The sequence below is a fragment of the Dipodomys merriami genome, unplaced genomic scaffold (genome assembly GCF_024711535.1).
Source record: "Dipodomys merriami isolate MVZ:Mamm:240054 unplaced genomic scaffold, mDipMer1.0.p SCAF_98, whole genome shotgun sequence".
In the NCBI taxonomy this organism is placed as follows: Eukaryota; Metazoa; Chordata; class Mammalia; order Rodentia; family Heteromyidae; genus Dipodomys; species Dipodomys merriami.
This window is the reverse complement of record NW_027206601.1, coordinates 1,691,460-1,763,548: the sequence shown is the minus strand read 5'-3', so window position 1 is coordinate 1,763,548 and position 72,089 is coordinate 1,691,460.

Here is a 72,089-nt window from a genome sequence, read left to right as displayed (position 1 = left end):
CTAATCTTGAAGATGCTTGCTGCATGCTTCTCAATGTGGGGAGCTCCAGAATGAAGCCATGGCTATTTGTTCTGCATGGTTCCTGCTGCAGGAAGAGCAAAAGCCCCAGGCAGAAGCACAGTCCAGGAGCATAGGAATGCTTGCTACTATATTGTGCAATTACAATGTTCCACCATTGGGTACACCTCTGCTGTATATACCTCTACCTCCCAGTAGGTCTCCACTGCCCCCACCTCCCACCAGGCCTTTGCCACCCAGTACCTTTGCACTGCAGAGTGTGTCTCCATTGCTGAGTGTGACTCCAGGTTGCCCTTTGTGGAATGGCAGCAAGTTTCCTGGGTCCCAGGAGAAGACATGGCATTTTGGAAATGTCAAAGCCCTCTAGCCAAGGTCTAGCAGCACATCTGGTGTGGAACACATTGGGATGCTTGCCACTGTGTAGGAGACCCTGGGCCAACCCTGGAAGAGGTTGCAGGAGAAGACTCAAGTGAGCCTTCGCTGGTACTTTGGAGGTTGAGGAAGTGGGGTGTGGTCCTTGTAAGGAGGGGCACCAAGAAGAGGGGACAATCTAGGCTTGTATATTCCAAGTATTCTTTCCAGTCTGAGGTCAGAGTCAATCAAATGAAAACTGATCAACAAAGAAGCAGCTGCTGCCGTATTAGCCAGATGCCAGGCCTTTTGTATCTGTGGTGTGGGTTGTTCTTGCTCCTGTTTATATTTGGGTAGGATTACAGGAGACTCTTGTTTTGTTCATCCAGCCTGGTCAAACAGGGGCTTTGTCTGATGACAATATCTGTGAATTCCCAGGACTGAAAGATGTTGCTCCCTTCAGGCAGAGAATTTCAGGCTCAGAACCTAGGGAACCATGCCCCCTATCCCAGGCTGAGCCATCCAGAGATGCAATAAAACTACCAGGGCCAGGCTTGTATTCTTCTTATGCCCCCACTGCTCATTGAATATGTATGGCTCCTGCCATTTTCCTTAGCGTTGCTTCTCCTAAGTGGCCTTTTGCTCATCACCCAGCTTCCAGGGGCTGAGATGAAGTCACATCAGACCAGAGAGGACTTCCAGCTGAACACAGGGCAGTGCACCATGTCCATTCTCCCTTGGGCTCCTCCTGTCATGCCAACAGCAGTCTTGGGTGATAGTTTTGGGGGACCCATGGAGCCCCAGAAGGAAGCCATGGCCATTGGTTTTTCGTGGTTTCTGCCACATAAATTCAAGGCATAGATGACACTGGAGAACTGGGTGCTAGTGGCTCACGCCTGTAATCCTAGCTATTCAGGACACTGGGGAACTGAGGAACGTGGTTGGAAGCCAGCCTGGGCAGGGAAGTTCATGAGACTATCATTTCCAATAAACTACTCAAAAAAAGCTGGAAGTGGCTTTGTGGCTCAAGTGGTAGAGTGCTAGCCTTGAACAAAAGAAGCTCAAGGACAGCCCTGAGTTCAAGCCCCAGGACAGGCAGAGAAGAGAGAGAGAGAGAGAGAGAGAGAGAGAGAGAGAGAGAGAGAGAGAGAGAGAGAGAGAGAGAGAGAGAGAGAGAGAGAGAGAGAGAGGGAGGGAGGGAGGGAGGGAGGGAGGGAGGGAGGAAAGGAGGGAGGAAAGGAGGGAGGAAAGGAGGGAGGGAGGAAAGGAGGGAGGGAGGGAGAGGGAAGGAGGGAAAGGGAGGGAGGGGGAGGGGGAGAGGGAGAGACAGACACACACAGACACACAGAGAGAGACAGAGAGACAGACAGAGACAGAGAGAGACAGAGAGACAGAGGCACAGAGACAGAGAAAGAGAAAGAGAGTAGAGGCCCCATGTGGAGGCAGGCACAGGCTGGTGAAGTGGGGCTGCCTGGCTGTCTCCATGGTCCAGTATGGATACCATCACCTCAGTTCCTGTTAGCACAGAAATGGCTGTGTCCTTGATTTTGTCTCAGTTTTCTCTGTCTTTGCTTTGTGTTGAACCCATGTGCAGTCTATTATACAATGTTGCCTAATTTTGATGTCCCTATCAGCTATTGTCTGATGTGTTTCTGGCATGAACGTTGTGCCCTCTCCAACCCATCCAATCTGATGCTGGTGGCAGCTGGAGTTTCACTTCCCATTTCCCTCTGGGATGGCAGGACAGTGATCGTGGAGGTTCCCTGGCAGAGCCAGTGGTGTCCTCCTCTTATGGGTTCTTGGTATCTTAGAACAAGTAGTCCCTGCTCATCAGGCCTGGGAAGGCTCCTCAGTCCTTTTCATCGCTGTGCAAAAGGACCCCACTTAGAGCCTTCCAGATTGAATGAGGAGCTCTCTGTATATCAGTCCTCATGCTGTCAGGGAAGACGTGTTCAGGCAGAGTAGTCAAGGCCTAAGGACAAACCAGGTAGGCCAGAAGGGGAATCCCAAGAGGGAGTCCCTGGGCTAAGCGCAAGTTCCCCTTGTTCTGCTCATCTTCTCTTCCTGCCAAACACTTCTAAGCCTGCCCCTGTTCAGGGGAGGAGGGCAGGTACTCTGTCTGGCTGCTGAATAGCCATGGCGTCAGGGTAGGAGGTTCTTCAGCTGGTCCTGGCCAGGGACTTTACTGGGGTGGTTGATGGAGGGTAGGGAGTACAGAGACCCCACATGGGCTATAGGAGCCATGAGGACCTGTTCAGCCTCTGGGATTACCCTAGTTATCACCTGAGGGCCCAGAGGGTGCATGTCCCACCGAGGGTCACACAGGAGAGAAGCTGAGGGACTGAAAGCACATCAGGGGCTTGCCTTGGAGATGCTATAAAGACATCCTTTGAAGAACATGGCTGGAAGGTAGGCCAGACTTCTTAAAAGGTACAGGTCTTATCAACCTCATTGTTTGTTTCTATAGTGACAAAAATAGCTGCAAAGAAGTACAATAATGACCCAGGTAACTAGTGAAGCCATAGCTCACCTTCAAGAAAAAGTTCTGAAGAGAAAACATTCCTATTGCTTATTATTCCAGGTCCCTCATTACACTGGGGTGGCGATCTCCATGGAGAGGATGGCAATCTCCTGATTGCTTGTTTGGTTGGATGTAGTCAGGAGCAACAGAAATTTCCTAGGGAGATATGGGAAGGACTTCTCTTCAGGACTATGGGATGGGAGACAACCACCATTTGGGTATAGCATGCTGGATGAATGGTAGAGTCTCTAACTTCATAAAAGACTTTAGCCCTTTCCAGCCTGTCCCTGATCTGTTTCTTCTCAACCTGCAGGGTCAACTGTGTCCTGGTCATTGCCTCAGTTTCCTCTTCCTTTAGATTGTTACTTTACCACCCTGAGTTGAACCCCAGCAACCTGTGTTAGATAGAGTTGCTTGTTGCTGATCTGGATTTGTGTTGTACTGATTACTATTTGAGGTGCTTCTGGCACAAATCTTGGTCTCTCCAGCCCCTCCAATGTGATGCTGTGACAGCTGGGCATTCAACTTCCTGTTGGCCATGCCTGAGGATGGGCCTGTGGCCCCAAAGGAACAGATAAGGAGCCTGCTGAGTCCAGTCCCCTGACCCACTGAGATGCCAGCCTGGGTCACAGAGTGTGTGTGCTTGTGTGGGTGTGTGCACTGGTTCTGGCTTGAACTCAGGGCCTAGGTGCTGTCCCTGAGTTTTTTTAATTCAAGCTTAGCGCTCTACCATTTGAGCCACATCTCCAATTTCAACTTTTTGGTGGTTAATTGTAGATAAGAATCTCACAAACTTTCCAGCCTGGGCTAGTTTTGCATTGCAATCTTTAGATCTCAGCCTGCTGAGTAGCAAGGATTACAGAAATGAGCCACCAGTGCCTGGCTGGTCCTGGAGAGTTTTTTACTTACCATCTTAAACTAGGGGCATAGAATTCCAAATGAAGCAAAAAAAGTACCAAGTCCAAATGGACACCTTCAGTTATTGAATAATTTATAGGAAAATACATTTTTTTGTTATATGGCAAGAAAACAGAGAAGCCACATTTTGAAAGGTTGAATGCGGAGCCTTTATTGGAGTGTCAATGATCTGCAGATGGATTCCTGTTACAAAGATCTGCAGCCCAGCAAATACACTTAACACTATTAGAAAACTTGAGCCATGGGAGCTGAAAAGGAAAGAGCAGAAAAACAGTGTTAGGAAACTGGAGGAGAAGAAAAAGGAATAGGCCAGACTGGATCATCAACAGGCAAGGACTGTTTATTGAGGAACAGCAAGGTGCATAGACCTTCCCACAGGTTTGGAGGTTATACCCAGGAGTTGGGACAGGAGCTGGGTTTTTATAGGAGGGTCAAGCAAGGAGGCAGAGGTTAATGAAAAGCCACTAGGTCAAGGAAGGTGGGGACCTTTCACATGGGATGTTTACAGTTGGGCTTAGGTAGATTGCCCTGCCAGCACATCAAACAAGTTCACACAGACCTGGGATTTTGCCTGGAGTCTTTATGCACCTGCAACAATAGGGTAGGGGTCAATCCTTCATATTCCATCTTTAGATACATAAAATGATCAGGCCAAGAGGGGAGAGGCAAGTTCTTCATAAAGGATCTTTGGATACATAAAAAGAATTAGGTTAGAGGGGAGTAACATAGAGTTATGAGAACAAAGCAGATTCCCATCATTTGGAACCCTGAAGGAGTATAAAATGTGGAGGGATGTCGTGGTCTTTTCTGGATACTTCCTGCTAGCATGGGCATGTTGAGGAGTCACTGGGGCTGGGGTCTTCAGGTCCAGGTCTGTGCTGGGTCCAGGGCAGTGTAAGCAAAGCCTCTGTTTGTCTGCAGTAATAGGATGGCCTTGACTTGGTCCCAGGTTCTGAGTGAGGGCTGTTATTCTGTTAGAGAGAAACTTGAAAACACTGAGATCAGGCAAAAGGCTGACAAGGTGGCAGGACTAGTTGATATGAGTGACACAAGAAAACAAATCCTGCACACAAGCCAGAAAAGTTCCATTTGGAGCAGGAGCCCATAACCAGTCAGAAGCTAGGGCTGGATTGGAGTGGTTCAGGGCCCGGTGAGAGACCTTGATCATTTCCTGTAAATAGCAGGAAACAAAGGCAATAATATAAATTCCTGTCCAGTTAGAAGTTAGACAGATATGGACATTAGATGGACATGCTTTTCAACTTATTTCCATGGACCTCCCAGATCTGGTTAATTTTGAAAAGGCAGGCACAAAGTGGTTGATGTGACATCATCTCCTCATACTCTTCTCTACCTAGAATAGGCTTTGAACTTGAGGACTGGAGGCTTTCCCTGAGCACTTCTGCTCGAAGCTAATGCCCTACCACTTTGAGTCACAGTGCCACTTTTAGCATTTGGCTGGTTAATTTTTGAGCCATGTCTCCAGCCTGGCTTTGTTGGTTAGTTGGAAGATAGAGTCTCAGAGGGATTTTTTTCTGCCCTGGCTGGCTTTGAACTGCAATCTTTGCCACAAAACCCCTTTATTATTTCCAAGTAAAGCAACAAGGAGATCAATGGGAGCAAGTAGACCTTACTTGTACCCTGTAAAGAATTGATCAACAAGTATGTGCCAGAACTCTGCAATGACAAAACTCCAATAGATGGGATGAGAATTTTAGCATAGATATAGCATAGATATAGTTTAGCTTGGCTGCCTGGAAAACCTGATAACTGAAGTTTACAAGAGGCTCTCCTGGCCTACACATATTTCAATAGTATAATAACATAGCCGGCTTTTTTAGGTCAGGCTGGGTAAGGTTTACAGAGAGTGTCCCATAAGAGTCTTAGCTTTTGTAAATCTAAAACAGTCTTCCACAAAGAATCAGCTCTATGTGATGGAGTCAGGCAGGAGTCTAGTCTACCATGGTGGAGGTAGGATGGTCCAGGCAGGATCTGGGCTAGACTGCGTCCCTCGGATGAATTGTCAAATCTCCCGCTTAGTTGCTTACAAATTTATACACAGATAGGTCAAAGACACTTGATGTCCAGATGGACATAGAGAAGGACATGCTAGTTTTAATGTAAATCACAGCCAACAATTACATACCAACTTTACTCATAAGCTGTCTTTTAAGGCATACTCATATCATCTGCTACATACTCGAACTTTTTGGGGACAGAAACAAATATTGGAACAAACATTTTAAGACAATTCTTATCTCCTTACTGATGAGTTTCATCACAGCTGGCTAGGAGCTGAGCTGGGTCTCATTCCTTTTACTGCTACCCTTAATAAAGATGTTTCGTCTTAACAAACAGCACATTTGATAGGAAATGTCAGTACCAAGAAATAGAAGAAGATAACTTTTTACACAGTTTTTATGTATTATAATGAGATTATGTTGAACATGTTCACACACACGTTTAAACAAAAGTTTTAAGGCTCGCTTAGGTTTTTAAAAAATGAAAATTGGCAGTAAGTTTTTGGGAATTCCAGTGGCAAAGTGATATTGTTTTGCCCAATATGATAAAAACCACATGGTCAGTGTTGGAAAAGTAAGCAATACCAAACAACACACAAGGCAAATTTTGACAAACAGAATTTCCCTGTTTAAACAAACATTGATAGCAAGAGCAGAAAACCTTTAAATCAGTTTTGGTGATGAGGTGCATTAGTATATGAATTGAATTTTTTTTTTTTTTTGGATCCGGTCATGGGGCCTGAACTCTGGGTCTGGGAGCTATCCCTCAGCTTTTCAGCTCAAGGCTAGCACTCTACCACTTGAGCCACAGCGCCACTTCTGGTTTTTTTTTCTTATGTGGTGCTGAGGAATGGAACCCAGGGCCTCATGCATGCATGACAAGCGCTCTACCATGGAGCCATCTTTCCAGCCCCATGAATTGAATATTTTTAACCCCTAGAAGAGTGAAAAGGACTAAACTTGGTGAAGAGTGGGGGTTGTAGAAAGACCCATCATGGGGCCTTTGTCTCTTCCTAGGTGTCAGCTTCCAGGGCATGTAGAGAGAATTGGGGTTGGGGGTGGCTGAACAGGTTTGTAAGGGGAAGAGGTAGCGCTTTTAACCTGAAGACATCTAAAGGGAGGATATGGCATAATGAAGGTACTGAAAAGTTGAGTGTTTGAGTAATTGGGTAGAGAGAGTTATTGGAAGAGGTGAGAAGGAGGAATTTCTCTTCTTCAGTCTCCTAGAGGAGAATTCAGGAATCCAGATTTTGGGGCTGGGAAGGTGGCTCAGTGGTAGAGCGCTTGCCTTGCATGCCAGAGGCCCTGGGTTCGATTCCTCAGCACCATATAAGCAAAAAGAAAAAAGCTGGAAGTGGCTCTGTGTCTCAAGTGGTAGAGCGCTCGCCTTGAGCAGAAGAGCTGAGGGACAGCGCCCAGGCCCAGAGTTCAGGCCCCACGACAGGACCCCCCCCCCAAAAAGAATCCAGATTTTGAAGTAAGTGGACTCAGGAAAGAGAAAAGGATTGGATTATTGTCTGCATCCCAAAGAGAAAAACGACTGGTTTGTTTTTATTATGGGATTTTTGGGTAGGAAAGAGAGAGAGCAGTAAAAGAGAGAAGCTGTCCTCAGTGTGTTTGGTAGCCAGCCACTGTCAGTGACAGATTAATGAAAGGGCTAGACCAGAGGCCCATTTATTTAGGGTCTGGAAGGGAAGAAGGTGTATTAACCATAGAAGGGGGTTGAGAAATGTATACGCATGGAGGGGTTTGTTTAGAGGGATTTTTAGCAAGGCTGTTAGCTTGTTTTACCTTTGGAGGCCTATGCCCACCCCCACCTTGTGCCAGCTACACAGACAGGCAGGTAGGCACGGGGACAGGGGTCAGCAGAGGAGTTTGCTTGAAGCAGACAGACAGTTTTAGCCTAGAGAATTGGGACCAACTGTAAATAGCAAGATTGTAGTTAGAAGAGCAAGGAAGGAGAAAAGGATCTTGGGTGCTGGAGATCATCAAAGAAGAGACAGAGAGAGAAAGGGAGGGGAGAGAGAAAGAAAAGGGTGTGAGAAACACATTGAACTGCCACAAGATAACGAGTTACTTTTCTAGAGGAGATGGTTGGGAGCCTCATGGCAGAGAAGGGCTTGGTGAGCAAGGCAGGAGAGTGCAGAGGGGGCCTCTGGAGTGGAGGTCAGAGGACCTTCACAGAACTGAACAAGCAGAAGGGAGGGTTTTCAGGAGCAGAGGTAGAGGAGGGCTTAGGTTTAGGGGACCTGGGACTCCTCACTGTTTCGGTGGAGAATTGTTTAAATCAGTAAGAGTAAAACCTAAGGTTCCGAATTTAGGCCAGTGATGGCCATGGTAATGAGACCAGATTTCAGTAGAGAAACAAGTCACGTTTTTTTTGACTGTAAATCAGTCAGCCCAGAGTCTTAAGATTAGACACAGGCAGGCCAATTGGGGTGTCTCTGGGAGACAATTTGGAAAATTTGGTAGGACTACGGAGCCTGTCCCGCTGCTCCAGGTGTCCCCGGTGCTTTGGGAAGGCAGATGGACGGATCCCAATAATTGGGAAAGGGTGTCCCCAAATGTCCTAATTATAGGGTGTCAGGGGGTCAGGAAAGGAGAGACTCCTGGAGTCTTTGGGGACTCCACAGGCAGGAAGGAAGGGAGGGACTCCTGGAGTCCTTGGGTTCATGGCCTGGCTCCTCCACCACAGACAGGGCTGGTTACCTTGTCCTGAAGGCTTTTAGGTGGTGGGTGAAGTTGGTCAAAAGGTGAAGAGCCTCCTGCCTGGAGATCAGAGTCTGGGGACAGGGTAAAGGAGAGAGAATAGGGGGAGAGATAAGGCCATTTCTGGGTTTATGCAGGGGGCCAATGATACCTCAAGCCACATGGGGTGGCCGTCCAGGAGGCATGCATCGCTTATGAAGGCAAAGGCCACAAGGTCTTTCAGGTGGCTGTTTAGCCCAAAGTAAGCTGGGTGGGCTACGCCCTCCTGATGGAGAAAGGCCTTGGAAGGAGGTGGAAGGAGGGGCCGTCCTGGTGCTTTTCCTCTCCCAGGTTTTGGCACCATATGTTAGGAAAATGGAGGAGAATGAAAAGGAATAGGCTGGACTCATCATCAACAGGAACAGCAAGGGGCATAGACCTTCTCATAGGTTTGGAGGTTGTGCCCAGGAGTTGGGGCAGGAGCTGGGTTTTTATAGGAGGTCTGAGCAAGGAGGCAGAGGTTAATGAAAAAGCCACTAGGTCAAGGAAGGTGGGGGCCTTTTAGGTGGGCCCACAATGGGATGTTCACAGCTGGGCTTAGGTGGATTGCTCTGCTTGCACATCAAAGTTCACACATAGCAGGGATTTTGCCTGGAATTTGTATGGGCCTAGGACAGTACCAACAAACAGTACCAACAGACCAGATCAGCTCCAATAGAGAGCTGAAGTGAGATGCCTTGGTGACTGGGAGGAGCCCTAGGAAACAGGAGACCGGACATGAACACAGACAGGAGGCATGGGGTCCTCCCACCTGTGCTGGTACAGGCCGAAATAAGGTCAGGTCAGGGGGTAGGGTAACAGGGAGCTTGAGAGCGCCTGACCCAAGATTGGCAGGTCCTGTAACCTGTTGTCCAAGTCCCTGCCCCTACCTCTAGGAAGGCCAATCACCTGAGAGGTTAGCTTTCCTTGCCTCTACCATGAAGACAAGATGGCACCAGTTAAACCCAATACCCTATCATCTACCACATGGTCATGATGGTGCTGGCTAGATCCAGTGTTCCTTTCATGAGAAAGGAAAACAACAACAACAACAATAACAACAAAAACAACTACCAGGCTGGGAAGGTGGCTCAGTGGCAAAGTGCTTGCCTTATATGCATGAGGCCCTGGGTTTGATTCCTCAGCACCACATAAGAAAAAAGAAAAAAGCCGGAAGTGATGCTTTGGCTCAAGTGGTAGAGCGCTAGCCTTGAGCTGAAGAACTGAGGGACAGCGCCAGGCCCAGAGTTCAGGCCCCACAACTGGACCCCCCAAAAAAAAACAAAAAAAAAAAACAACTCCAAATTTAAGTTTTTAAAGTGGTTTCCAAGATTTGTCATACTGGAGTTTAGGAAGTTAGCAACATTTAACGAAAACAAGCTAACTACCTATAATATTCCTTAACTTTTTTTTATTGTGAAAATACCATACAGAAGGGTTACAATTACATGGGCAAGGTAATGAGTACATTTCTTATCAAACTTTGTTGCCTCCTCCTTTGTTTCCCCTTCCCTTCCTTTCCCATCTCCCCTCCTCCCTCCCAAAGTTGTAAAGTTCGTTTTTTGACATAACGACTTTTAAAAGTTTTTATTAGAATTAATTAGTCATAAAAATGAGTTCCACTGTGACATTTCTATTGTGTGTATAATACACTTGATCAGATTCATGCCATTCCTCTTTCTTAACCTCCTTTCCCCTCCTGCTTTTAAAAAAGTTTTATTATTCTCTTTTCATACATATATAATATACTTCAATCATAAATATAACAGTTCAAAACAGTTGACACTGAAGAGTTAGCTGTGAAGACATTGTCAGACCAAAGTCACAGACATAAATTTTTTTGTTTTTAAATTGTGAAATGGCCAATTTTACGTATTTATGCTGAGATGTTTTGATATACATTGTAGGATAATCAACATATCAAACACATTTGCTACCATTTTAAAAGAAGCTTATGTGTTGGAAGGAATGTTGTTTGATAATTTGCTGCAGCTATTCTAAGCCAAAGAACACCATTGAGGAACCTAAGCAATTCCATTTCACTTAAGACCCCCATCTCAGTTCTACAACTTAACTCTTGACTCACTTCAGCCCCAATACTAGGAATTATGACAGCAAGCCTTGCACAAACAATTCTTGGAACCACAGATGGTGTTTTCTCAAGACAGTATGTTAAGGTATCTGAAATTCCAGAGATGCCCCTCCTGGGGTCTGGTGACCATTATCTAAACCAGACACCCTGCAGTTTAGCACCTGTCCTCTTGAGACTCCCCTGTGGTGCAAGCCAACCAGTTTAAAGTACGTCAGCCCCCTTGATCTAACCAACAACTTGTTTCTGGTCCTTTCCCGCTTTGTAGTGCGCCAATCATACTATAGAGTTGTTTTATGATTTTCCCGTGGTTTGTAGTCATTTGTTACAAGAAGTTATGATGTATGCAAAGCCCCTGCCTTCCCTAAAAAATGTATAAAAAGTGCTGTAACCCTGGGCTTGGGGTCTCTCAGCGTCATGGGCTGCTGCCATGTACACGGGGGGGGGGGAGGGGGGGACCAAGCTCGAGCTTGCAATAAAGACTCCTTTGCTTTTACATTGGTGATGGTCTCTGGTGGTCTTTTGGGTAAGGATTTCTGAATTGATGACCTGAAAACTGAGGGCCATGTCTGCTAAAAACAGGTGCTGTAAAAACTCACTCTCTTGCAACTCAAGATAAGATTGCTACCCTCCACCTCACCTCTGCACAAATAGCTCCTTACCTGTCTTCTGCTGGGCTGAAAGAGGCTTGGTTGTCCTCAGGATTTCAGTCCAGTAAAACCTGCTGGCCTGTTGAGGACTCCTTTCTGCTCTTTTCTTTATTCATTTTCTGGGTACTTGAACTGTTTCTTTAAAACAGTAGTAGTAGTATAGTAGTAGTAGTTAGTGCACAATAGAAGCAAAGAAGTAATTCAGTATCAGAAACAACTTGAGTGGTGTTAAATTTTCTATTTGTAACTGAAAGTTTACCCAATGGCCATGTTAAAGGGAAAAATTGGTAAAATGTTGGAAAAAGTTTCCATATTACATTATGACATCATTTTGTTTATAATAGTTACATCAAAGTATTAAATAAATAATGCTCTTTCAAACAGATCAATTTATTAAAAATCAGAAATTGCAATGAGTTATCTCTCTCCATCTATTAGGATGGCCACAGTACAAACAACCAAGCAAATCCAAAACCTAGAAAAATACCAAGTGTGAGTGTGGATGTGGATGTGGAGAGACAGGAACTCTTGGCATCAGTGATGGGCAAAAGGGTTTTCCTGGCACTGACCTGGAATGAGAATGACCATGTTTGAGGATATGAGAACTTTCAACTATCTCTCTTTCCCCCCACTTTTAAAATTAACATCAATTAGTTGTACAAGCGGGTTTCAATTGACATGTCCATATATGCATGTAATGTATCTTGATCAAACTCACTCCCTCTTCCTGGTCCCCATTCTCCCTTCTCAAACAACTCTTAGCAAACTTTATTGTTCCATTTTCACACACACACACACACACACACACACACACACACACACAGTATTTTGACCATACTCACCCTTCTTCTTTTCTCTCCTACTAGTACCCACTCCCTGGACAGGACAGTTCTTTCTGTCCTGTCTGGCCTGTTTCCTAACTGTGTAAAGTGTATGCCTTCTAATAAGGACTCCAAGATTCGAATGTGGATTCTTTGTTTTCCCACCTTACATATGGAGGTCCTACTGATATCTCAGTGCCAAGGAGGACATCTGGATTCCTAGAAGCCACTGATGGATGGTCTCAATGGGCAGCTGCCAGGTGATAGAAACCCCTACAGGGGTGGTGTACCCCCTGAGAAGTTCCAGAGCCCTGTGATCTTTCCACCACTGTGACAGCCAGCTCGTTGATGCGAAATGTCATCCAAACATCTTTTTGGAGTCACTCAGAAATCTTCCAGAAGTCTCTGTTTCTTTGTCCTGTTTTATCTTTGTATGTCTTTCTCAAACCTGGGGATCGATCCTCATGTTTGGTCTTGTGTCTCTGGGGTGGGGGGGGGAAAATCAGAGCCTGTTTTGTGCTATGTCCCCTTCTGCAAGAAGGCAGTTGGGAGTGGGCAGGTGGCTGAGAGCCTAGTTCAAACAACTAGTTAATCTTAGTATCAGACCAGCCACCTGGTGGGCTAAGAGATCAGTTTCAGGTAACCCCCCCCTTATATACCAAATGTGCACTTGCTAACACAAGCAAGCTCTGAAAAAATGAGCCCCAGCTAAAGCACTTTGTTCTAAAAGTTTTGTCTCAAATCTTGGTCATCTGCAAGAACAAGATTGGAAGAAGATCTCTTGCCACTAAAAATTATTCACATGTGTGTGTGTGTCAGCATGATGCAAAAAGGAGTTCAACCAGGTGTGATGAAAAAATGTAAACCAAGAGAAAAGTTAGTAAAAATGCCTTGGAAAGGGAAACTGAGGAAACACCTTTGGATAAGAAAGGATTTGAAAAGTAAGAACTGTCTTAAATGTTTGTTCCAAAAAGAAAAAGGTAGAAATTAAGACAAACCCCAGAAGATTCTAGTAGGTAGCAGATCATATGAATATGTGGTAAGTTCTCATAAGATAAAGCTTATTAAAATTGGAATGTAATTAAGTTAGCTGTGATTTAAATACTAATGTAAAAACTAGCATCTTCTTTATGTTCCATCTATGAAAGTAATTGTATAAACCAAAGATCACTTAAGTGTTAGTTTATGACAAGGTCCTTCGGTCCTTCAAATGAACACCTTTTAACTGAAATGCCATTTTTCCTGTTTAATATGTAAGCTGCCTTGGATACAGAGCTAAAAGGACACCAACTCCTGCATTCTTTGTTGTAATGGCAAAGACCTAGTGACACCTATAATAACCTCAATTAGTATCCTAAAGTGTTATATGCAATTAAGAATAACTAGATTTTGATTAGATCTCCTTATTGCTTTAATTGCAAGTAAAAAGGTTAAAATTTTTTTTATTGTAAAAATACTGTACAGAGAGGTTACAATTACATGAGTAAGGTACTAAGTGCATTTCCTGTCGAGCATTGTTACCTCCTCCTTTGTTTTTCCCCTACCATCCCTTCCTTCCCACTTCCCCAACTCCTCCTTCCCCTAAGAAGGTTTTTTGTTGTTTTTTTTTTTGTTTTTGTTTTTTTGTGACAAAGACTTAGTTGATCTGAGGATTGCAGTTCAAAGCCAGCCTAGGCAGAAAAATCTCTCTGACTCCCAACTAACCAGCAAAGAGCCAGGCTGGAAGCAGGGCTCAAGAATTAATCAGCCAGATGCTGGAAGTGGCACTGTGATTCAGAGTGGTAGAGCACTAGCCTTGAGCAGAAGTGCTGAGGGACAATGCCCAGGCCTTGAGTTCAAAGCCTGTGAATGCCAACTGGGATGAGTTATCCCAGCAACGAGCACCTAGATCCCCAGGAAGAGGGAGAGGAGTAAGAGGAGATGATGTCACGTCAGCCACTTTGTGGTTGCTCTTTCAAAATTAACCAGAGCCAGGAGGTCAATAGAAATAAGAAGTTTGTCCACCTAAAGTCCATATCTGTCTAACTTCTAACTGGACAGGAATTTACATTCTTGCCTTTGTTACCTGCTATTTACAGGAAATGATCAAGGCCTCTCACCCGGCCCTGAACCACTCCAATCCAGCCCTAGCTTCTGACTGGTTATGGGCTCCTGCTCCAAATGGAACTTTTCTGGCTTGTGTGCAGGATTTGTTTTCTTGTGTCACTCATATCAACTAGTCCTGCCACCTTGTCAGCCTTTTGCCTGATCTCAGTGTTTTCAAGTTTCTCTCTAACAGGATAACAGCCCTCTCTCAGGACCTGGGACCAAGTCAAGGCCATCCTATTACTGCAGGCAACCAGAAGCCTGGCTTACACTGGCCTACTCCATGCAGACTTGGACCCTGAAGACCTCAGCCCTAGTGTCTTCTTGATGTCCCCATGCCAGCAGGAAGTAGCCAAAAAGGACAATATCCCTCAACTTTTTATACTCCTTCAGGGTTCAAATGATGGGAATTTGCTTTTTTTCTCTCTCTCATAACTCTATGTTATTCCCTTCTCAGCCCAATTCTTTTTTTTTTTCAGAATTAATCCCATCTTTTTAATACTAATTTTGATCAAAGAGGCTTACAATTAGAGTCAGCCCAATTCTTTTTATGTATCCAAAGAGTCTATATGAATGACTTGCCTCTCCCCTCTTGGACTGATCATTTTATGTATCTAAAGATGGAATATGAAGGATTGACCCTCACCCTATTGTCCCAGGTCCATACAGATGCTAGGCAAAATCCTAGGTATGTGTGAACTTGTTTGATGTGCAGGACGGTCCACCTGAGCCCAGCTGTAAACATCTCATTCTGAGCCCAATCTAGAAGCCCCAACTTCCTAGACCCAATGGCTTTTTCATTCACTTCTGCCTCCTTGCTTGGACTCCATGTAAGCCTGATCCCAAATTCATGTCCTTGCCCAACTTCCAAACCGGTGGGAAGGTCTGTGCCCCTTGTTATTCCTCAATAAACAGTCCTTGCCTGTCTCTTCCATTTTCCCAACCCCCCCCTCCTCTTCCTCTCACCCCACTTCCCCTCCTCCTCCCCCCCCTCCTCTTTTTGTGCTGGTCCTGGAGCTTGAACTCAGGGCCTGGATGATGTCCCTGAACTTTTGTGCTCAAGGTTAGCATTCTACAGGCTTTTTTGGTGGTTAATTGGAGATAAGAGTCTTTTGGACTTTCCTCCCTTTGAACTGTGTTCCTCAGATCTCACCCTCCTGTGTAGCTAAGATTATAGGCAAGGGCCACTGGAAGCCTTTTTAAAGTCGCAAATACTAAGTCAGCCCTTGAGGGTATAGTTTCCACTTCAGTAGGTTTTTCATTGCATTCAATGAATTGTGACAAGTGATATTATTATACTTCTGTTCAAAGTCTTTTCTTGCTTCCATTGCAATCTCTTCTTGTATCCACGTATTCTTTAATGTATAAGGTTTTACTTCCAATCACGTGGTATTTTTCTCATTTTCTTTTTGCTATTCATTTTGAACTTCATTGAATGGTGGTCACCATTTGCCATTTAAAATTCATTGAAGTTAGCAAGTGTTGAACAAGAATATATACTCCTTAATTGTTGGGTCTAATGTTCTGTAAGTGTTCATTAGACCCAGATTGTTAATTCTGCTGTTCAAATATTCTACAGTCTTACTTATTTTTTGGTCTGTTTGATCCTACATATTCATGAAAAACATTGGTTTGAATTTTCTTCCTTCTTTTTTAGTATTTATACTAGATATATTAACATGTAAATGTAATTTTATAGTTCAGCATTAATAACCTTCACCATAATAATCTAAATCCTTTATTATGACAGTGTATTTGTTAAACATTTTTAATTTCCTGACAGTATCTGCTTGTGTAACTTGAGGCCAAATAATCCAGCACTTATAAGGTTAAATAGGTTATATCTTTCTCTTAATAGAACCTTGTCTCAAAAGCTAATTTGTTTGATATTTGAAAGCAACATTATCTTTCTCTTGGTTAATGTTTATCTGCTGTATATCTTCTTGTCCTTAGATTTTTAATTATCTCTGTGACCTCAAGATCTTGTCTCTTTTAAAGGAAAAAAATTATTAATTTGAGTCTAAAAGGACATGGCTAACACTTCTGCCCTGTAACTGCAGTTTATCTAGATGTGTTTATATTGATGACTCACATAATTGCATATAATTTTATCATCTTATCAGGTATTACTTTAAATCTGCTCTTATTTCATTTCTTTGTGTCTTACCTTCTTTTCTAGTCCTGTTTCTCCTCTATCACTTGTTTGGAGGTTAAATTTTCCCACTTCCTCCACCTCTTCTTCCTCCTTTTCCTCTTCCTCCTCCTCTTCTTCCCTCTTTTCTGCCTCCTCCTTTTCTTCTTCTTCTTTCTCCTCCTCCTCCTTTGTCCAATATTTATGCTCAATATATTGACATATATCCATAATTTTACAGTGTAATGTAAATAATCTTCTCTAATAAGTCAACGACTCCAGAGTGGTTCATAACTGGTCATCCTTCTGCAACTTATATGTTCTCATAGCTTATTTAAAATGTAAAATTTTTATATTTTATCCAGTTAGTTTTAGTTGATTCTGTCAGGAGGTCCCTTGAAGAATTTATCCACACACAACTGGAACCAAAATTCAAATTCCTCTCTAATCCCTACTCTCATAGCTTTTGGTTTGTATAGGAGAAAATCTCATGAAATTCTATAAACTCTCTTTCTTTCTCACTCTGTTTTGGCAGTACTAGTGTTTGAACTCAGGACTTGTGCTTGCTAGGCAGGTGCTCCACCACTTGACCCATGCTCAAAACACTTTTAATTTTTATTATTTTTTCCAATGGCATTTTCCCAATGTGCATTGAAAGCTGGGCTTTCAATCATATATCAACCATGATCCTCCTATTTATGCTTCCTGTGTAACTGGTGTGACAAGCACATGCAATAGATCTGTCTTTTTATTGGTTGAGATGAGGTCTCAAGAATTGTTTTGCTTGAGCTGACTTCCCCTCCTGAGTAACTAGGATTAAAGCCTAAACTTTTGCACCTGGTAAGGAAATATCTAAAATAGATGCACATGTCCTTCTGTATATGCATGTGCTTGATATTAGTAACATTTGAGGAAAGGATTTTTGATGATGAATGCCATTTTAATTGCTAACATCTGTATTTTTTAAAAATTAAAAAAACTAAAAATTCTGCCACATGACTATATGTTAAACATTTTTGCTAAAATTACAATATACAGTTGTTTTGTTTTACTTTACAATTTCTCAATAAATAGCTTTAAGACTTAAACGTAGCTGGCTGTGGCTCATCTAAAGAACACCCCTCAACTGTTTATGTGTGCAATGACAATTTTTGTTCAAGTTCCTTCTCTTAGGAACATGTGGGCTGGGTGGGCCATAGGGCTCTGTGTCTACCTTGGGCTGGAGATGCTGGTGTGGAGAGGGAATGGGAGGTGCCAGACCAGACTCTGGGACTCCAGCTCTGTGTTCACCCTGGACAAGGCAGCGCACTGTGCTTTGCTGTGATGTCGCCATCCTACACAAGATTTGAGCTGGGGTTCCCCCACTGTGAGTGTGCATCCAAGTCCATGACGCCTAAGAATTGCAAACTTGCACAAATCCCCAGTGTCTGCCCTGAACGCATCACGTGCCACCCCACAGGGAGACAGGAAAAGCAAAGGGAAAAAGTGATGCTCACTGTGCCCTGGACATCACACTGGGTGCCCACTCCCTTTCCATGCGCTCCATGATGGAGCCGCTTCCTAGGGAAGAGAGCAGGGCACAGCATTTGCTCTGCATCCCACATGCATTCTGGAAAGCATCTCAAGCCCTAGTGCCACCTTGTTTTTAGGTTGGTGGAGATAGTACTTGGATAATGATGATGGATATAAGGTTGTTTAAGCATAAGCACCACGATGCATGTGTTTAAAACTTGGATCCGGTGTGGCAATATTAAGAAGTGGTGGGTCCTCTAAGAAGTAGAGCTTGGCACAGTGCAAAAACATCTTTAGAGATGTTGTCCTTGGAAGGAATTAGTGTAGTTCCCATGGTAGTGAATTGTTATGAAGAGAAAGACTTGCTTCTCTCTTGTCTCTACCATTCTGCCTCCCATGCCATGTCTTTCTTTCTCGTTCTCTCGACATAGACTTTTCTTTATAAGTTACCTACTCTTAAACATTTTATTATAGCAAAAAAAATGAACTAAGACATTAAGTAAAACAGTCTTCACAGTGTTTTGTTCATGTACCAAGGCATGATAAGTTGATAAAAATTCTTTTTTAAGTTGACATCTAAAAGCATTGTAAGGTGAAATATTACAAAGGCCCAAACTCCTACAGTGATATGAATAACAACATTTTAAAATTTGAAATAATATTTTATTTTCACCCCCCAAACTAGAATATATTTCATAGATTAAAAAAGAGCCGGGTGCCGGTGGCTTGCGCCTGTAATCCTAACTACTCAGGAGGCTGAGAACTGGGGATCATGGTTCAAAGCCAGCCTGGGCAGGAAAGTCCATGAGACTCTTATCTCCAATAAACCACTAGAAAACCGGAAGTGGCGCTGTGGCTCAAGTGGTAGAGCGCTCACCTTGGGCTGAAGAGTGTAGGGACAGCGCCCAGGCCCAGAGTTCAAGCCCCACGACCGACCAAAAAAAAAAAAAAAAAGAGAACAACAAGTATTGGCTATAAAAACCTTTTCAGTTGAAGATGAAAACTTGAAGAGCTAGAGATCTTTGCAGAACAAAGTCAGAGAAGGTGGGACTCACACTGAAACAAGAGCATTTCACGTGAGCCTGTGCTGTAAGTTTTCCTTCATTGGTTTCACCTTCAGGGCTCTTGCTAAAGAATCAGCTGACACTGTTAGGAACTCAGAAGAGTAAGTACAGTGACTATTTCATTTAATTTCATACTTGGTAAAGCTATATGATGTTTTTCTCTAAGAGGCAAGTTTGATATGATTTATAAACTCAGTTAAAATTGTTTGAATTGTTATATAATGATTCACAAATCTTTCTAGGATGTATTCTTGGAATGCTGCTTTTATGTTTTATTTTTTTTTTGGGTCCAGTTGTGGGGCTTGAATTTTGGGCCTGGGCGCTGTCCCTTAGCTCTTCGGCTCAAGGCTAGCGCTCTACCACTTGAGCCACAGCACCACTTCTGGATTTTTTTCTTCTTCTGCTTATGTGGTGCTGAGGAATCAAACCCAGGGCCTCATGCATGCAAGGCAAGCGCTCTACCACTGAGCCACCTTCCCAGCCCCTGGAATGCTGCTTTTAACAGCTATGTATAGATAATGAAAATTAATGAATGAGGTGATGTTATGACTCTCACATCCTTACTGTCTTTTATTAAAAAATAATTTATTGTTATTATTAAGGTGTTATACAGAGGGGTTACCATCTCAAAGGTCAGATAATGAGGACATTTCTTTTTTTGTTGGACAATGTCACCCCTTCCTTTGCTTTACCCCAGTGTCCCCCCCATCCCTGCACACAAGTTGCATGGTCATTTCCTACAGAATATCAACTTTATTTTGTGGGTTGTGGGACTTGAACTCAGGGACTTGAACTCAGGGCCTGAGCATTGTCCCTCAGCTCTTCAGCTCAAGGCTAGCACTCTACCACTCGAACCACAGCATCATTTCCGGTTTTCTGGTGGTTTATTGGAGATAAAAGTCTCATGGCTTTTCCTGCCTGGGCTAGCTTTGAACTGCGATTCTCAGATCTCAGCCTCCTGAGTAGCTAGGATTACAGGCATGAGCCACTGGTGCCCGGCTAGAATATCAACATTTTAAAACTAAAATGTTGACCTCACTTTTTAAAATGTATCTGATAGAATCTAAAAATACAAATCACCTTTGTATACCCAAGACTTATACACAAGAAATACATGAAAAAGACTCCATTAATGGAGTGTCAGGAACTGCGTTACCTTCCTATCCAACAACAACAACAGAGCAACAACAACAACAACAACAACAACAAAAGAGAAAATGTTTAGAGTGCTAGGTTTTAGCCACTGGACGTCAAACAAGGTAGAACAATAATCTGAGAGGCAGAACCCCAAAGCAATACTCTATGACTGCTCCATCTTACTGCCTTAGGGAAGTTTCCAGGCCATAGTACAATGAGGGGGACCTTAGATGGAACTGGCAAACTCCCAATGGCATTGTTATCAAAATAGCAAAATAGATCAATGGATGATCTTTCAGTTCCTGGATAAATGCTTTATTCTATTATGTTCCTATAGAGAATACGTGAGGTTGGATATGTTCTACAGAAAATCTTATTAGTTAGCTTATAATTCTGGAGGTTCACGATCAGGACACTAGGATCAGCTCACTTCTGGGGAGGGTCTCCTGGCAGCAAGTCATCTGTGGAAGGGAGGTCACATGACTGGACTCACTTCTCATGGTAACCAGTCAAGTCTCATAAGAGTGGGAGCTCACTCCTGCAAGAGAAACACTGAAGGTGTCAACTCTTCTCAACACTAACATTAGAGACCATATTTCAGCGTGCATTTCAGTGGAGACAAGCTATAGCATTGTCATATGGGTAAACACATTAATCTAATGCCTCACAGACTAATGGCTCTGTGCTCTGCCCAGAATATCTCTCATTTCAGATAGACAATGCCATACATAATGTATATAGCTTGTGATTCAGCAATCTGTGTGCAAAGAATCCACACGGTTGTTCACTGGAGCTATTTTAATAGGTGTCTAACTCAGAGTCCATTCAGATGTCCATCAATAGTAGAACTTATATGCATGTGGAGTAATACTAATAGCAATATAAATAAATAACTCTCTGGTACAGACAAAAATGCCTCTCATCAACATAATACTGAGAGAGTGAGAGAGGAAAAAGCCATGTCCAAATACATTTTGCATGGGAACATCTATATAAAGTTCACAAACAACTGGTTTTATCACAAAATTTAGAAACTGCTTTTGCTGAAATGGGTTGACTCTTTCCTGGGTCCTAAAAGAAACCAAAAAAGCAGGATAAAATTTTGCCTAGAGTCTCCATGCCCATTTTGCATCTATTTCCTTTGTCTTGAGACTTTGGGTCAGGAAGGTTCTCTACTCAGACTCTCTGTCTAGACATTGGTGGTATGTAACAGATCCTATCCCCATTGAGGGCAGACCACAAGATAAAGGTCTCTAAGGCATTTTGCTGCCAGCTTCTATACCATCCTGTCCTAGAGTCACCCACAGGTCCCTGAAAATCTGCAGTCCTGGTCTTAAACCTTCCTTTGTGTGGATTCCAGGAATAGCAGAGGCTTGCCACATGGACACATCAGCCCTCCCAGCAATGAGCTCACCCCAAGCAGGAGCCAGCATCTCCTAGGTGTGGATTCTCCTCTCAAACAATAAGGACTTTCTCAAGGCCTTCCTGCACAACCAGATCCAAGATAGCGATCAACAGACCACACTTGGACCAAGGACTGCTTAGTTATGCCAACCTCTTTTCCTTGCCTCAAATCCTCCTCTAGTTAAACCTAAAAGCTCACGCCACACTCTGAAGATGGGCTGACACGATAAATCTCTATCTACTCAAAATGGCAACTTTGATAAAGTCCTTTTTTGCCTTTTCACCATCGCTGTTTGTTGACTTTGGTCAAATGGCCATGTCACCGGACAGAGGTGAGGTCTAGTGACGCTCCCCTTTAAATATAGGAACCTTTCACTTAGCGTTCTTGACTTCAATGACAAGTCACAATGGTAAGAAAACTTGGCAGAGCTTTATTGAGTAAGCAAGCAAGGAAATAGACAAACAGAAGGCAGGGGCACACTCTAGCAGAGTGTGGGTGCTCTCACAGGGACACAAAGACACAGAAACAGACACACACACACATACACAGACACACACACACACACACATACACACACACACACACACACACACACACACACACACACACACACACACACACACACACACACAAGGAGACACCCAGAGAGACACACAGCTCCTTGGGCTGTTGGGTATTTATAGGGTATTTATAGGTGAGTCTGGCTTTAAGCTATGCAAAGCTTTGTCTTTGCTTTAAGTACACCTGGTATTATTCTCTTGAGTTTCCAGGTAAGAATACATCCTGCCATAAAACAGATCCTTATCCTTGAACCAAGGAGACACCCTGCTATCTGCATTTTGGGGCATCCTGTCAGGCAGTTGTGAATTCTTGGGTGAGAAATGCATCCCTTAGGAAAGAATGCATTCAGTTGCCTCTATTTGAAGCAAAGATAGCATTTCTAAGTTTCTAGATACCATATTTCTGAGTTTCCTACACCAAGCCTCAGTTTTCTTACATTATCCTGCTTCATTTCCCCCAAAATAACTTTTGTTCCCTTAATCTTAAGGGAAGTACATGAAGGAATACCTCCTGTATTTGCTGTTAGCTGACTATACCTCATTTTTCCTAGTCTATCCGGCTTCAACCAGACCTGAGATGTTGGAACCTTCAGAGTCAAGTTTTAGCTTAAGACTCTGATTATGAACTATCATATCCTACAGTAGCTATTTGGAGAAAGTATACCAACCTGACTTGATAGGAAATGGTTTGTTTTTGACTTGGATATTGATTTATATTTTTTTCTTTTACATTTTGATTAGATTGTACAGTTATTTTTTGTATGCTTCAATGTGTATGCATAAAATTTGCTTAAATTAAAGAAATAAATATAAAAAACTACATGCCAATCAATTTGAAATTTTAATTTAAATAAATACCTAAGAAAAATATTCAAATGATCTAAAAAGGGAATAAAAAACTTCAGTAGTCTTATACACATTAATGCAATTGAATTATATTCTTCCCAAGAGAAAACATCAGACCCAAGAGGGCTTTATAGCAAGTTAGCATTAACATAGGAAAACTTTCTATATAGCTTTTTTATATGCTGTTTTAAAATAGAGCTCAAAGCTTTCTAGAAGACAACTAAAATCTCGATATAAATTAATCATCAGACAGAAAAATTCATTAGTGAATGTGTTAGAGTAGTCATAGAGGTGGGCCTTAGTGAATGTGTTAAGAGTAGACAGAAAGGCGGGCCCCATCCCACACCCAAGGATTGACCTGCATTCTATAGTCCCAGGCCCATACAGAAACCAGGCAAAATCCCAGGTATGTGGGAACTTGTTTGAAGTGCAGGCAGGGCAATCCACCCAAGCCCATTGTGGGCCCAACTGAAAGGCCCCCACCTTCCTTGACCTGGTGGCTTTTTCATTAACCTCTGCCTCCTTGCTCTGACCTCCCCTAAAAATCCAGCGCCTGTTCCAGCCCGCTGGCAAACCTCCAAATATGTGGGAAGGTCTGTACCCCTTGCTGTTCCTCAATAAACAGTCCTTCCCTGTTGATGATAGAGTCTGGCCTATTACTTTTCCATTTTCCTCCATTTTCCTAACAACCCCCATACCTGGGGCATCCCAAAGCACCATAGTTGGTCTGTAAACACCTCCTATGGGATACAAGGAAAATAGAATTAAGAAAGAGCAGAAACACTTCAACAGACCAGATCAACTTTAATGGAAAGTTGAAGAAGGATGCCATAGTGACTTGAAGAGAGCCATGAGACAGGCAGCATGGAGCAGGGGTGGAGGGGCTTAAGTAGAGGCATGATTAGGGGTCCAGTTCCCAGGGAGCTCCAGGGTTCAAAGAGTTTGAGAGTTTGTGGTGCAGGTCTGGCTTGAGAGCCCATTGTTTGAGCCAGCCTCCCACCCCTCTCTCAAGGCCATTCTATCACCTGGGCTTTCATGTTTAGATTCAGATTTTGGGCTGGAGAATTTTGGGAATATCTCCTGGCAGAAGGGGAGTCCACTGGCCAAGCCAGGTGAGCAATATTGAGTTAGGAGAACAAAGTCACTTCAGGGAGGAACATGTGCCCATCCGATATAGAAGCCCCAGATGACCACCAGATGACCCTCCCTGAGAGGCGCCAGATAGAGAAGGACAAAGAAGACCCAATGTGGATGTAGCCAGGCCTAATTGACGTCACTGCTCAGGTTCTTCCGTCCCACAGCTGGGTGACACGCACATGCCCTAGCCCGTGTGGGAGGAGAGGCCTATATGTTTGTGCCCACAAATTTCCCCTCCCTCATTACCAAAAAGGGATGGTGGCAGTGGCAACTGGATTTTCTCTCTAAATTCCCACCTGAAAGTGTCTTTTTGCCTGTAATATAAACCTCTTTCTTTGCACAATAAAGTTTCTTTCTTGACCGTGTCTTTGCCAGTGTTCTAATGTGAGACATGGCTTCCAAGAACAAGACTATTACAAATGCCATCACTCCCACTGTCCACTGCCAGGGGTAGCAAATCATATTCACTGACTTAAATGTAAAACTCCTAAACAAAAAAATAGCAACATGAGTCCTTACTGGAAGATAATATAAACAGGTCTAGGTTTATTCAGTATGATGCAACATTGAAAAAAAATTTAAAAAAATATAGTTAATCATAATCACACACTAAAGAAATAATATAATCAACTGAAAAGAATAACAAAGAACACTTGATAAAATCTAAGACTGATGAATAATAATTTTAAAAATCTTTTATTGGGGCTGAGAATGTAGCTTAGTGGTAGAGTGCTTGCCTAGCATGCATGAAGCCCTGGGTTCAATTCCTCATACCACAGAAACAGAAAAACTGGAAGTGGCACTGCTGTAGCTCAAGTGGTAGAGTGCTAGCCTTGAGCAAAGAAGCTCAGGGACCGTGCCCAGGCCCTGAGTCAAGCCCCAGGACTAGCAAAAAAAAAAATCTGTTATTGAAAGAAATTGGGAACAGAAAGCAATGTCCTTAGCTTGAAAAATGATGAGTGTGGAAAATATCGTTATGCGTGAGGGACTACAGAAATATGCAGCGTAAGAAAAGAAAGTATGTTCTCCTGTCTACAACCTTGAAAAGAAGGCATTGGCTTAGTTCAGTAAGGCAAGAATATATAAAATGAAGATATGAAGGCTGTGACAGAAGAAAAAAGAACCTTTATTACTGTTAGTATTATGCTCACCTTTGGTCCTCAGCTCCACCCACACCTGGGCCCCCTCCCATTCCTGGAGTTCCCTCCATATAGCTGGCCCCTCCCTCTCTCCACCCAGACCCACCTGAACTCCAATCTACCTCACTTCCAATCCCTCAGACCCTCCAGCTACCTGAATGGTGACTGAGGCCATGTGCTCCCTCTTAGGGGAAATATGGCTCCCCTAATAAACCTTATAATCATCTTTCTCCTGTGCCTGCCTGCCTCTGCGTGGGCCCCTGGGATGAATGTGTCTGAACCTCTTTCAATTACTTGTAGACTATATTGCAATTGAAATAGAAAACCTAAGAAGCTCTACAGATGTGGTATTGGAAATGATGATTTAGTTATTTCTAAATTAGCCTGTAAACTATGTATTAAAAATTAATTGCATTTCTATAATATAGCAACAATTATTTAGAAAGTCAAGTTTTAGCCGGGCACCGGTGGCTCACGCCTGTAATCCTAGCTACTCAGGAGGCTGAGATCTGAGGATCACGGCTCAAAGCCAGCCCGGGCAGGAGAGACCATGAGACTCCTATCTCCAATAAACCACTAGAAAACCGGAAGTGGCGCTGTAGCTCAAGTGGCAGAGCACTCCCTTGAGCTGAAGAGCTGAGGGACAGCTCCCAGGCCCAGAGTTCAAGCCCCACAACCGCCAAAAAAAAAAAAAAAAAAAAAGAAAGTCAAGTTTTATTAAAAAGGCAACATTATCGAGAATTTACAAACCATTAATACCTCAAAATAAATTTAACACAAGATGTGCAAGATGTGTAAGGCAAGACTACAAAAAGGGGAGAAAGAAGAGGAAAAAGAGGAAGAAAAGAAAAAGGATTTATGAAAATGTATGTAAGAAAAATCAACATTATAAATATGTCAACACTTTTCCCAATTGCCTATGAATGCCAAATTAATGGATATCAAAATCTCAACAGGATATGGAACAAGACAAATGATTATTTAGCTCGTCCAAATACAAAAACATATTGTAAAATTTTATTAAATCAAAACGAACATGATGTTGGTGTAGAAATAAAAAAATAACATATGGGAAAGAAATTAACAACGGAGACTGGCAACATACTTTAAGAGTTTAAGTGGCAAAGTTGTGGAACTGCAAATCAAAAGGGAAGTGGTTCTGTCTGTAATAACCAATGCTAACACATTTGATTTTTTGTGTGTATGCCAGTCCTGAGGCTTGAACTTGGGACCTGACCTTTTTTTTGTTCAAGGCTACCCTACCACTCTACTACTTAAGCCACAGCTCCACTAAGATCTTCAGATCTCAGCCTCATGAGTAACTAACATTACAGATGTGAGCCACCAGCACCCAGCTAAAACATTTGGTTATTATTGTCACCAGAGATAGGAAAAGGACAAGGTGGTCTCCTCAATAAGAAAGAAGAGAGAGGAAATCCTTCACTCAGGATCCTCATATCCATGTGATTCACAAGAACTTGAAATCCACCATGCAAAGCTGGGAGCAGAGAGGCTCAAAATGACTGTCCTTGTTCTGGGAGTATTTATGCCTTCTAAATTGGGAAAATACCAGCTTGAGCTTAGCCAGAATATGTGTGTGTGTGTGTGTGTGTGTGTGTGTGTGTGTGTGTGTGTGTGTGTGTGTGTGTGTGTGTGTGTGAATGTGAGGTAGTCTAGCAACTCCTAACTATTTTGTTAAGTGCCCAAGCATGGAGATAATGCATTGAGTGTGTGCCTATAACCCTAACTCTGGAGACAAGGAGCTTGGGTGAGCTTGTGATTCACACTGTGGAGACAGTGGGTGTAACTATGATCTTGGGCCTTCCTTCCCTCAAAGACTCCATTCATCAGGGTCTCCTCACTGACTCAAGGAGACTGTAACTCACTTAACATCTACAAGGGTGGGGTGGCTGGGAGGAACGTAGGTGATCTCACCTTTACTTCTTGGTTGCCTTAATTCCTGACTCATCTAGTCACGCACACACACACACACACACATACACACACACTATATATATATCATAAAAATATATAGAACATAATATATGTGTGTACATACATATGTAGCAATTATAATTTGTATGTATATACATACATATATGCATGTATGCATATAATTATTGTTATTTTTAATTTCCCTCTATTTATATATTATTGTTTCTAATTTCATTCTCTTTATCCTGCCACACCATGAGGAAGATGCAATGTCATTTTCACATCATACAATATAATGAATTATACTTTATGTAAAAGGCAACACTTTAAAATCCATGGAGAGAAAAACAGCCATAGAGAATATATTTAGTATTTCTTAGTAGGGGAATATAGACTTATGCAAGAGATATTAAGCAAATTACAAAGATAAAATTTGGCTGCATTAATATTTTGAACCTCTAGTTAGTAAAAGATATCATTTAAAAATGGAGAAGAATAATTATGGATGAGTAGAAGATAAATGCAAAACACACAGCTGAGAGACAGTTGGTATCCAAATACATAAACAATTCCTAGAAGCCAATGAGAAAAGTACAATCCAGCTCATAGAATAATGGGCAAACCTGACAAGTTACAGAGGAGATACCTAAATAGGTACTGAATAGTAGGAAAGTTGTTTTTAATTAATATCAATTAATTATTTTTAAGTAGTTATACAAAGGGGGTTCCAGTCAACATATTGTTTTATGAGTACACTGCATCTTGAAGAAGGTTAGGACTTTCAACCTCCTTCCCAAGCTCTGGGGGGAGGAGAGAGTTAAAGGTTAAGTTGATCACTGTGGGCTAATGATGTAAACAACCATCTGGATGTAATGAAGTCTCCATAGTAACATGAGAGGACAGGGTAAAGGACACTTTCAGATGACTGAGTTTCTTGAAGAATGATGTGCTCAGAGAGGGTGTAGAAGCTCTGCCTTTTCCCGTACACTGCTCTGTCTCACTCTTCCATCTGATTGTTCAACTGTGCCCTTTGTGATAATTTTATTAATTTATTAGTTAATTTTATTTGTGAATTCTAAAGGTTGAACTCAGGGCTTCTTCTTGCTAGGCGGATGTTCTATGAGTCACTCTTTTAGCCCTTTTCAAGTGGGTTCTTTTGGAGATAGGGTCTTACCTTATGCCTAGGCCATCTTGGACTGTGATCCTCCTATTTGTGATTCTCTGGGTAGTTGAAATGAGAGGCACTTACAATTGTGCCAGTCATTGGCTGAGATGGGATCTTGCAAACTTTTTTTTTTTTTAACTTGGGTCATCTCTAAGATGATAGGTTTGCGTCCCCATATCCATTTGTTTTTATAATACCTAGGGATAAAGGTAACTATTAATGTTTTCTAGAATTTTTTTCTTTTGGGGAGAGTGAAGGGCTGAATTTAGAGCCTCACTACCAATGGCTCAAGTCCTTTTGCTTTTAGTTTTGTTTTTCAGGTAGCTTCCTGCAAATTTGCCCTAGTCAGCCTTGGACTTGGCCAATCTCTTGAATAGCTGGGACTACAGGTATGTACCACTATGCCAACTTTGTTTTTGTTCAGGCTGGTCTCAAGTGCAGTCCTCCTACCTTTGCCTCTCAGATGGCTAGGATTATAGAAACACATCATTCCCCACTTCTGGCTCCTCTTTCTCTGAGCTCTCTGGAGCTGCTCTAGGAAAAATCTACAGATTCCAAAAAGGAAGATTAATAGCAGCCATGATTTATAGCTTGTTGGTCAGAATTTCCGTGATTCTGAACTCGTGAATGACACGTGACATGGGAGCAGTCTCATGGGACTGATCCATAATTTATGGGATTTAATGTAGATTCCTAGAAGATTGATAGCACCAGAAGTGAGTAAAATCGGATGATACCCAGCTGGTGCCTGCTACAAAATGGATTTGTTATCCAGCACCGGTGGCTCATGCTTGTAACACTAGTTACTCATGAATTTAGGATTGCGGTTCTTAGGCAGCACAAGGAAGGGAAATCCATGACACTCTTATTGCCAACTAACCACCAAAAAGCCAGAAGAGGAGGTGTGGTTCAAGTGATAGAATGCCAGCCTTAATCACAAAAGCTCAAGGACAGTGCCCAGGCCTGAATTAAACCTCAGGACTGGCACCCAACAAAACAACAACAACAATGGCTGATTTGTTACTTATAAGGGGGGAAAATCTCCACCTGTATTTTAGGGATCAGAAGTAAAACATTCTGTCTTGACTATTGGGAGCACAGGAGAAACTAAGTTCATTTTCTGTATCTTCATAATGTGATGGTGGAAACCAGAAAGATTTAACTTTCCTGATGTGCAAAGCCTAAAAGGTGTAGAGAAGCAGGTTGGCCAGCAGGACTATAGGACAGAGGCGAGGTCCTCCAAATCCCCATGCTGATTAATCTCCAGGACTCATATATACGAATATATTGGGCTTGAAAGAGTTAACCAGAACAGGCCCTGGCGGCTCATGCCTGTAATCCTAGCTATTTAGGAGGCTGAAATTGTTGAGATTATGTTTTGAGACCAGTCTAGGCAGAAACAAAAAGGTTCCCAAGACCTATTCTCAATGAAGAGCCAGATGGAGTGGAAAACACTTGTTATCCTACCCACCAGGAGGCTAACCTGGGTGAGTCATACCTAGGCAGGAAGTGAAACCCTCTCTCAGGAGAGTCAGTGAAAACTATGTCCGGAGGGATAGCTCAGCAACAAGAGTGTCTAGCAAGCCCCAGTCTAGTTTAAGCCCCAGTATTGCCAAAAAAGAAAAAAAAAGTGGCTGAGAATATGGCTTAGTGGTAGAGTGCTACCTAGCATGCATGAAGCCCTGGGTTTATTCCTCAGTACCATATACACAGAAAAAGCCAGAAGTAGTGCTGTAGCTCAAGTGGTAGAGTGCTAGCCTTGAGCAAAAGAAACTCAGGGACACTGCCCAGGCCCTGAGTTCAAGCCTCAGGACTGGCAAAAAAGAAAAAAAGAAGAAAAAAGTTTTAAAAAAAAGTAATCAGGTTAAAATGAGGTGGCCCTTAATGCGGTCTTACTGGTGTCCCTATGAGAAGGGGAGATTAGAACACAGATAGGGACCAAGATGTGAGGGACAGGAGGACTCAACACCTACAAACCAAGGAGAGCTCGGAGAAGACAACCTACTTATACCGCGATCAGACTTCCAGCATCCAGGACTGCTAGGACAGCGAATGTGGCAATCCTCTGTTGAATTTGTTATGTAGAAAGACACAACTGGCTATATAAAATAAGGTTGATACTGGGAACTGGTGGCTCACTCCTGTAATCCTAGCTACTTAGGAGCCTGAGATCTGAGGTTTGTGGTTTGAAGCCAGAGCCAGCCCAGGCAGGAAAGTTCATGAAAGTTCTATCTCCAACTAACCACCCCAAATCTGGAAGTGAAGCTGTGTCTCAAGTATTAGAGTGCTAGCCTTGAGCAAAAAAGCTCAGGTACAGCATCCAGGTCCTGATTTTAAGTACCAGGACTGGTGCATACACACACACACACACACACACACACACACACACACACACACACACACACACACACACACACACACACACACACACACACATACACACACACACACACACACACACACACACACACACACAAATGGATAATATCCACATATACACCTAGCAATTACAAAGATAGGTACTTTCCTAGAGAAGTTTTTGTACAAGGAAATGTTCCTCGGTTTTGTTTATATTATAATGAAGGGAGAGAAGATGACAGAAAGAAACGGGGGTGGGGGGGGGAGAAGAGGCTCCTTTTTGGGCCTGAACAGAGTTAGAAGGAAAGGAAACAAAACTAAGGAAGCAAACAGAATTTTGCTGAACTCTTTCGATATAGAACTTGTAAGGCCATCTGGCAGATCAAAGGATGTGCTTTATACTTGCTGGTTTAGCAACTGAGTCACAGCCTTATTGAACACGGAGTTGTGTATGGCAAGCAGAAATCCCCCTCTTTCTTTCTGTGCTCATGATGACAAGGGTTCAAGCTTACTTTACAAATCAGACAAAATGAGTACCTCTTATACAAATATTAAATGAACTGGAATCTATTTTTTTTCTTTCTTGGCAGTCGTGGGGCTTGAACTCTGGGTCTGGGCACTGTCCCTCAACTCTTCAGTTCAAGGCTAGTGCTCTACCATTTGAGCCACAGCACCACTTCCCAGAATCTAAAATTTTACATCATTAGATAATGGAATAGTAATACTATTTTGCAGAGACTTTGAGACAGGTATCTATAAAGTTTTTTGTTTCTTTTTGTTGTTGTTGGTCGTGGGGCTTGAACTCTGGGCTTGGGCATTGTCCTCAGCTCTTCAGCTCAAGGCTAGCGCTCTACCACTTGAGTCGTAATGCCACTTCTGGTTTTTTGGTGGTTTATTGGAGATAGGAGTCCCGTGGACTTTCCTGCCCCTTTTTGGCTTTGAACCGTGATCCTTGCACAGCTTCAGGACAAGAGCCATTTGCATTGCTATCTCAACTTTAGCATAGCCAAACTTTACTATTGAGAAACTCCACAAGTGGCAAACTGTTGTAAACAATACAAAGCAGGAAGTCAGGAATACAGGCCTAGGAAATGAGGATCCCAGTGACTGAATCACAAAGCACCTGCCCAAGGTAGAATTTTGGGAAGTGGCATTATGTATGTATACTAAGCCAGGAGGGGAAGAGCGGGGGCTGCTGCCCCCTCCCATGGCACAGTCCAGCTTGTCAGGTGCTAGGCGGGGCTGTAGAGAGCAAAGGAGGAACTGCAGAGGCTGGAGAGAAGAGTTTCCCTCTCTCGGATGGATGGCACTCATCCCGCAGCCCTACTATGTGTCTTTCTCAATCAAAAGTACCCTTCAAAGCAGTCCACCTGTCTCAAACCATCCACCTCCTTCTCTTCCTCTCAGGATGGAACTCAGTATCTTAGAATAACCCTGAGAAACACCAGTTCCCCATTCTCCTTCTTGGCCATACATTTCCATGCCCTGTCTTGTGTGAAGTGGAAGCTAATTACTCACCCTTCTCATTCTTCTTCCTGAATTCACAGGAGGATTAAGATGGCCAAGCCTGCGAGCAATGTCCTTTCTCCTGGCAGCACCTGTGTGTGTTCTGTAGACCTCTCTCCTCCCAGTGCAGCTTTCCAGTGGCTAAGCAGAAGCCTTCTGGGTGTGTGCCATTCCCCATCTCTCTCTTCTTCACTGCCCCATTCCCAGTGCTCTACACAACTCTACCATAGATTATATATATTATATGTAACACGTTATATAATATAATGCAGTATATAATATATAGTATACATTATTATATACATCACTCTACCCAATATTTTATATATATATATATATATATATATATATATATATATATATGTGTGTGTGTGTGTGTGTGTATGTGTGTGTATAAAATGTTTTCCAGTGGCTTCTGAGAGATTGGGATTTTTCAGGGCCAGGACATTATCTGATCCATGTGAGTCTCCAGCAGCAAGGGCTGAATCTGCCACAGAGTAAATGCTTAATACATATGTGATTATTTGAATCTCTGCCTCCCCCTATAATAGACATAGGGGGGAAAAGGCATTTCTCTTCTGGCAAGCATTGGCAGGGGTGGGATCTGTGCTGTCTACCAGGGTGACATGAACTTGCAAGGTAGGTGTTACGGGTCTCTGGTGACAACACTCAGCTGTCAAAATCACATTTGACATGTACGGGAGTATTTGCTTTAGCTCTCTGAAGCAAGAGAATCATGGATGACTTCTGTTTATGCTTCCAAAAGCAGAGCTGTTCCAAGTTTTACTAACTCCATGATAACAAACAACTACTTAAAAGCAAAGTAGTCTGATCTCTATTGTAGAGCCAACTGGGCAGATGTTATCCTCCATGGCACAGTGATAAAGCTGTTTCTCCAGTTACTAATGGACTAGGAACTGAAAAACTCCCCCCAAATAATTTGTACATACATTTTAATGGAAACTGGAAACTGACTAAAACCTTGCCCTGAAGCAGGATTCCCAAGCTCATGAAGTATTAATGTCCCCCCCATCAAAGATGTAAATCCACTTTGAAAATGGCTTGGAGATGGAGGCCCCCGCTGAGCAAGGCGACATCCCCCACTTCAGGGATCAAATTCTGCTCGGGGTGCACACACATGCGAGCACATGGTTTACGCAGCCGAGCCACTCCCACCTCCTGAGCCCTAATGCCGAATGACAAGCTGTAGCCGTCTATTATGCGCAGCAGTGAACATCATAAATTATGGAGAGACCTGAGCTCCATGGTGACAATCTGTTTTGACAGAAGGGAGCCCTGCGATCAATGGCAGTGCACCTCGACACCCTTAGAACAGGCCGTGCTGCTATTGTGCGAACACGGCAGGATCTATGGGAATGCACATCTAGTACCACAGGAAGGAATGAATGATCCAACCTCATCACTTGGCAGACTCAGTATAGCAGAAGCTCAGTGACTGAACTTCACATGGGAATGACCAGGCAGAATCCAGCAATACTGAAGGGAAGAATTGTGTGGCTGGGGCAGAAGTCTACGACCCCCATCTGCATAGTAACTTGGCAAGGCGTATGTATGAACAGAGGCACTAATAGTCCCAGTTTACCCAGGGCTGTCCTATTATTGTCCTTATTATTGATCCTGTGCTTTCAACTTGAAATATTGTATCATAGCTGATGATCAGAAAAGGTACTGGGATGAGCTGGGTGGATTACAACTTTGTATTTCAGGGAGTGTCCTGGGTGTGTTTAATGGAGGGCACAGGAGATGTCTGTCCAGTGAGCTGAGCTTGGACTCCTACACTTGGTTGAATCTGATGAAAGTGCAATATGGCACAGCCTCTGAGACACCAGGCGCTCCATCTCCCCTAGGAAAACATCCTTGCTTGAAACTCATAGGCTTGAAAAAGAGCATAGCATCTCTCCATAGCACTCATAGTATATATATATATATATATATATATATATATATATACTGTATGTTCACTGTATTGGAGATGTACAATGGAAGAAGTTGCAGGAAGATATGATTCAGAAGAGCGTGTTTAGATCTAACTGTTAATCATTCTGAGGCAAGTTTTTAAATGTTTATTTTTACATGATTATTATTTTTTATTTTTACATAAGTAAAGTCACATCTGCCAATGTGACCTTCATTTTACAGAAAGGGAAGTTTACAATTGTTAAATAAAACCTGTTGGTTTTGTTGGATCATGAGGCATATAAAATAGAAAGTTAATGTATTTTTCCATTTTTTTCATCTAACTCATAGGATCAATATGTGGCATTTGAAATTTGTTCCATAAAAAATCTAAAATAATTGTAAATAATATTTAAAGATTACTTTAAAAGTTAATATTGAAGATAAAATATGATTTGGAGTGAATATGAACACAATTTTAGTGTTCAGGTCAATGAACTCAGAAATCAGTGTTCTTACTCAATTAAGAAACCATTGACCCAGTGTTAATGGCTCACACCTAGCTACTCAGGAGGCTGAAATTTGAGGATCAAGCTTTGAAGCTAGGCCAGGCAGAAAAATCAGTAAGACTCTTATCTCTTGTTAAAAAAGCAAAAAGCCAGAAGTAGAGGCATGGTTCAAGTAGTAATGAACCAGCCATGAGCAAAGAATTTGAACAAGAGCTCAAGACCCTAAGTTTGAACCCCAGTACTTCCACAAAAAGAAGAGAGAGAGAGAGAGAAACAGAGAGAGAGACTGACTGACCGACAGACCAACTGACGGACAGAGACAGAGCGACAGAGATACCATGGGACAGAAATGAATTTAGTATATAAGTAAAGAAAGTAAGACTCAGTGGGAAAAAAGTAGTCCTTATAAATAGACTAATTAAGGACTTAGATGCTTAGAGCAACATAAGGATTTTCTTTTTGATGCTAGACCTGGAGCTTGAACACAGGATCTGGCAGGCACTGTCTCTGAGATTTTCACTTAAAGCTGGTACTTTACCACTTGAGCCACATCTCCACTTCTGACTTTTTTGGTGGCTAGTTGGAGATAAGAATCTCATGGGCTTTCCTTCTTGGACTGACAGATCTCAGCCACCAGAGTAGTACAAGTATGAACCACCAGTGACTGGTTTAGGATATATTTCAGTATTTTAAATAAAAATGTGATTATTGTGTTAAACCCGAGGCTTCACACTTAGGCACATGCTCTACCACTTGAGCCACATCCCTCATTAAGGATTTTGAGATGTCTATGATAAGCATGTTCATAAAGTTCACAGAATAACAATGATTGGAAGGAAAGGGATAATTTTTGGAGAGGTTAAAAAGCTAGAAGAAGAATGTAATGGTACCATATTCAAGCTGGGCACTGGTGGCTCATGTCTGTAATCCTAGCTACTCAGGAGGCTGAGATCAGAAGATGGAGATTCAAAGTCAGCCTGGACAGGGAAGTTTGTGAGACTTTTATCTCCAATAAATTATCAAAAAAGCCAGAAGTGGAGGTGTGGCCTGAGTGGTAGAACACTAGCCTTGAGCAAAAGAAGCTCAGGGAGAGCACCTATGCTCTCGTCTCTCACACATATACAAAGTACCATATATAAGTTAAAAAAATAGTTGAGCAGATTTCCAAGAAGATAGGCATGACAGAAGAAAGGATCAGTGATCTTAAAGACTAGTAGAAGCCATCAACCCAAAGCACATAAAGGTAAAGAAAATTAGGGTGCTGGTAGTTTGCACCTGTAATCCTAAGTGCTCAGGAGGCTGAGATTTGAGGATTTCAGTTTGAAGCCAGTGCAGGCAGGAAAGTTCATAAGACTCCTATTTTTTTAAAAATAAACTACCAATAAAGCTAGATGTGGAGCTGAGGCTCAAGTGGTAGAGCACTAGCCTTGAGTATAAGCCACAGGATCAGCACACACACAGAAAAGATTTGCCACACTCAGAGTCTCAGTGACATATGTTTAACAGTAATAATGGCATCCTAGAGGCAGAATAAAGGAAACATACATATGTATACACAATATATAATAAACTGTAGGCGTGTTAGTATATTCACATCCTTCAACCTCCCAAACCAAGTCAAATCAAATCTACTGACAACTAAAGATATTGGATAAAGTTTCAAAGGGGTGGGGGGAGACAGAGAGAGAGAGAGAGAGAGAGAGAGAGAGAGAGAGAGAGAGAGAGAGAGAGAGAGAGAGAGAGAGAGAGAGAGAGAGAGAGAGAGAGAGAGAGAGAGAGAGAGAGAGAGAGAGAGAGAGAAGAGTCCTCATCAGCAGTGAAAGAAAATGGAACATATTTCAATCATAAGGAGAAAAGGACCAGTTTGGAATTCTATTTGCAGAGATTTTGATAGATGAAGTCATTTTCAGCATACTAAAGCTGACCTATACTAAAGTCTATTTTATCATTACAAAAGCATTTCAAGCTGAAAGGACAGGACAGCAGATGGAAAAAGGAAAGAAAGGGGAAAACTAAAACAAAAATGGATCAATGACCCTTAAGTGGATTCAAACAGGTAATTGAAGACAGGAAACCAATCTAAGATCTGGACAAGAAAGTCAGCAGCATGGATGAGAAATTCAGCAAAGAAATAAATATTCTGAAAAATATTGCAAATGTTGGAGATGAAAAGCTTGGTACATCAAATAAAACACAGTTGAAGCACCCCTAATTGATTAAATCAAGGGGAATTAAAGAACACCAGGGGCTGGGAAAAGTCAGTGGAAATAGTACATTTAACAATAAATGAAATAATAAATAAGTGTAACCACAACCTTCAAGAACTCAAGAACTCAAGGACATGATTAATATGCCAAACCCAGCATTCCTAAGGCAGAAGAAGGAGCAGAGGTACAAACTGAAGGCATAGAAAATGTATACAATGACATTATAACAGAAAATGTCCAAATTATTGGAAAGATATAGATGTGTAAGTTCAATGACACATTTAGAACCTTAAATAAATAAAACCAGCAAAGAGCCATTATATGCCACATTATAAAGAACAAAGAAAAATATTGAAAAATATAAGAAAGGAGGAAAAAGAGGAAAACATCACTTACAAACTCAAACACATCAGAATTACATCAGAATTTTCAGCAGAAACCCTAAAAGCTAGGAAAGCAAGCATGAAATGATATATTTCAATGTCTGAAAGAAAATAACTACCTGCCAAGATTGCTATATCTAGCAAAATTATACTTCAAAATCTTGGAGAAATAAAGATCTTCATGAGTACTGAGCCAGCTTTACAGAATATATTTAAATGACTACTATACACAAAAGATGAAGAAGGTAAAAAATTTATGTCCAGGAAAGGAGAAGTTTTATGGAAAGAATAGATGTGCACATGAGAGTCAGCAAAGAATCAAACAAGCCAATAAAACTTTACAATGACTCAGGATAAAAGACAGGAACAAATAGTACTCAAATCAATTTGAAAGAAAATCTTACCAACATCACAGGAATAAGTAAGTAGATCCCACTAATACTCCTAAATATAGTCTTAAATCTCTCTTTCTCTCTTTTTTTTTTTTTTTTGGGTCCGGTCATGGGGCCTGAACTCTGGGCCTGGGCGCTGTCCCTCAGCTCTTCAGCTCAAGGCTAGTGCTCTACCTCTTGAGCCACAGCGCCACTTCCGGCTTTTTTCTTTTTGCTTATGTGGTGCTGAGGAATTGAACCCAGGGCCTCATGCATGCAAGGCAAGCGCTCTACCACTGAGCCACCTTCCTAGCCCCATAGTCTTAAATCTGTATTCAAATGACAAACTAATATGCTGAATTACAAAATAAGATCCAACTGTTTGTTGTCTATAGGAAACACATCTTATGGACAAAGACACAGACAAAAAAATGCAAGACTGGAAAATGATATTCCAAGCCGGCAGAAGTCAAACTATAAGGAGTAGTTATACTCATATCTGACAAAGCATTCTTCAAGATTTAGTCAGAATAAATAAAAAAGGTCACTATAGATTAGTAAAGAGAACAATCCATCTGGAAGCCATCACAGTGATAAATATGTATGCACTAAATATCAGACTATTCAACTCATAAGATGAACACTACTGGGCATAAAAGGACAGATAGATTCAAATAAAATAACTGTGTATGACTTCAACATCCCACTGTCATAAAAATCCAATTAGCTGTACTACAGATGAAATGCACTCTGTAGTCATTTACAGGGTATGCTGTCCAACAGCCAGAGAATAAAGATTCTACTCCATAGCCCATGAAACTAGATCACATTTTAGCCTGTAAAGGAAGTATTAACAAACACAAAAAATCAGAAGAATTTTCTGTATCTTCAAAATCATGATGAAATGAAATTAGAAATTAATAGCAAGAAAAACTTGCTATTGATAGCAAGAGAAATAAATTGCAAGAGAAACGAACAAATCAAACAACAAGCTAGGTGTCCATGGCTCAGGTCTGTAATCCTAGCTACTCAGAGACTGAGATTTAAGGACAGTGGTTTACAGCCTGCAGGAGCAGAAAAGCTTCTGAGACTTTTATCTCCAATTAGCACCAAAAAGTGAGAAGTGGAACTATAGCTCAAATGGTAGAGCACCAGCCTTGAACAGAAAAAGTTAAGGGATAGTGCTCAAGCCTTGAGTTCAAGTCCCAGTGCTGGGACACACACACTCTCTCACACACAGACACAGACATAGACACAGACACATACATAGATACAGACACACAGACACAGACATACGCACACACTTTGGAATGGTCAAAGTATCCTTGATAAGTAAGGAAAGAAATGAATATATTTCTAGAGTTTAATAAAAATGAAAACACAGCAGAACTTTTGGGACACAGGGGTAGTGCAAAAAGGGATTTTTATATAGATAAATTTTATATAGATAAATAATAACAACAAAACCCAAGAGACATCTCAAATAAGTCACCTAAATATGCATCTTGAATTCTTAGAAAATCAGAGCAAGCCAAACCCACAACAAGGATGTGGGAAGAGACGGTGAAGACTGTAGCAGAAACTAATGAAATGGAAAGTAAAGAATAATACTGAGGATCAGAAATAGACCTTTGGTTCTTTGAAGAGAGAGAGGATTGACAAACCCTTTGTCAAACTAATGGAAAGAAAGAGAGGGACAAATCAAATGAATAAACCCATCAAACATAAAAATACAAGGATATGGGGAAATTGGGAAGGAGAATAAGAAAGAGTAACATGGGGATGAAGGTTATTAACATATATTATATGCTTTTATGAAAATACCACAATGAAACTCCTTTTTGTACAATTGACACGTTAATTAGTTATAAACTAAAGATAAAATTATTGGAATAACATAATATTTAGGGAGGGATGTTACCATATTAAAACTGAATTGAAGCTGGGTGCTGGTGGCTCACACCTATAATCCTAGCTGCTTAAGAGGCTGAGATCTGAGGATCAGAGCTCAAAGACAGACTAGGCAGAAAAATCCAATTAACCACCCAAAAGCCACAAGTAGAGCTATGGCTCAAGTGGAGGAGCACTAGCCTCGAGCCAAAAAGCTCAGGCACAGTGCCCTGGCCATGAGTTCAAGCCCCAAGACTGGCACAAAAAGAAAATAAATGTGTGTGTGTGTTTATGACATTTCCATATACAATATTCTATTTGTAAAGAATATGAGTGCAACCTCTCTTTTCCTGTCTCTCCCCACTTCCCTCCCTCACCTGTTATCCCTCTAATAGAATGTTCCTCATTTGGAGTTTGATGTTTCCTCATGATGAGATTTCCACCTGGCTAGAGCAATACTTGTTAGTCGTGAGTCCACTGGAGATTCTTGTATGAACCAAAGTTTTCTATGAGGGCTGAGAGATGATAGAAAGGGCAGAAGGAAAGGCTTTCTTTCCCCCTCTGGAGGGTCCCTAGGATGAGCTGATAATGGATCAAGCAGGAGAATGATACAGGGACTAAGTACGTAGTGTATGCATGGGGGTGTCTCCATAATGCAAAGCAGTGAGCTGGTGTGACTTAGCGTGTCCCTCCTTTCCTACGGGGAAGAGAGGGGCTACAGAAAGTAGGGGAACTCAGCTGCGACGGACCAGCTCAGCCGGAGCACTGGGACTGATGGGACAGGGATCTCGGGATAGGTGGGCAAAGGAGTCGGCGAAGTGACAAACAGACACAGACTCAAAAGAGTTGCATCTGAGTGTATCTTTATTGAGGAGAATTAACATTTTTATACAGTGTGTGATTGTGACATAGATTCTTTGTTTATTTAAGCACGTAATCAATTTTTTAAAGGCAAAGCATTGATGAATTACATGAAAATTGATGACTATCCCACCAACTGTTTAAGCTAAGTGGTGCGAAACAAGTCTAGCATATTGTTTAATAGAATACGTCATCTATTCAGCCTTTTTATGTTTAATAATTAACAAACCTAAGACAGGGCTGTACTTACATTATACTTTTTTATTTTTATTTTTATCCAACTAATTTCATCTTTATAAGCTCCTGTATAAGGAAATGGTTCTTGGTTGGTTCAGGAAATATGTTACTAACTTTATTTTTTGTGTGAAACCACCATCTATTCCCTATAACGTAAGTTGGACTAAACTTAATCATAACTGTTGGGAGAATCTTTCTTTTTCTTTTATAATCAGAGGTCCCTTCTTTTTTAGAACTCTCTGAACTACTGGAATAACTCTTTCTAACTTAGTTTAATTCATTGATTTTATCTGTTGGACATATCTGGAAATTTTAAGTCTCTATATTTACTATGCGTGAGCTGCAAAACCGCTTGTGAAGTTGTAGGAGTTTCTGGAGGCAACGTCACATCAGATGATAGATTGATTGGGGCATTGCCCACATTTAATCTTTGGCCTTAGTCTTTATTACTTAGAGAAGCCGTCTCTATTGGACTGGAAAAATACAACATGCTCTGTTCGCGGATCAATAGAAAAATAGCCAAAACGAGAATAAAGGCAACGAATGTACAGCCAAGAAGAATATAGTAAGAATAAAGGTAGAGGCTATAAAGGTGCAGCCAAGTGTATGGGAAGCCTTGAACCAACACCCCCTTCCTGGGGGCATGCTTCCTTGAAGCTCTTTGTCCAACGCGATCTCTCACGCAGACTCCGCAGAAGGTGGCGTGGCACCCACTGGTCACAGAAAGATGTCCACTCAGCTGGAAATACCAGGAACCACTGGAAGTACAGAAACTTAAGCATTTGACCTTGTTTCTCTGGCCAGAGACTATTCATTGAACTTGCAGTCCCTTATTCTGTTGTCCATGTCAAATCAGAAGCCATCTATCCACCACAGGCAGCTTTATGGAAGTGCTCTGCCCACCTGCGCCGGCCTCTCTTTGCTGAACCCAGCTAAGGACTCCTTGCAGACATATCTTCATGGCTGCTTTGCCTGCTGTGATCTCTGCTCCTTTCCAAACGCTTGCTTTGGCAGCTTCCCCTCTATTGTGCCTGTGCCTCTCGGACTGGGTTCCCATGGTGGTTGGATACTGAGCTGCTTCTTAGAGGAGGAAACAAGGGTTGTTGTACAATGGCAGGCCTGAACTGGCCTGGGGGCAGGACAAATGCTCTCCTAGGTGGGACTTGTCAGGGCACAGGGCAGGCATCCTGCCACTGGGCCCTGGGTCACTGTGGTGAGCAGCAGTCACACTGGAACTTCTCTTTCTCAGAGAACAATGGGTTAAGTCTGACCAGATTGTCTTTTTTAGGGAATCCAGTTCTCCACCAACTCCTGGGGGATGCCTGGGGCTTGAGTCTATGCCAGGCTCCACTCCTGTCCAGAACCTTTCATTCCAGAAGTTTCAACCAAGTGTATGTGGCGTGGCACTCAGCCAATCAGAGATACATGTGATGCCATTCTGTAAAGTCCACGGAGTCCATGGAATAGTCTTGGTGATCCTTTTTGATTAATGAAGGCTGAAATAGAAGACAGTGGCGTGTGACGGAGGCTGTCCAGGCATCCTGACAAGCTGCAGTCCATCCCCATGTTGTGAGTCCAGTCAAATGAAAGCTGAGGGCTGGCACTGGAGTTGCCATTTCTTCGTTGGCAGTTCCAGAAGCCAGGTTTGTGTAAGCAGACAAGGAGCTCTTGGAGTAAAGCCTCCTGTGGCCTCCAGCACTCTCAGTTCCTTTCATTAGGTTCCGCTCCTACTCATTTACCTGTCTATTAACCCATGGACTCATCAATTTCTGTCTTGTCTTGTGGCTTATAATTCATTATTACTTGATCATTTTGGCACTCACATTGCCCTAGATTTGGCCAGTTGGGAGACCTGAAAGCAAGCCCTGCTGTCCTGTGACATCTCTGCATCATTTACTATTATTATTTTCGAGTACTTCCTTAGGTTTTCATTACAAGATGATCTGGGTACAGCTGGTACCTACTCTGCCTGGAGAAGCCCTGAGCTTTTTGTGGCAATGGAAACAGAGATTGAAGACACAGAAAGTGTTTGCTTCATTCTCCTCTCAGGAAAAAAAAATACCAATTGAGGCGTATGTATGTCTATAATCTATCATAGACAGAAATGACCTCTATTTACATCTGTCATAGATGGATGGTAGAATATAGGTAAATGGGCAGAGAGATGATAGAAAATAATTAGTAGATTGTGGACTGGTGGTAGATGAGACACACTGCTCCTCCTAGACCTTCATAGCAATATACATGGCCACATGTGTACAGAATTCAGACATCAAGAGTTTATTTCAGATTCCAACTTTTGCCTTCTGGCATTCCAAATCTGTAGCCTCCACCTTCCTTCTTCCTCAGTGAGACCCTGATTCCTAGCCACATCCATAGGTAGGCTCATTTGCTGGATCCTGTTGTAATCTAGTTACAAAGCTTTTTATGCGCTTGCCAGCAGGAGACTCTAACCATTGGAGAAAGAGTACTAGGTAACCCTGCATGCCCCACCCACGACCCTTGCAAGAGGGAGGCCTGTTGCCTGGCAGCCATGGAACATTTCTAGGCCCACTGTGATCTACCCCCTCCCCCGCCCCGCCCCAGGATGGTCCCTTCTGTGGGGCTTTGGTTTTTGTCTGAGCTGCTGTGGAGTTTTCATTTGCTTTCAGTCTCAGTTTCTCACAGCTTGCTTCTTTTCAGATAGTTTTCTTTCTGAAGGTACAACTTTCAAAAATCAAAATGATTAAAAAAGACAAAAAAATGTCCCTACCTCCAGCTGCTTCTACCCATTTCTCCTCCCAATGCTGTGTTGTTTAAAAATAATTTATCTTTAGCATTATTTTTCTAAAGATAAAGCGATACATATTTGCTTACTTCCTCTTCTCTTACATAAAAGAATAAAGACAAGGCAAGAATGGCACATTCACCACCTCTGTCCAACAGGGTACTGGAAATCCCAGCCGGAACAAATATGCCAGAAATGGAAATAAAAGACAGCCAAATTAATAAGAAAGTAGTGAAATTATCTCTATACACAAATGACATGATCTAATATGTAGAAAATCCTAAAAGTTCTAAAAAAAATTATTCGAGCCAATCAATGAATTCAGAGACTTTGTAGGATACAAATATCAATCCATAAAAATTGGTTGTGTTTCTCTACAGTAACAATGAACAATCAAAAAAGATATTAAGAAAATCTGCTCTACAATAGCATCACTATCCATAAGAATTTAAAACAGGATCTGGGAGAGGTAGTTGTACATTTATGTTCATGTCAGCAAGATAGCCAGAGAATAGAGGGAAGCCAAAAGTATATTCAGACATGAATTGATAAAGAAAATGTGGCATAATATATATAGATGTATATAGATAACACATATATGTGTTATATATAATCATGTATGTCTAATGTACTTATTTTATTTTATGTAATTATACAAGATGTATATAATTATATCATCTCATTAATATTCATGGCATATATATGACATGACATAGATGTCACATACACATGAATATATCATGCATGACAATATAGTTATATATGGCATATAATTATGTGTGACACATATGATGTCATGATATATAATCATATTTGATACATATGATTATATATGTCAGAGATATATGACATAAAATGGAAGTGACTTTGACTAGGCTAAAATATAGATGCATCTTGAAGATATGCTAAACCAGTTACAAAAAACGAGACAAATATTTCACGATTGCCCATGTATGAGGCATCTGAAGTAACCAGCAGGGAGATGAATGGTGCCTCTTGGGGTGAGAGTGAGTTGTATGGAAGATGCAGCTTCAGTTTTTCATAGCGATAGGTTTCAAGGATCTGCTATACAATATGCAATAGTGAACACTATTCCATGTGTGTTAAAAGAGGTTTAACATCTTTACTACATCTTAGCATTTATATTGTATATCAAAAGTATTTTTTGCAGTGCTGGGAATTGAGCCCAGGCCCTTGTGCATGCTAGGCAAGAACTGTTCCACTAGGCTACTCTGAACCACATCCTCAGTCCTCTACTATGCACTGTTTTGTGTGTGCACTTCCTGTGGCTTGAACTCAGAAGTGGGTGCTGTCCCTGAGCTTCTTTTGCTCAAGGCTTACATTCTACCTCTTGAACCACAGCTCCATTTCCTGTTTTTTGGTGGTTAACTGGAGAAAAGAAACTCATGGACTTTCTTGCTTGGGCTGGTTTTGAACTGTAATTCTCAGAGCTCAGCCTCCTGAGTAGACAGGATTATAGGTGTGAGCCCCCAGGCCCAGCTTATGCATTTTAAAAATCACAAGCTTAGGACTTTAGAAAGAAAAGAACAACAATGAAATAATTAAACATAGGGTTCTTCTCCTAAGTTTCTCAGCTAAAGTACATCATTTATCAATATCTGTTAGTCAAGCAAAATGTGTACCATTGACTGGTAGTCAGCATATATAGCAGGATGTCTGAGACAAGTGTCTGTTTTAAATGGAGATGGTAAGGGGATTTATATTGAAGATTTCAGTAGTTCACCCAACTTTCCTTCAGATATATGCCCAAGAATATTATCACTGGATCAGAGAGTGGTTCTATTTTTAATACTTTGAGGAACATCCATACTAGTTTCCATAGTGGTTTCACTAATTTACATTTCCTTCAACTCTGCATGAGAGTTCCTCTTCTGAAATTCACAGAAAGCTGTTATAGAGGAGTAGGAGGATGTGGAAAGGGAGAACCACAGAAGGGGCTATTGTGAATAAAGTATAATAAATTAATGTGTGAAATACCATGGGTATAATTAACATGTATTAAAGACAATGATTAAGAGGAATATATAGCAAGTTCTGTTAGGTGTGGATAATAGTGGTGGAGAAGGAGAAAAAGGCTAAATGTGGTTGAAATACTATATATACATGCATGAAAATAAAGCTATGAAACCTGTTGAAATCATTTTAAGAAGTGAGGAGGGAAAATAATGCAGAGTGATAGATGGGGTGATTTTGACAGGGGACATTAAATGCATATGTGGAGATGTCACAATGAATGCCCCTGTATGATCAAGAGATAGTAATGGAAACAAACAAAGAAACACACACACACACACACACACACACACACACACACACACGCGCGCGCACACACACACACACACGCACGCACACCCCCCCCCCATAAGAACCCACCTCCAGAACAATGGCTCTCACTGATAGCACTTGAAGCACTTGCTTAGTCAAGACAGTAGATGAGCTTGAGGGAGCCATAGGAGATGTTCCATGTTCTGGAAGTCACAGTTTTGGAGCTGAACTAAGGTTGGTAGGCCCAGGGAGCCACATGGATCTAATTTCATCATTTGAAACAGACATACTAAAGGCCACTCTGTTCTGCATTGGAATACAGCAATAAACAAAGTAGCCCTGTTTTGTCTAGGAAAAAAAATGGAAGCATGCAGAGGACTTTACAGAGTAGTCAATGTTATGTAAAGAGAAGGTTATGTGGAAAATAGGCTTTAAATGCCAGGAAGATTGGCTTGGTCTATGAGGCCATTGACAAATGACCCAATATTATGCAAATGCCATGTTGGTTCATGAAACTATGACCAAGGCTGGAAACTAACTGTTTTCCCTAAGAAAATCAGTATTTACCAATTCAATGTTCATGGCAAGTTTCCAGAACATAACTGCCGTGAGTACTGAGACAACTTAAAAAAAGACTTGTGTCCAACCAGGTAAAGAACTCCTACTTAACAACAAGTTAAAAAATAAAACAAGAGAAAAAGAACGGAAGATTTATTTTAAAATGGGACATGAAAAAAATGCAGACAAATGACGTACCTGTTTTCTCAAACCGCTAGGAAATGCAAATTCAAATCGCAGTGGATACAGGTGTGTATCATTCTGTGGCATGTTCCACACACAAAATGTTTATAACAGTCAATAAGTTTAACCTTGGCGGAAGTTTGCTACACTATGACACAATAATTGGCAGCCCTATTATAAAGCTATTGTTACATTTTTACTTCATAGAAGAAAGAAACTAGAAGGAAATATACTAATTTGTGAAGAATGGTTATCTGAGATAGATCTTGTAATCCTAGCTACTCCAGAAGCTGAGATCTGAAGATCACAGTTTGATGGCCAGCCCAGGCAGGAATCTCCATGGGACTCTTTATCTCCAATTAACCACTACCAAACGAAATTAAACAATTTTTTAAACTTTTTTCTCTGAATATTTAACATTCATTACCTAAGTATGACAACTTATATTTTAAATTGTATATACTGTTTTCTGTAAAAATAAATGTCAACCTCATCATCCACATTTTCTAACTTACAAAAATATATCACACTTTTCTTTTTATACCAATTGCCAATTTGGGTGTCTCTGCAGGGTAGTTGCTAGCATAGAAATTACTTTTCAAATTAGAATTTTTAAAATGCATTATGAAACATTCTAAATGAATACGGGAAGAAGGGCTTACATCTCATTGAAAATAAGCATCCGGATTTCCGTGTTGTAATTCTGAATAATAAAGATCTCAGCCCAGAAATGAGAAGAAAATTGCTCCACTCAGAACATAAATGAATGATGCCGAGCCTTGCAGTATAACAGAACTAGATAGACAATCAATACTGGGCACTTCTAGGGCTTTCCTGTCATGATTTACTGACAATAACTATCCTGTCTTGCTTCTTGAAGGATACAGAGAATGTAAAGATTCAGGCTCATTAATTGTCACCATCACTGCTATAAGAGGTGCTTAATGCAGTAATTCCATGGTACAGATAGCAAATCTTACTTAGCTCTTCCACTATAGCTTTGACAGCACTGGATGAGCATGTATCTACTGTGAGAGGCTCCCACACAGATTTGTACCTGGGTTTGACTGATTGGCATCTAGAGCTCTCTGAAGGCAAAAGTGAGCGAAGCTTCTTGGCTGCTTCCTGGTGAGCCCTGCAAAAGCAGCTGCCAATAGCTGATTTGTTGATTTGGTAGAAGCCTCTTTGCCCAGCTCCTAGCTTGGATGAGGACAAGGGAGAGGAGCAAGGGAGAGGAGCAACAGTGCTCCTGGAAGAATGTACAATCCTGCACCTGGAAGCAGGCAAGGGGCCTTGTTCTTTCCATGCATGCTGGGGTAGAGATGAGGGGAGACACGTTGAATGTGGTATCCACCAAGATGATCTGGATCAGAATTCTGATTCTACCTGTGATCAGAAAGGAAGAAACTTAAGTGAGATTTTAGAACTGGGGGTAAATAGCCCACTGTCCAAAGTGACAGGGCAAGGAAGCACTGTCCAGTTTATAGAGGGGGAGGCCAGACCAGCAGGGTCCTCAGGGGAGCTGGGCAGGGCAGGCACAGACCCTGCTCCACCTGGTGTGAGGAGAGAAGGGGGAAGGGCAGCAGCAGGGAGAATCCCTGACTCCAGCCCTGGGGGTGGAAAGGGGCTGTCTCTGAGTGCCACCCACAGGGAGACTCGGCAAGAACCCACGAAGCCACACATGTGCCAGCAGCAAGGCTCCACAGCTGCCACTGAATGATAATGTGATCTGAAATTGGCTCATACAAGGGGATGAACGGCGGGGGACCTGTGAAAGAAACCAGCATGGAAAGCACAATGTCTCCATTCTTACTCCCCCTCCTCTGGGAGAAGGGAGGGCCATGGCAAGCATCGCTTGGTGGTCCCCATGACTGGGCATGCGATCTGGGCCCAGATGACCACCAGGGGCCAATTACCCCATGGCAAGGAGCAGAGAATGGATTTATTGATAAAAGGGGTCTCTCTCTGTTCCAGCTCCCACTGTGGCTTTTTTTTTGAGAAGACTCATGTCATCAGGGGCTGGGATGCCTGTTGCTCAGTGGTTCCCCTTTTTATTAGCAAAGTTTAATGTTACGGAAGAGTTTCATTGCGATATTTACAACTTGCATATAATATGCTTTGATCAAATTATCTCCTTCTGTATTACTCTTTATTAACCCCCATCTCTCCTCCCATTTCCCTTGGAATAGCTTTTAGTGAATTTAATTTGATATATACACTATATAATGTATTTATACATTTACTTATTATATCTATATGCAATGTATAAAATTACATATATTTATCATATATAAATAATATACATACACATGTATATATATGTGTATATACGCATATGTTTTGTATATATATGCATTATATATAGTGAAATTCTTTTTTTTTCTTTTTGTGCCAGTACAGTATTGGGGCTTGAATTCAGGGCTCCATGCTCTTTACTTGGCTTGTTTGCTCACTGCTGTAGCTCTCCCACTTGAGCAACACCTCCAGTTTTGGCCTTTTTTTCTTCCTGGCTAACTAGAGCTAAGAGTCTCCAAGATTTGTCTGTCTGGTGTGGCTTTGAACCTTGATCCTCAGATCCTGAGTTGCTAGGATTACAGTGTGAGCCACAGGTGCCTAACACTGGAGTTGAACTCAGAGTTTAGTACTTGCTACACAGGTGCTTCACCATGAGCCACACCTCCAGTCCTTTTCTGCATTGGTTTTTGTGAACTAAGATCTGGCTTGTTCCCAGATAATGGTCTTTCAAGTTTACTCTTCTGGTAGCAGATGGAATGGCAGGCATATGCAACTGTGCTCAGCTTCTTTCCCTGAGATGGAATCACACAAACATTATTTTTTCCGGGATAGGCTGAAATCAGATTCTCCTGATTTCAGTTCCCGCGTGGCCGGAATACAGGTGCACACCATTATGCCCAGCTATTGGTTGAGAAGTGGTCTCATGAATATCTTGCCCAGGCTGGTGTGTGATCTTCCTCCTCTCAGCTTCCCAAATAGCTAGGATTATCAATGTGAGCCCAGCAGTAGAGTAATTTTTATCATGTTCACATATCCCCATAACTCTCTCTCTTCCCCCTCACTAGTTCCCACTTTCATAGTCTCCCTTTCATAATCATATCATATTATTATTCTTTTAGGGCTAGATTTTGCAACTGTAATATATGTCAACATATTGATCTTCAAGTCAATCCATTTTCATGTGTTTGACAAAATTTTATTCTTTTTAAAAATAGGTGAATAATATTTGATTGTACATAGTACCATGTTTTCCTTATCCAGTTAATGGTTGTTGAACACCTAGACTTGTTCCTCAGTTTGACCTCTATAAATAGTTGCTGTTATAAACATGAATGTGCAAGTATCTTTATTATGGACTGACTAGTATTTCTTTAGATGAATGTCAAGTGGACTAGCTGCAGGATTATATGGTAGTTCTAATGATCAACATCCCTAAGCATAAAAGAAATGCAAATCAATGAGATTCCATATCATTCTGGTCAGAATGGCTATTATTTTAATCAGCCAACCAACCAACCAACCAACCAACCAAAAAAGTGCTAAAACCCCATATAGTCTGTTGGTGGGAATGTAAATTAGTCCAGTGACTATGGAAATTAGCAAGGTTTTCTCAAGAAGCACCTGGTGTCTTAATTCTGAAGTTAAACCTAATATTCTGGGACATGCATCCATTTGTTTGTCTCTAAGAGTCAGAGGCATTCATTTTCACAGGCTGAGATTTTTGTGTGTGTGTGGGGGGATCAGTTTTGGGGTTTGAACTCAGAGTCTAGGCACTGTCCCTGAGCTTTTCTGCTCAAGGCTAGCACTCTACCACTTTGAGCCACAGCTCCATTCCCAGTTTTCTGGTGTTTAACTGGAGATAAGTGTCTCACAGACTTTCCTGCCTGGACAGGCTTGAACTGCGATCCTCAGATCTCAGCCTCGAGTAGCTAGGATTACTAGGTGCGAGCCACCAAGACTGGGCAGGTTGAGGATTTTTAAAGAGATTAAGAACAGAAAATCACACAGGCTGACCTGTCAATCTGTCATGTGCGTCCCATAAACAGACAGAACAAAGACAGCTTCCAACAGTGGGGATGACGAAGGCTTCTGTTATTTGAATTAGTACCACAGGTTCTCTCTTGGCCCAGCGTTGTGGAAGCCGCTAGAAGGTTAAATAACACATTCACCTACAGGGATGGACTCATTTGAACAGAAATATCCATAACTAAAAGTGAGGCTGGAATCACACATAGTTCAAATGGTAAAGTACCTATGTAGCAATTTGGAGACCCCGAGTTCAAGCCCAGGTACCAAAACGGGGAAAAAAAGAACTAGTAATTCATGCCTGTAAACCTAGTTACTCAGGCGGCTGAGATTTGAGAATTGTGGTTTGAAGCCAGCCCGGGCAGGAAAGTCCATTAGACTCTGATCCCCAATTAACTACCAAAAAAGCCAGAAGCAGAGCTGTGGTTCAGTGGTAGAGCTCTTGTATGTATGTGGGGTGCTTAGGTACAGGTTATAGACCCTGAGTTTGAGCCTCAACACCAGAAATAAAAAGAAATAAAAGGAAAAACAAAACAAAACATGCAAGCAAATATCTTTTACATTCAGAATGACAGTTCAAAGTGATACATATGTACGAGCCTAGAGCCTCAGATGACCCATAAAAGATCACAGTCTCCAGCCTAACAAAAGCTGAATTGACTTGACCCACATGATCTTGGCAGTAAAGAAATTCTGGGGCTGTGGCTCAGCAGCAGAGTATTTGTCTAGCTCATGCCAGATCCTAGATTCCATCTTCTGCACAAGGAGAAAAAGCATCCACAAAAAGCAACCCCTGGCTTCCTCCTGTGGCACATGGCAAAATATGCAAAACACTCCTTCCCCATGACCCCCCTGAGGCTCTTGGGTGCTTCCCACCTGTGCAGGGGGACCTCCAAGTTCCCAGCTTCCCTCACCATTTTCCCCCCTGTCCTGGAGCTTGAACTCAGGGCCTGAGCACTGTCCCTGAGCTTCTTTTGCCCAGGGCTAAGCACTCTACCATTCAAGCCACACCACCACTTCAGGCTTTTTCTGTTTATGTGGTACTAAGGAACTGAACCCAGGAATTCATGCATGCTAGACAAGCACTCTACCACTAAGCCACATTCCTAGACCTTCCCTTACCTTTTGGTGGCTTTTCTATTATTTTCAGTTCAGAACAAAGTGCTAATTAACCAATCAATTAATTAATTCTTTGGCAGTACTGAGGCTGAAACTTCTTCACCTTCTCTTCCTTTCTCTTACCTTTTTGCTTTTCTTTTGGGACAGAGTCTCATTATGTAGCTCAGCCTGGCCTCAAACTCATGATCCTCCTGAGTCAGCCTCCTGAGTGCTAAGGTTTCGGGGATGCACATTTTTTTCTGGCAGGCCTAGATTAAGATCAGCTACAAGGCAGAACGTACATTTTAAGAATGGAACTGCAGATTTTGTTTCAGGTTTTAAATTTAGATAACAAGGGGAAATAACCTCGGAAGTAAAATTTAAATAGTCAATAGTCTCACCACCCAGTCATCAACCATAGAGTTACCATTTGTGTATGGTTCCTGATTAAGATAAATGACCAGTGTGAGAATGATCACATCTTCTGCTCTAAGATCCGATTTTAATGGCTGTATGGTACATTTGTGGGTCTGCAATGGCTCAATCGCTTATATCAGTGCTAAGGCATTCTGAATTTTTTTTGGTTGCTATTGCTTTTATTGTAGGAATGTCCCCAGGAGGAAATGCTTTTCTGTATTTTGAATATTTGCTCAAATAGATTCCCTGAAATAGGATTACTGATTGAAGTTTATAATCATGTTAAAGCTCTCTGTACATATTGCCAAATTGCTTCTCCATATGTATGGGGACTCATCCAGTCCCAGTCACCAGTGACAAATATTACTCTGTGTATTTGTGTGTGTGTGTGTGTGTGTGTGTGTGTGTGTGTGTGTGTGTATGCATGTGTGTGCATGCGTGCATGTGTATCTTAGGAAAGAATGGTACTGAGGCAAAAATAAATGGCAGAAACATAATGTAACATACCATAATGCACTAACATTGCTTGTAATAAAGTTGGCCTCCATCTCTCTAAGGAGGGCTGGTAGTGTATCTTAATTTTAAAAACTATATCCACACTTCTAAAAATAATCTTCCCTTCTTTCTCCACTGCATCACAAAGAAACAATACCCATTGACATTAATGGCATTGATACTTAAGATTAGGGCTTAGTCACTCAAAGTACATCCCACTGCTGGATCACCCTTGCTCTTCCTATGGCTTGATGGCAATATCGTGGTTTAGTTAGTCATTAGCTCTCTGTTCTTCATCTCTTGATTTCCATTAGAATCTGATTTTCCTCCTGGGAATGTGGATCTTGGCCTCCTGTCTTTGTGCCTCCTCTCCTTCACCTCTTGCTGTTTTCATTTTTAAAGGTCCAGCTGATAGCATCAGTCTCTTCTTTACCTGGTATTAAGTGCTTCATGTATTATTTCTAACCGATTATGGAATTTAGAATTGTCAATCCACACAGCAAAGTAAGCTTGTACTTTAAGATTGTCTGCCCAAATGAAGGAAAAAAAAGAACCAAATAAACGAAAGTGAAATAGGGAGAATAAGACGGAAAATGTCAAGCAAAAGATGTATGCACCTCTGTGCCATGGAAACAGCAAAGGAATACAATATGCATCTAGGGGCTATTGTATCTGAGGGTCCTGGGGTTACAGGTAGGGTAGGCACAACATGGCAAGGATAGGTTTTCCTCTGAACTGTTCTGGGAAAGGAGGAGACAAGTCAACTCTCAGGAACTGTGGGCAGAGGCTTAGTCATTGCCAGGTTGCCACCAGAGCCCTGGACTGGGGTGGGGGGGAAGAGAGGAGGATGGACAGACTATCTCACAAGCCCAAATCCCAGACAGCTGAAGATTGAGAAAAAAGAGAGCAGAAAGGAAAGACAAACAAATTGAGTGGAGAGAACAGATCCAGGTGAACACATCCACATATCAGTTCCTTACAGCAATGGTTGCCAGGGACTGGCTGAGTACTTGTGCTGGGGGTGGTGGTATGTAACTGGGGAAATGTAGGTTAAAGCATACAAAGTAACAGGTAGATAGAATGAACATATCTGTGCACAATGAGAGGATTATGGTTGATAATTATGCATTGTTCTCAGGAATTTTGCCAAATGAGTAGTTAAAGCAGGGTAGTGGTGGTGGTAATTGAGATGATCTATCTATCTATCTATCTATCTATCTATCTATCTATCTATCTATCTATCTATCTACTTACCTGTCTCTTTCATCTGCTATGGTCCAATATCTATCTCATCTATCATCTAATTATCTATTTGTCAGATGTCTGAGTTATCTCTCTATCATCTGCCACTCATATCTATCTATCTAATCTCTCATTGTCTGATATATATATACCTTAAATAAACATGTGTTTTAAATTTAATTTTAAACATTTTAGCAACAAATAAAAGTAAAGATGAGAATTTCCAGAGATCAAATGGATTCTCCCCCCCCCCCCCCACTGGCTTCTGAAACAGGGCCCTTTGCAATCTCTCCATCCATCTACACTTAACCCGTGCCCTCTGCTTCCTATCTTGAGTCATCTGCCAGCTGAGGGACCCCTTTCCTTTCTTCTTTGCTGCTGGGAGCTTATTCTTTTTGTGTTCCAATAGAAGTATTGTGTTCAATGGAGTGTTGAGAGGGATGAAAGCAAATGCAATAAGAACATGTAAATTATTGCTCACAGTATGGGTAACAAAAAAGACATCACAATTTTGGATTTGCTTACTAGTGAAATTTCATTTGTACACGGACTCCCTAGCCATTTGTGTTTCCTTTGGGACTTGACTCTCCCTATCCTTTGACTACTTCAGTATTTGGGTCTTACTATTTTTTCCTAATGATTTGCATGAGATTTTTACATACATAAAAAGTTGCCTACCTCGGTCCTTAATTTTGAGAATAAAGGCTGTCTGTGAAGATGAGTAGAACTGATCACCCATCTGTTCTGGACATTGTCTGATGTTTGGCTAGTGCTGTGGTCTGTGCTCAAGGGGCATTGGGGGTGTGTTACCCTGGTCCCTCTTTTGTCCTCCGTGGGGGTGCAGCTAGCAATGCTCTCTGTGAGGATCCAGTGCCTGGCAGATTCTGAAAGTATTGGTGGCCCGCATTTAGGCTGCTCAGCCTCCAGAATCGTTTACATGTCTAGTGTATTATATGTTATCCTGTCTATGTTTTTTTCTTTTTGCTATTGTATTATGTATTTTATTAAGTTACATAATGTAATAGCAAGTACATCTGAGCTATTGGAGTCCTCTTTTAAGAAAATCTTTATTATTGTTGTAAAGGTGATGTACAGAAGGGTTAGAGTTATATAAGTCAAGTAATGTTCCACCTACCCTCACTCTCTCCCAGTTTTCCCTCCTGTCCCCACTCGCAAGTTGTATAGTTCATTGTTAACCTCGTGTCTAGTGAGTGCCACTGCTACATTCATTCCTCCTTTGTCCCTCCATTTCTGGGCCCTTCCTTCCTCTCTCAAAGACAGATTAAACAAAAAGACAAAAAGAAAAGGAAACAACAACAAAGGAAAAAACCCTCTTGTTTCCATTCCTTGGAGTTCTCTTTAGAGTCCTTGCCTAAGACTAGATCTTAACCTCTTTCTTTGATGTTTTCCTGTAGCAGTTTTAAAGCTTCTGGCTTTACCTTAGGGTCTTTGAGTGATTTGAACTTATTTTTTTGGTCCAAGGTGAGAGATAGGGATCTAGTCTCAGTCTTCAACATTAGGATATTCAATTTTTCCAGCACTGCTTATTAAGAAGTTGTCTTTTGCCAATGTATACTTTTGGCACCTTCGCTGAGAATGGGATGTACTATCTGCTTGGACCTATTTCCAAACCTTCTATTCAGTTCCACTGTTCTAAGTGTCTGTGTCTGTGCTGGTACCACACTGATTTGTTATTACACTTCTGTTTCCTTCTGTGCCCCCTTCCTGCCCACCCCCTTCCATGGTATTTGTTGTCATAGCTGTGAATGTACTAAGATGGCGAGGGCTCCACAGATGCTCATAGATGCCCTTGAACTCAATACCACATATTTGAGCACATTATTTCAGAAGTCTCATTCCACTCCTCTTTGATTTGGCTGAATTGTACAGAAACCAGATTAAACGTGGGTAGTCTGAGTTGCCCAGAGAGAATATCATGTGCTCCCTTTAATTACTTGTTACTTAACAACTTGATCTATTTATGTTTATAAGAATCAGGTGGTGCCAATCTGGTTCATGAAGAAGCCACTTGATGGAGTTCCACGTAATTGCACATGGGCTAATTACATAAATCAGCTATTTGTGTTCCAAATTGAGCTTTGAAAGCTGCTGTAATGCTTTCAATTGTTCCCACAAGCAAATAGGATTATATTCAGAAAGCCAAACTGCCTAAAATAATCAAAGGCCTGCCACATTATTAAAGACAACATTTCTGTAATAAGATCTACACCTGGGCCTGAGCAGCCTCATTTTCTGCCCTCTCAGAATCTCCCCTGTGGATTAAATGAGGTGAGCTCCACGTGGCTTCCCTAGGAAGTCACAGATTGGGTGGTTTAAACCAGAGGAACTTCTTTCACACGTTGGGAGGTTGCAGGTCCAAGGGTGAGGTGTGGTCAGGGTGTATGCCTTTTTATCTTGATACTTATTATTGTTAATTATTTTTAATTGTACAAAGGGGTTCCAATTCCACATGTCAGATTGTAACCATACATCTTGGTCAATGTCAGTACATTCATCCTTCTCCCAGCCTCTCATCTGTTCCAACCTCACCCATTCATCTCACCTGGACTGTGGTCTTCCAATGTCTCTGCTGTGAGTGTCCTAATCTTCCTTCTCATAAAGACACTAAAGAGATTCAATGAGGACCCATCTGATGGCTTCATTTGAGCTTTCATAAAGACACTAAAGAGATTCAATGAGGACCCATCTGATGGCTTCATTTGAACTTAATTGCTTCCTTTAAGATCATACTTATTAAAAAATTTTTTTTTACTGAGATTAAGCGATGACATAAATTTTACAAATTTCACAGTATTATGAGATAGTGATACTTAAAGTCACAAACACATTTTAACCTTCACAAGGCAAATTGTCATTATCATGGTCTATAACATTTATGAATTCTATGAGCTTTGATAATACAACTATTTCTTCCACATCGGATGATATGTACATTTCTTTCCTTTTGCTTAGTACAAGCTGTTCCCTGTTTCCCTCTCATTCCCTCCCTCCCATCGCTGCCCTTGAGTTGCTTAGTTCATTTTCATCAATGTCCAGTGAATTATGCAGTTATATTCTAAGGTGCTTCAGAATTAGGATTTCATGAGTTATTAAAAAGCCTGGGAAAATGCTTAATGAGCTCTAGTTTCTACAGTATACTGTAGCTGTCTGAAAATGTTTTAGGAAGTCTGTTTAGAAGGAAGAGGTAATTAGGGGGCTATCTAAGGATCAAGGTTTGAAGCCAGCCCAGGCAGGAAAGTCCTTAAGACTCTTATTTCTAATTAAGCACCAAAAAAGCTGGACATGGCACTACGGCTTAAGTGGTAGAGTGCTACCCTTGTGCAAAACAAAAAAACAAACACCAGGGACAGTGCCCAGGCCTCGAGGTCCAGCCCCAGGACTGATACCAAAAAGAAAAGAAGATAAAGAAAGAGGAGGTTAGGAACACAAAAGAACACTCAAAGCCCTGCTCTTGCAGAGCATTTGGGCGTGGCAGCCTGTGGAGCAGGGCTGATGCAGTTTTCTTACTGTTAATAACCCTGCCTATGCACTTGGGGTATTATTTCCTCTAACATGTGTGGTACAAATTATTTATTGATGATTAATCATCATGACAGTCATGGTGACATTTGAGACAGAGTTCCCTGCTTGTCCCTAAAGTAACCAGGATGGTGACCACTGAAGAAGAAACACTGGGAGAGACTCATGAGCTTTTGTAACTAAAAGAGCCTTTATGGCCCAAGGACTTGAGCACTTTGGCAGTGAGCCTTGAGGTAAGAGGTGATTAGTAAATACAGAATTGGATGAATTATCTAGAAAACAATCAGTGTCTGTGGTCTTGGCCCTCAGCTCATCTGCTCTGCTCTCTTCAGTAATTTATATACCTGGTCTGTTTTTCTCACCGACCATGAGGAAGCATTGGCTAGATGAGCATCTGAACGTGGCAGGTTGAATGTGTGTTCAGTTGTGAATCCTAGTCCTTATTCTCTGTGTGAGCTGCAGGAACTCCATTTCCCAGGGTGGGTCTTGCTATTCCTGTCTGGTGGGACTGAGGGATTCTTCTAGGAGGATGTCCATCCTCAGGAAAAAGGGGCTTCTGTTGCATGTTCTGGCCTACTCTAACTCTCTTATGTACCCCAATCTGGCCAGCCTGACCTGAGAAAGCAGAAACGGGGAAGAGTAGCTATATTCTTGGGTTCACAACCAAGATGGAGGTTGCAATACATCCACTAGAATGCAAGAGCCTGCATCACCTGCTAAACAGTTCGGTGTTTTGTGAGTCACTCCTTCAACTCAGACATTAAAAATCAAATGATATAACCTACAATTAAGTCACGGTAGAATCAAACCACACTTAAATCCATCACTTTTTAGCTATTTAAATTATGCTTTAATATTACCTTTTATGTTTATTACTTTTATGTTTATTCATCTCTATGGTGAGAATCCTATAAAACAGTTCACTGTTTGTATGTCTTCTTTTTCTGAGACCTGACTTCAACATTTACCAATACGTGTTTGATTTTACTCCTCAAGGTCTTCTCCTTGCTTACTCCCTGCTTTTTGCTCATTAATTGGAGATAGTCTTATAGACTTTCCTGTCCTGGCTGACTTTGAACTGCAAAGCCGGAGATCTGCAAAGCTGAGATCCTCAGATTTTAGCCTCCTTAGTTACTAGGATTCCAGGTGTGAGTCCCTGGTGCCCAGTGCTACTTTCATTTTTTTCCTTTTCTATTTCCACTTTCCTTCCAGTTCCATGGACTAATAGTCTGCCTCTCCCTCAAATGCCAGTTGCTCTCTAAGTAAGATCTCCATCTACCAAGCATTTATGAAGAATGTCAACATCATTTGGCCAGAAATGACAGTGATAATTCTAAAGTTACCTTCACATCTCTACCTGTCTTCCTTGTGCCAATAGGTGGCACTACATTCACCATTTCATGGTTTGAACTTAGATTATTGGCAATTGCTAGACAAGCACTCTACCATTTGAGCAATACCATCAGCCCCAGAAGACATTCCATGTTCTTGGATAGGAAGAATTCAGATTGTTCTTCTCAGCTTGATCTATACATTCAATGCAATTTCAATAAAAAATTTAACCAAGACATTTTATTATTTTGTGAAAATAGCAGGATTTCCAAAATTTATTTGGAGATTCAAAAGTTCTGGGATAGCCAACACAATGCTAAGTGAAAAGAAGACTGATGGTTCCTGACTTCAAGATTTATTATAAAACCAGAGAAATCAGGGCAGAGTGGTACTGAAGAAAGAATAGCATAGAATTAAGAGCTCCAAAATAGATGCACACAAAAACAGTTAATGTGTCTTTGGTACGTAAACAAAAGCAATACACTAGAGAAAAGGTAGACTTTTTCAACATATGGTGCTGGAGCAAGTGGATTTCCACATGTAAACAAAAATCTAGACACAGCCTTCACTCATACCTTTGACAAGAAATTCACCCGCAACAGCTCAGAGACCTCATGTAAAGTACAAACCCTGAGATGTACAAGACATTATGTCGAAAAATGAACTTTACAACTTTGGCTGGGGGGAGGGGCAATGAGGGGGGATGGGAACAGATGGGAAGAGGAAACATAGGAGGAGACAACAATGCTTGATAAGAAATGTACTCATTACCTTGCCCATGTAATTTTAACCTCTCTGTATGGTATTTTCACAATAAAAAAAATGTGAGTTAAAAAAAGTGCAAAACTATGAGACTCCTAGAACCTAATGTGGGAGAAAGTACACGTGGCCTTGAATTTAGTGATGACCATTTAGGTTCAACATCAAGGAACTAGCCCAGTTTTCCAGTTGAAAAGTTTGGTTTCATTATAACTGCAATCCTCTGCTCTGTAAAAGAACATGTCAAGAGAATGAGATGATAAGCTATAGACTGGGAGAAAAATAATTGCCAATGATGTATACAAGACTGTTTTCCAAAATACACAATGAACTCAGAAAGCTCAACCATGTGGAAATGAATAGCTCAATTAACAGTGGGTGAAGACATGATCTGAAGCTTCACAGCAGGCCCTTGGGTAATCATAAATGAGAATGATAGCACTATGTAATTTCACCTGCAAGAATCGTGAAAATACAAAACACAGACCACACCAGTGCTGGTGGGTGTTGAGTAATGAGAACTCTTATTCATTGCTAATGTGGGCACACATAGTAAAGCCAGTCTGAGAACCTTTAGCAAATACTATGATCACCACAATGTCTGCCCCCAAACCGTGCACATGGGTGTGTTTACAACAGCCTTACTTGATAAGTACCACCGCTTGGAAGCAACTATATTGTCTTTCAGTTCACGAAGGGATCAAACACCTGATGCCATCAGTTATCATCCCATTAGATAAAATTCTGGAAAATGAGATAGTGGAATGTCAGAAGTTGCAAGCGGGCAGCCTCGGGCAGGATGGGTGGGGGTGGGGTGGGGTCGGAGTGGAGGTTGAGTTCTAGCCACAAGTTCAACCTTGGCACGTCAAGCCTGGCCGCTGGCCCCAATGTGCCACAAAGGGAGATGAGTAATGGCGAAAGAAGAACAGAGGTTTAATTAACTTGGCATGGACATGTCAGCACCATGGGAAGAGCCACAGTGTGCATTTCAGCACAGATCTTCTCCACACAGACATGTGCTTTAGGTTTAAATAGAGGAAGAATTAAGGGGAAGTAGGAAGAAGAAAGGGGAGAACCACAACTTAGCTCTTGAGGTTCTCCAACCACATAAAAACACTAAGATTTATTCAGCAAATAAAGCAACAGTATTGAGGCACATCCTGGGGCAAGGCACAGGTCCATAGGAAGGACACGTGAGCTGGTTCAGAAGGAGGATAAACACCGAGAAGGACATGGCTTTGGATATATTTTTTTCTTTCGTGGCTTGTGGGACTTGAACTCAGGACCTGGGCACTGTCCCTGAGCTCTTTTGGAAAGGCTAGTGCTCTACCACTTGAGCCATGATGCCACTTCTGGCTTTTTCTGTTGGCTAATTGGAGATTAGAGTCTCACAGACTTTCCTGCCCAGGCTGGCTTTGAACCACAATTCTCAGATCTCAGCCTCCTGAGTAGCTAGGATTACAGGTGTGAGCCACCAGTACCCAGCCCTGTATATGAATATTTATTTGGGTCAGTGGTCACTTTTATTCTAGGTGCTTGACATATCTCTATCATTCCTGATGCTATAGCATGTGGACATCTGTTCAGCTCAGAGACATTAAGTCTAATAAGTTGGTTTATTCCAGATATTTTCAATATAGGCTTCTACTTCTGTGACTTTAAAAAACTTTAAAAAAAAATAATTTATTTTTATTATTAAAAAAACTTTAAAAAAATAATTTATTTTTATTATTAAAAAAACAAAATATAGGGCTGGGAAGCTGGCTCAGTGGTAGAGCACTTGCCTTGCATGCATGAAGCCCTGGGTTCGATTCCCCAGCACCACATAAACAAAAAGGAAAAAAGCCAGAAGTGGCGCTGTGGCTCAAGTGGTAGAGCGCTAGCCTTGAGCTGAAGGCCCAGAGTTCAGGCCCCACAACCGGACCCCAAAACCTCCCCCCAAAAAGCCAAAATATATTTTAAATATAATTCTATTGCTATTATTAACAAATCATTTTTAACCAGGTATTGGTGGCTCACACCTGTAACCCTAGCTACTCAGGAGGCTCTGATCTGAGAATCAAAGCCCGTGTAGGCAAGAAAGTCCATGAGACTCTTATCTCCAATATGCTATCAAAATGCTAGAAATGGGGCTGTGGTTCAAGTGGTAGAGTGCTAGCCTTGAACACAAAAAGCTCAAGGAAAGTGCCCAAGCCTCAGGAATGGCACCAAAAAATAATTTTTATCATCATATACTTGTCATACAAGGGGATTTCATTGTGATATTTCTGTACATGAATACAATGTACCTTCCATTACTCCCCCTCTTTCTCCTTTCGTACTTTTTAAACAATTGCAGCAGGTTCCAGTGTTTTATTTACACACTCGCATGTAAGTACTTGGAGTCTGTTCACCAGGAACCCCCTTCCCCCAGGGCCTCCTCATTTGGTCGCTGCTGCCCCTCCATGATCTGGGTGTCGGTTTAGATTCTTGGCCTCCTAAACAAATAACTGAGGGAAATGCACATGAATGACAGGAGACACACAGTGTATCCAAGTGAAGACAAAGAGAGAGTAAAGTGGGAACACATTCTGGAACATGGAAGTGGGCCTGAGTAAGAGAGCCCCAGGCCTCCAGGAGTGCTGCCGGCCACATTTAGGGTTGACATGAGGGAGGGAGGAGTCCTTTGGGACGGACAGCTTTGAGTGGCAAGTGGTGAACACATCCATTCCCACAATGCATTCTGTCATAAAATGACTTAAGGATAACCAGTGCATAAACATGAGGCCTTAATTAATTAGAGGTCTCTCCCAAAAGGTTACTTAAGACAGCTAAGTGCTATACTGACAAGCATTCTCTTCCCCCCACCCCCAAGAGTCCAGCCAGGTTTATTCAACGGCATCACAATTCCATAGCAAAGTCAGAAGAAAAGGTATCATGATACCGTCCCAAGTTATAATCATGATACTGTCCCAAGTTACAATACAAGCAAGTGTAACTCTTTTCTCTTGGCCAGCTCCCTCTCAATCCACTTATTAAGCATTCTTGTTAATGGGATGGGATATTTGCTTCTCCAATCAGTGAGACATCCATTATTCTGCAAGGGAAAGTATGGGTATGGTACCTGGTTTCAGCAAAGATGAATTAAAGAACAACATCTCCTTCTTCCTCCTCCTCCTGCCTCCTCCCTCCTCCCCCTCCCCATCCTCCCCCTCCTCCTCCTCCTTCTTCTTCTCCTTCTTCTTCTTCTTCGCTGTTTTCTCTCATCTTTGAGGCTGTTTTCTCTCATCTTTGAGAAGTGTGGGGTAATGTATTGCTATGAATGTGATCTGTTTTGGCCAACTGCAGTCATAATTCTTTCTAATGCTTTAATTATCCTTATGTTTCTGAGCAAGGGCTCACTGCCCAACTATGACACTGAGATTTTGCAAATAGAAAAAAAAAGCTGGCAATCCACCTCCCTGGTCAGTTGGCAGTGGGAGAACTTCTGGGATGAGAAAGGACAGAGCTCTTGTCAGTTGGATGACTAGAAGGCCATTGTGCCTTTTCACAGTCCCATGGTTCTTTTGGGGAGAACTATCATATTCTGCACGGGAGATTTGAGTTTGTTATATCAAAAGGTCCCTAACTGGATAATCTGGCTTCTTCTATGTCTATGCATTTGTTTTAAAAGTATAATTATTTTTTAAAAAAGCATAATTATTAGCACATTAATTGTGTCAATTCACAGGATTCACAGTGAGATTTCTGTTCCCACAATGTATGTCACACATTGCCCTCATGTCCCTTCTTGAAGGAGACTTAAGTTTGTCCTTAAGTGGATCCTAGAGGGGTTCCCTGAAAGCTCAGCTCTGGTCTTTACTGTTTGAATGAAGTCATGTCAAGGAGACCAAGACTCAGCCAAAGTCAGCCCTTTGTGTGAACACAGCCCATGGAGTAGCCTTCTGCATCCTTTCCTGCATGGACTATCTGTGATATTGGGAAGTTTTCAGGAACAAATTGCAAGGCATTACGTTTATTCTAATCAGAAATAGGAGCAGTTGCTGGCATTTGTTGTTCGAGCTGGAGTGCATCCTACGTTGCCAAACTCCATCCAATCTCCCCAGCAGGCCTCCTCTGTGTGCTAGCTGCACCATTTCCATGCAACCCCAGGAGCACGGGGAGAGGAACTGAAGTCCACCCACAGATGGTTTCAAAGGAGTCATCTTCCCTAGCACCATCAGCTGCGACCACTGACTTGGCACTGTTCAGTACAAGTCAAGTAAGCCAAGAGAACAACAGTCTTAATCCATAGAAGCATACAGACACATTTGTTTGTCACCTGAGAACCACTCTCGAGGGTCCCCTGGGAGAGATGGCTTCAAGGTGCAGCCAGGAGCTGGCTTTGCAGAGGAACCAAGGGGGTCTCACCTGTCACACATGGCCTTCTCTGGGCCACTGGGAACTGGGCTGTGAACTGAGGCAGATGCTGCTCCCTCCCCAGGGCTGGCACACTGAGTCCCTTCTACCGTTCTACCCGGGAGCCAAAGAATGCACCCAGAACTCATGGACAGAGGGGACCTAGAGCCAGAACCATGTAGCACCCAGAACGCCCTGAGCAACCACAGGCCTGCAGCTGGCCATAAAGAGAAGTGGGAGAGGAGGACAGAGGAAGCCATGCTCCAGGGACCTCCACCCATGACCTCTACTCCACAAACTGACTTCTCAGAGTTGCTACAAAAGGAAAAGAGGATTTCTGTTTGGTTAAGCCTTCTGTTGCTGTCTCTCCTCCACTATGGCTGACCTCTTCCCCTGTCCCCTCCCCTCCCCTCTTCCCTCCCCTCCCCTCTCTCCAGGGATGTGGAGTTGTCAGGAGGAGGCTGGAGATCCTCAAATGCTGGTCCACAGGGGCTCAGAGGCTCTTTGCTTTGGATGTTCCAGTCCAGTGTGCAGATGGCTGGGGTGGGTCTGTGAATGGTCAGGGCCATTCTGTGGATGTTGGAGCTAGTCTGTAGCCCATATACAGATCTGTTTCCTTTTTTTGTGATAACTGTTATTGATCCTTGTTCTTCTGGTGCAGGCTGGGAGAAGCCCTTTTAATTATAGATTGTAAAAGAACATTTTCCCTCTTAGAGCCTGAATGGATCACTCAAAAAGAATTAGGGGCCAAGGGCTAGTGGCTCAAGCCTGTCGTACTAGCTACTCAGGAGGCTGAGATTTGATGATTGTGAGGATCTGAGGAACATCTGTCCATGAGACTCTTATCTCCAATGAACCACCAGAAAACCAGAAGTGCTGCTGTGGCTGAAAGTGGTAGAGCACTAGCCTTGAGCAAAAGAGCTCAGGGACAGCGCTCAGACCCTGAGTTCAAGCCCCACCACCACCACCACCAACAAAAAAAGCATTAGGGGAGTTTGTTAGTTGGACTAAAATCTGCCCACCAAATGGAGCAAACTGCTGGAGCTCACAGGGCCCGGAGGCTGCAGCATAGCCTCACAGGTTTGTGCCGGTCCTGGCAGAGCCTGGGGCAGAGCCTCCCATTCGGCTTTCCAGACTCACAGCTTTCATTCCATTTTTATTTATTTATTTTTAAAATTCAGTGTCACATCAGTTTAAGATTTTTAAATTAAACACAATATGTTTTCAAGTACGTTTAAAATATCACTGGCACTTTCCTTTTATGACTAAATATGCTTTTAAGAATAAAGCAAGGGGTTTGGGGTGGCGGCAAGCATCATGTTCACGTCTGTACTCCCATCTACATCTGAAAAGGAGATCCAGAGGATCACAGCTCTAGACTTGCTGGGCAAAAGACTAGTCTGACCCAATCTCAGTAGGCAGGGCAAGCATGGTGCTACATACCTACTATCTCAGCTACTTGAGAAGCAAAAATAGAGCCTTAATCTGATGCTAACCCTGGTGGGTGGGTGGGTAGGGGAACCAACAAGATCTTAACTGAAGAATAAAGTAAAAAAAATAATAAAAATAATAAAAAATGAAAAAAAGAATAAAGTAAAAAAGTGCTGGAGACATGGTTCAAATGGTAGAGTACCTGCCTAGCAAGTAAAGGCCCTGATTTCAAACCCCCATTCCATTTCCAGGATCCCAGTTGTTGTAGAATTTATCCCAACTGATTTATCTTCACTATCTGGAAACATGGAAGTTGCTACTGGCTACATGGAAGTTGCCTGAATCCAAATGCCCTGTTACAGGTTCTGAAATACACTTATATGTATTCTCTTATGTCTTAGATAAACAAGCAGTGATCTATTGGCTTCAGCAGATGAGTAGCACTGGGGAAGTCTTTGTAGCAATGCTCCTGCTCCTCCTAGCTACAGACGTGCCACTGTGGCTCCAGCCATCACACTGCCTCCAAGGAACCTTTGGCAAGCTCTTTTTCCTTCTCAGTGCTCTGCAGACTCTGTCAAGTGGTTCTCAGTGTGGTGCTTTTGTGTGTGTGTGTGTGCGTGTTCAAAAATCTTGAAATGCACCAGAAAAGGGAAAGAAAAAACAAACAAGGAAAAACTCTGTGGGATGGATGGACTGAATACTAGTCCCACCTCCCTCCATATATTGAAACGCTAACCCTCAAAGGTGGTATTTGGAGATGCGGTCTTTGAGAGGTGGAGCCTTTGTGTTGGGATCTGTGTCCTTACAAGAAGAGACACCAGGCAGCTCCCTCTCTCTCAGAAGGTGACTGCTGGCAAGGTGAAAAACCCCAAACACCTTGACCTTGGAAGTGCAGCCTCCAGAACTATGGGAAATGACTAGCTGTTCAGGACACACGGATCTGGGGATGTTTTTGTTATAATGCTTGCAATTGGCTCAAGTCATTAATAGGAATTCTTCTGCAGCAGTCACAACCTTGTTATGAGGTGGTGAACGCAGCACCACGAGCAGCCCTGAGACATGCCTTGTGTGGGCTGCGTGGCAGATGTAGTGTTGCCTTCTGGGGTACATTGCCTTTCCATTTGTGGGGTTTCCATTGCACCTCTCATTCACCGTGCATTTGGATGTTACCCACTATGAACAATCAATCTGTGTTCTCTTCTTTCTCAACAGTTGGAGAAGCACTTAGGTGCCTGGGTGCAGGAAATGAATTCTTAGGCAGGCACCAGTGGCTCATCCCTAGCTACTCAGGAGGCTGGAAGACTGCCATCCCTAGCTACTCAGGAGGCTGAGATCTGGAGGACTCCATTCAAAACCAGCCCAGGCAAGGAAATCCATAAGACTCCATCTTTAAATTGCCAGTAAGACTCTGAGCTCCAGTGGTAGAGCACCACGCATGATGAGTGAGCAAGCTGAGCCTTGAGTGTTCAAGCCCCACTACAGTCAAAAGGAAAAAAAAAGCATAAATGAATTCTGAAAGGGATGAAATCCATGCCAAAGATAGTCATGGCAAGTGCTATAGCAATTATTCACTTGGAGCCTGAACTTCCTTTTCTGCTCATAATTAATGTTGTTGCTTTGAAGAAGCGCGTTGACACTTAAAGGGGATTAAATATTTCTTCAATTATTTCCTTAATATATTCAAGATCCCTTAAGCAAGGAATACTTCAATAATACTGTTTGCTCTGCTGCAATTTATATAACCCTGTTGATGCTGAGAATTCTGAACAGAAAGAAGTGGGCTTCACTCTGTAAATTATTTATGAAATCAGCGAGAAATGTGGGGCCTTTTTTTCAGAATTAAAGTACAAATAAACGGAGGAGTCTCCAAATGAGCTTGTTAAAGAAAGACAGTGGGGTTTTGAATGTGTGTGAGTGAACTGAATCCGACATAAGGCGGAGCCAGCAAGTCATCAAAGTCCTTGCTTAGCTTGAAGGGTATGAATGTAGCCAAGTGTCCATGGCTTGCACCTATAATCCTAGCTGCTCAGGAGGTGGGGATCTGAGGATTCCAGTTAAAAGCTAGCTGCCAGCCTGGGGAATTAGCTAGCAAAAAGCCAGAGTGGAGGTGTGGTTCCGGTGGTAAACACTAGCTTTGAGCAAAAAAGCTAAGCAAAAGCTCAAGGCCCTGAGTTCAAGCTCCAACACACACACACACACACACACACACACACACACACACACACAGAATGGAGATATAAATGGGTGTAGAAGTTCAGGGTCAATTTTATGTCCATTTCTTTGATGTGGTGAGGAGGAGCCTGAAGGTGGTGTTAGAGAGAGTAGGGCGGAGCCTCTGACCTTTCCATCCAGCCAACATGATTTCCCTTCCAATAACCATGGTTGTCTGCACTTCATACAAACATCAGCCAAAGTGTGGGTTTATACAATCTCTGTGAAAAACAGCACAATTTTTGGAGTTGAGGTTTTCTTTTTGTCAGTTGTGGGGCTTGAACTCAGAGTCTGGGAGCTGTCCCTTGAGCTCTTTGGCTCAAGGCTAGTGCTCTACTACTTTGAGCCACAGCTCCACTTCCAGTTTTTGAGTGGTTAATTGGAGATAAGAATCTCCTGGCCTGGCTTCGAACCTATGAGACAAGATCTCACTGTGTGGTCCATGATGGCCTGCAACTAATGATCCTCCTGTTTCTGCCTCCTGAATGCTAGGATTACAGGTATGAGCCACCGTGTTTGATTTTTTTTTAAAAATTAACTGCTAAGTATAGCAAGTATAAGCAAAACCTCCACAAAATATCACTATTTTTAACTTATCTCTCCTCTAGAAGAGATTGTACTTGGGCTAGCCTCAGAAGCAAGCCTTCTTCAGTAGAGAAATCTTGCACAAAAAGGGAATTCTTTTTTTGCTCATCGGGAGAGCTCTTTTAGTCCATGTGATAGTAAACGGAGTGGTCACAGTATTTTCTTGCAGGAAATTCATGCTGGCACTTGACAACTAGCTGGCAATGTGGGAACTGGAAAGCACTCCTGGCGACAGTGTGTTAAGACAGTCATTGGAGCTGCAAGACTGACAGTGGCAGATTGGAAGTCTTGACAACCTCTGAGATTATTTCATCCTCTTCAGAAGAGTTCTTGTAAAGCAAGAAGTGTCGCTGTACCTGATTGTCTGGTACCAGCCAGGGAGCGCAGAGCCTTGTGGTCAGCTGTGGGACTCCATCAGCGCCAGGCTGACTTCTTGCCATCTCTCTTACTGTGTGGACACCGGCATTCTGAACGGGCCGCAAGGCAATGTTATTTCCTGTTTAGTAAATATCCATTGTTCAAAAAGTTCATCACAAAATTTGCACTTGTACCATCAGAAAGAATACTATTCTATCATTTGCAAAGGAAATGGATGGACCTGGAAAATATTAGGTTCAGTGAAGTAAGTCAGGCTCAGAGGGATGAAGGGTGCATGTTTCCTCTCATATGTGGATGTTAGATCTAAATTAAAAATGTACATGAAACTGTATATGGGATCATGCTTATATATCCATAAACATGTTAATTAATGTGTGCACAGGAGAGGATTGCAATGGTGTAACTCCTTCAACTAACTAACAATTGCACAAAATAAATGCCAGGGAGCTGGAACATGTGTTATTGGGGGTGAGGTCAAGGGGAGAGGGGCGGACGAATGGAGAGAGGAAAGGTGGGCAAAAGCAGTCTTACTATTCAATGTACAGATGTGAAAATGGAACCAGGTCACTTGAGGAGATGGGTGGGGCCGGGAGAGATGAAGAATGATGGGGTGACATTGATCAAGATGCTCTGTACCCATATGCTGAAATGTCAAATTGAAACCCCTTTGTACAACTACTTAAAGATGATCACAACGAAAAATAAACTTGTACCTGTGGTTTGGCATCTGGGGACTCATATACACAAATAAAATATAGAACCTAGGAACTGTGGAAAGAAGGAGAGAGATTGAACTTGATCTCACAGGTGCCTGAGCACAGCTGCTCCTCGAACCTTCCAGCTGAGAGCTAATCCGGAACAAAGTTTGGACAGGGGAGGGGATTGTGAACTGGAACGAGAAGCAAATTGAACTTCACATTGAATGCAAAACCCATGGTGGCTTCCAATTTGCCTGGCAGGGACAGCTGTGTTTCAAGGGCCCAGTCAACCATCCAAGGTTCCACTCAGGGTTCCAGGGAGCAGCAGCATTTAGGACTCAGATTTCTCAGGAACTCTGGATATGGATTCATATCTTTGCAAAGCCTGGCCTTGCTGCTGTTATCCTGGCTGACAGGCAGAGTCAGAAGATGGAGCCTGCCTGGCTCTAATCCCCATCTGAGACTCTCTCAAGCCACAGGGCCCTGCGGACACACTGGCCTTTTCCTTTCTGGGATTTGAAACCTAAATATTTTCTAACTCTTAGCCTTGTTCACCATCCCTCTTCTCACATGCAGGCAATGCCACCTCGGGTCTCTGATCTTCCTTGTGGAGGTTGGGATCTGCCTGTGGCATCATTTGTGATTCAGGTTCAGATGACTGAGTGTCCAATTAGCTCTATCAAAGTTGTGTCATATATTTGGATTTTTAAAAAAGGCTGAATCCAGGACGCTTGTGGCATCCTGACAAAGCAGGACAGAGGCAAGGGCAGACCATGAAATGCAGGACAGGCTCTGTAGGTGTGGGAGACTGGCGACCCTGATTTACGGATCTGGGGCCTGAAGTGGGTCATAGCTGTTTCTTGTCTTCTTCTCATCATTATTTAAAGTAAATGTGAGCGTTCCCTTCAGACAGCCTTTGTTTTGGGTCTCTGACCTATGTCGGACACACAGAGGGACCTGCTCGTGCTGATTACACCGTGGGTCTTCCCTGAAGCTGCTGGGTGGGGAGCAGGGGGCACTGGTGGCAGAGCCCATGGGGGGGGTCCCTCCTGCCACCTCCATCGCCAGCTTCCGAGGCAGCCGTGCAATGTCCTTCCCCAGGGACAGGCGGTCAGATTCCTCTGGGTGCTTCCAGAGTGACAGGTAGGTGCCTGACAGCTGTTGTTTGAGGCCCCTCTGGTGATGGGCAGGTGTCCTCCAGAGCTTCTATAAACACTGTCAATAGCAGGGTTTATTGAAAAGATTAACTTCCCAGCAAATATGTGAATTTAAAGGCACTCATTTCCCTGGAAACACCTGTCAGGAAGATACGAAAAAAGGGATTCACTTGGGCCCAGAAAGGAAAAGCAAACAATCCTCACACGAATGTGATTAATGAGTGCCGGAAGAGTAATGAGGCATCTCCGGGGATGTCAGGAGAGAGAGAGAGAAAACCCAGTAGAGGGAGGTGGGGACCTGCTCTGGAAGAGGAGGGTGGAAGATCGTGGAACATAGCCACTTTCCCCAAGTTAATCTGTGGGCTTAATGAAAATCCAGTTCTTTCAAAGTGTTTAAAGCATTCCAGAGGAAATGAAACAGTTGAGAAAAGCAGAGATTACAGGAAAGCCTCCTTGAGTCTGAAACAAAACAGAAGCCATCAGGGAAGGAAAGCTCTTTGGATAGTGCAGGCTAGTTAAGAAGAAACTGGTGAAGAATTGGCACACTGGGACAGAATTTTAAAAAATACAGTGCTTAAGCTCCCCACCCCCCTTCACCCCTGCCCCTGCCAAAAACTTGGAATATATTCAAGGGTAGTTCCAAGTCAGCATTGCAAGAATGGACTTTTCTGGGCCCTTTCATGTTTGAATATGGTAACCCCTCCTTCCTGGAAAAGAAACCTGCAGCCTGAAAAGGCATGAGCACTGTCCATGCCTGTGAAAAAGAACGCTGAAACTTCCCCTTTTCACCATCCAAGCAACAAGAAGCTTATCCCCTCTCCCTGCCTCCAAATCCCCTGACGACCAATCCATGGAGGAGGCAGAGATGAGCTTTTGTTGCTGTCCTCTTTGTTGCTCCACCTTGCTATAAAGCCTCTTTTTTATTTCTTTTCCAAAAACCAGTGCCATACTACTAGTGTCCATGCACAGAGGGGCAGTGAGCCCTTGTTTGGTATTATAGAGTGGTGAAGGCCAGCCATGGAAGGCCTGATACACAGTAGGACATACACGTATACTTCTATGCTTATGGTCTGCTGCCCCCTTGCCTGTCTTGTTAATTTTGTATGGCTTGCAACTAATGTAATACATAGCCAAATAGTGTTAGAAAAGAGGTTCCTGACTTCTGTAAGCTTGGAAACATAGACCTAAGGGAAGAAGGAAAGCCCAGCAGTGTCTGGACGTTTCTGGAGCAAAGGCAAAGGAGAAGGAAAGGGAGAAGGGAAGGAGGGAAGACAGAGATGGGTATTGTATAATGGATGTTTTGGGGAGGACCGAGAGGAAGGATGAAGAAACAAATCCATGCTGCATGCTATGTGGTTGATGGCCACAGTGTGCAGTAGTGTTGTCTGGCTGATGTCATCATGTGCCGTGCCATGCGACTGCCCACAGGAGAAGAAGCCCAGTCTCACAGTATTACTGCCAGAACTTCATTAGAAGCTGCAGGTTCCCTGTAGAAGCACAGCGGATGCTGCCCTTGCATGGAAACAAAGCAATATGAGCCAGGGCAATGAGTGCCCTGTTGGCCCAGAACAAAGGAAGGTGCGGTTCAAGCAATGCTGACTGCAGACTGTAGAAGGATGTGATGAATCACACCATCCCTTCACCTGCCCGCAAAGACCTGCCTGGACAGATTGGACAGCCGTCTACCGTTGTTTTTCCCTGCCTAAGCCTCTTTGTGCCCAGCTGTGCTGCAAAGGGGGAAAATGCAACAAAATATGAGCAGAGGAGATATTTTAGGGCTCTTTACTAAAGAAGGGAAAAGAACTGCTGATCTTACAAGGAAACTTTGCTCTCTGAAGATTTTAATGCTAATTTTGCAAATTTGAAAAAAAAAAAGTGTGAGTCGGCTAGACAGAATTCAACCCAAAATCTAAAGTTCTGGAACTTACTGTATCACAAACAAATAGCCAGACCTCATGATCTCTGGGTACAGTCCTTGTGTAGGGCAGGATTTCCAGTGCCCAGGTGGCTCCTGATGAGACAGAGCAGAGCTTACTGCCACTGGACCCTTTCTTTCAAATCTG